The sequence below is a fragment of the Symphalangus syndactylus genome, chromosome 7, assembly GCF_028878055.3.
Source record: "Symphalangus syndactylus isolate Jambi chromosome 7, NHGRI_mSymSyn1-v2.1_pri, whole genome shotgun sequence".
NCBI classification, from domain to species: Eukaryota; Metazoa; Chordata; class Mammalia; order Primates; family Hylobatidae; genus Symphalangus; species Symphalangus syndactylus.
In genome coordinates this window covers 121,489,039-121,554,180 of record NC_072429.2, presented here as the reverse complement: position 1 = coordinate 121,554,180, position 65,142 = coordinate 121,489,039, and the positions used below count along the sequence as shown (strand labels likewise).

General features: G+C 42.7%; 1 long non-coding RNA gene and 1 other non-coding gene across 2 annotated transcripts; one reads left to right on the top strand and one right to left on the bottom strand.

Annotated features, from left to right (window-relative positions):
* The first annotated feature begins 20,610 nt into the window (after nt 1-20,610).
* Nucleotides 20,611-44,226, top strand: LOC129486126 (uncharacterized). Its single transcript, XR_008658862.1, has 4 exons — nt 20,611-20,836; nt 21,236-21,344; nt 43,219-43,338; nt 44,110-44,226. It is a non-coding gene; the product is annotated as an uncharacterized lncRNA (long non-coding RNA).
* Nucleotides 43,213-43,316, bottom strand: LOC129487102 (small nucleolar RNA U13). The gene has a single exon (XR_008659224.1). It is a non-coding gene; the product is annotated as a small nucleolar RNA U13 (small nucleolar RNA).
* Nucleotides 44,227-65,142: the final 20,916 nt, after the last annotated feature.

Here is a 65,142-nt window from a genome sequence, read left to right as displayed (position 1 = left end):
TTTGGGAGGCCGAGGTGGGCAGATCACTTGAGGTCAGGAGTTCGAGACAAGCCTGGCCAACATGGTGAAACCCTGTCTCTGCCAAAAATACAACAACAACAACAAAAAATTAGCTGGGCATAGTGGCACACGTCTGTGATCCCAGGCTGGGATCTGGAGGCTGAGGCACAAGAACGCCTACTCTGAAGGCTGAGGCATGAGAATCACTTGAACCCAGGAGATGGAGGTTGCAGTGAGCTGAGGTCATGCTACTGTACTCCAGCCCAGGCAGGGAGCAAGACTCTATCTCAGAAAAGGAAAAAAAAGGAAGATTGGGGATGGGAGTAAAAGTTGGAGTGATGTGATGGCAGACTTAGAATATGGAGGAAGAGGCTGTGAGCCAAGAAGTGCAGGTGGCCTCTGAAAGATGGAAAAGGCAAGGAAACAGGTTATCCCCTACAGAAAGAACACTGCTCTTTTGACATTTGATTTTAGCACAGTGAGACCCATTGCAGATTTCTGACCTCCTGAGCTGTAAGATAATAAATATGTGTTGCTTTAAGCCACTAAGTTTGTGATCATATGTTACAGCAGCAATAGGAAACTAAAGCAGTGGTGTTTCTCCAGATGCTGTTTCAACAGATAGGCCTTTTGAGGAAATGCTAATGAGAAAAATAAAAAAAGTTATCCAAAGTCAAATAAAAAACAAATTATTTTTATTTTTAATCAAGTTAAATGAGGCATAATGTACATATCTTATGTGTACAGTTTGATGGGTTTTGGCATTTGTATATACCCTTGTAACCTACCATCACAATTATCATATAGAATATGGCCATTACCTAGAGTGTTTCCTTGTGACCCTTTGCCACCAATCCTCCTATTCCCACTTCCAGCCCCAGGCAACCAATGATTTGCTTTTTGTCACTAGGCAAATTACTTTTAATTACAGGACTTCTAAAGATCTTTAATATGTCAAAAGTATTGCGATGCTTCAAGGGAGGGGCTGCATAGCGGGTTGTTACCCCAAGTTTATTTGATCATGGATCCATTCATCCTGGAGCATCTTACAAGATGAGGGGCTTTCAGAACCCACCTGAGAAATGCTTTCCTGCTCACCTGTCTCAGCTCAGGCAGCTCTCCCTCATTTTGGAGTGCCCATTTTTATACATCAAAAATTTGCTCATCCTTTAAGGCTTTGTGCAAGGATAAGCTCCTCCATGAAGTAGACCTTTTCTTCGGCCAAGTCTCATCATACTCTTTGCTTTATATTTCTTGCAGCATGCAAATTGCATAATGGTTAATATTATAACAATATAATGTTATATTTGCATTAGAGATACATAGTCTTACAGTCTTTTCTGAGAACAAGGAATGACTATTTGCTTAATCATTACATGATTGTCAGGAAATGCTCAAGTGTTCAGTAGGGAGTCAAGATATATTCCAAGTAACTTTCAAGCTTCCTTGGACTTGGGGCTCTCACTCACTAAGACATTTTGAAGTTGTGTCTCAGCAACCTGCAACTATGTGAGTTCATGGGCTGGTGGTGAATGACTCCCTTAACTTCCCATCCCTGCATCCAGCCCAACACATCCCTGAGTCCTGTGGGTTTTACTTCAGAACTGTCTCTCCTATCCATGGTTTTCCAGTTCTTCTGCCAATGCCCTTGTCCAGGTTCTTACCATGTCTCACCTGCATTATTTCAGCAGCCTCTTAAAAGTCTCCCTGCCTCCAGTCTCATTCCTCCCCCGACCTGTCTTCCACTCTAATGCCAATATCCTGATCATGGTGCTCTTCTGCTTAAAAACTGCCATTGCTCACAAGATCAAGTCAGAAGGGCTGGGAAAACAAATGTACCCTGCACTATAAGGGACCCTTTGCTTCTCAAGCTTCACCTCCTGTTATTCTGTTCTATGCACTCTCCACTCCATGGCTTCTCACAGGTTTGTGGACACACCAGGCCCTTTCAAGGCACCATACTCTTCTTTCAACCTGGGATGCTTTCCCCTTCTCCATCTGGAGAACGACTCTGCTGTAGACTGAATGCTTGTGTTTTCCAAAATTCATATGCTGAAGTCCTAACCCCCAAAGTGGGGCCTTTGGGAGGTGATTAGGTCACAAGGGCAGGGCTCTCATGAATGGGACTAATGTTCTTATAAAAGGAACCTGAGAGCTCCCTCATCCCTTCTGCCACGTGAGGACACAATGAGAAGATGGCCATCTAAGAACGAAGAAGTGGGTCCTTACCAGATACTGATTCTGCTGGTGCTTTGAACTTGGATTTTACAGCCTCCAGAATTGTGAGAAATAAATATCTGTTGTTTATAAGCCACTCAGTCGATGGTATTCTGTGATAGCAACCCAAGCTGATTAAGACTCCTAGTCATTGGAAGACCTTTCCAGGTATCACTCCTGGGAATTCTTCACTTCATGACACTCCAATAATATTTGTATATATCTCTTTTGAGTGGCTCTTAAGAAATCACATTATAATGAAAATTTATTGGTTTTGATCCTATCTCCTAAGCTAGAATATGAGTCTTTGCATTCTTGGCACTTAGTGCAGCACTGGCAAAACATTTATGACTAATAATGACAAACACTTAATGAATTCTTATCTGTGCCAGGCATTGCACTAAGTACTTTCATGAATTAGTTTGATGATTTTACTTACTTCTCCCTTAGCCCTATAAGGAAGGTTTTATGTCTAAATTTTGCAGGAGAGAAAACAGCCTCAGAGAGGTTAAAGAAACATCTAAGGACCTCATGTAAATGATGAGTGGTAGAACTTGTTTTTGAGCCCTAGTTTATGAAATTTGTTTTCTTAATACTAGTTATCAATATTTCTTGAGTATTAATAAATACTGATAACTAGTATTTGGTATTCAATTAGTATTCATTGAACAAATGAATGAATGCATGAACAAAATCAGTTGTTTGAATGTTTGAAGAGAATATCTTCAAGTAGCAGACTGTGACTGTTCCCTTGGCTCGGAAAAGGGAGAGGAGACCTCTAGGTAGAGGTGACAGAACATGGAAAGCCTGAGGATCTGGGCATGGAGACTTAGAGAAGTGCATATCAGAGTCAGGCTTTGAGCTCGTGTAGGTCTCCAGTGCAGGGACTTGGAAGGTTGCCTTCTGGCTTACAGCAACCCCTTCTCCAGGAAAACTCCAACACAAAGACATTTCTAGTCTGGGACAGGTTTAAGGAGTCAAGAGGGAGCTCCATGTTCTCTGGGGAACATCACCCCTCCCAGGCCTCTATCCTCCCCTGCCGGCAGCCACGATATCCAGAGCTCTGGGTCATTTTCTAGCCTCCATTCTACCTTGAACAGAAATGAAGAGGGTGTTCTAGAATTCTCTGTGCTCCTGGCAAGAGCCTTGTTTCTCCTTGAACACTCACAGCTTCCCTAGTTCATGCTTTGGGGCTGTGAGGATCCATCTCCCTGTGCCCTTTATTGCTGTTTACCCCAGCTTATACACAAAGCGCTGCTTCTTAGGACTGCTCATCTCCTGGATCGCCTTCCCATGCAGCTCTGCACAGCCCCTTCCATGAACTGATTGCTCACTGTTCCTTGTCTCCTCAAACCCTTCCACTGTCACTCTGGGACACGTGGTTAGCCATGAGCAAAATCTCTTCTTTCCTCAACCGTCTTTGAATGTCCTCTTCACTCTCTTTCATCATCATCAAAATGATGGGGACATCATTTTCCCTGTAGCCCTGACCTACTATCCTGATTGACTAATAGGCCTAGACATGCTCTCTCATGACCCCTATTCTTACTAAAAATGAAGTTTTAAATCATCCCAGTAGTAATTGTCTGCTGACCTCACTCTCCTGACACCTTGAAGATTTTAGCTCCTGCACCACTGGCACTCTTTCCAAAATTGTTCCTGTTCCAATTTTTGATGATTTCCATATCTGTATAGATAATCCAGGGCCCTCTGATGACCTCACCCATCACCTTACCTCAGCAATGAATCCCCATAGTTAAACCCTAGAATAGCACTGCCCAGCAGAACCTTCTGTGACAATGGAGACGGCCTTTACTTCCACTGTCCAATAGAGTAGCCACTAGCCACATGGAGCCATTGAATACCCAAAATGAGGCTAGTTCAGTTGAGAACTGGAGTTTTAACTTTCTTTAATTTTAATAAATTTTAAATAGCCTCAGGTGGCTAGTGGCTGCCATAATGAATTGCGCAGCCTGGATCATGGAATGACGGCTAATTGTATCACCTTCACAATCCCAGTTTCAAGAATCCCATTCTCTGTCATCTTCTAACTTTCCAGTTTAATTCTTCCAGTTCCCTGACCTCGATGTTTGCTTGACTTTACTGGGACCTGCCATCCAATGATCCTGTTATGTATTCATCGTCCCTTATTTTGTTTGAGCCCTCATGTCTTTTTAAAATCTAGCCTTAATTCCATGATCTTTCATTATAAATGACTTCCTTGCATGCAGCCTCAACACATTTTCCCCCATCTTACTTCATTGTAGGTGCCTGGCAAAACCTCAACCCTTGTTAAATCCAACTCTCCTCTCTTTCCCCGTCTCCAGACTTGAAAGTGAACGTGGCTGGAGAAAAACAAAGGGATGCTGACACATCACAAAGGTGGACTCAAGGCTGCCCAACAAGCACACATTTTGATAGTTGTTCCCTCTTTTAGACAGCTATTTTAAACCTTATCTTCTCTTCCCGTACTTTTAATAACCTTCCTCTCCTCTCCCTCAATGGATTCCTATTTCAGGGAAAAATCTCAAACAATAGAGGAGACTTCCAGGTGCTCCCACCACTTTATCCATCAGCTTACTCACATTTGGACACAATAGGCTTTGCTTTCTCTCACATGATAATGGTCATACTCTCCATGCTCCTTTTCTGGGCTGGCCTCTCCTCTTTTGTGCTACATCTCATCCTTTTCCACCTGTCAAGAACATCACTGGCAATTCTGTCTTCTCCTTCAAGCAATCCTCAATGGATCCTTCTCCTCAACATAGACATGCTGTAATTTCTCCTCCTCAGGGCTTTGATTTTGCTGTTCCCTTTACCTGTCATGCTGTTCCAAGAAATATCCACATAGCTTGTCTCTTCACTTCCTTTGAGTTTCTGTATCAATATCACCTCCTAACTATATTATTTAAAATTGCAAAATTTCCCTCCTCCCTGTCCTATTTCATTTTTCTTCATAGGAGCTTCCAACATCTGACACTCTATATACTCTGTTTTATTTATTCATTTGATCCTCAAGGGGAGGGGTCTTTCATTTTCGTTCTTATTGTTGTAACCCCAGCATCTAGAATACTATCTGGCACATAATAGGCCCTCAATAAATGTTTGTTGAAAGAACCATTCAGTGACTTCCCTTTTCTGATATTCCTTATGGTTTGCTGCAATGGTGTGATTTTTCCAAATGAACAGCTATTCCAAATGATATTACTACCCACTGCTCTTATTCAGAAGTTCTTAGTGCAATGCTCCTCACACTTCAATGTGCATTTGAATCACCTAGGGATTTTGTTATAGGCAGATGATGGTTTAGCAGGGCTCGGGTGGGGCCTGAGATTCTGCAGTTCTGACAAGCTCCCAGGTGATTCAGATGCTGTTGATTCAGAATGTGTTTTGAATAGCAACTCTGCTTTGGTCATCTTAAGCCTCACTGTCTTCTCCTTTCTTTTTTAAATAGAGTGAGAATAAATATTTACATAGAACATTTACATATTTACAGTGTAAACATGACCCTGAGTTCAAGTAATTGTGTGGTAAGTGCTTCTATATCTGCAGGTTACAACATTTGCATGGAGAGCTTCATCCATCACTGTATGCCATGGAGGAACTGTTGTCTAATTAGGCTGTTAAATGATGACTGTCCATTTGTTCTGGGCAGAATTAGGTTTTCTGTGCATGTGTGTATATGTGTGTAAGAATATGATTGTTGATGCTAATAAGTTTCCTAGCAATTGCCTGATGCAATTAGCCATGTTTTGGCATGAAATCAATGCAAAAGCAAGTTTTGCCTTTCTTTTCAGATTATTGTTATATCACTCTGCTTTGGTCTAGAGAACAGTGTGGAGTGATCGTCACTGTCATCAGTTTGTTTAAAAATCATAGTCAGCACCTCCCTGTAGAGTTTGTTTGGTTTGTGTGTGCCACAAAAAAGTCCGGTTGGGCCAACAAGACCCCAAACTAGCAAGCACCCCTTTCCCAAGACAAGTGCTCTGGTTGGGGTTGCATTGCCTTTTTCATCTAGCAAACTGAATAAAAGTACCTGATGGTTGATGGCCTTGATCATAAAGCTAGAAAGAGCCACAAAGGAAAATAGAGAGCACTGAACACAATATTTTCATTTTAGGGATGTTAAGGCACTGAGGGCCAGAGCACTTGTTCTCATCAGCATCATCATCAGCATCAGCATCATTGTCACGATAATCAGCATCATCGGCATCAGCATCATCAGCATCACCACCCTCATCATCATCAGTAGCATCAGCATCATCAGCAGCATCACCACCATTATCAGCAGCAGGATCACCATCTAACATTTTTTGAGGGCTTCAAATGCACAAGGCACTGGGCTGATTTCTTTACATGCATTGTCTCACTTGTTTCTAACAATGACAGCCCCCAAAGTTAAGTATTATTATTGTTAACATCCTCTTTTACAGATATGTAAACTGAAACTTAGAGAGATTAAGTAAGCAACTTGCTTAGGGCCACAGAGCTGTGTTAAGTGTAATTTTCAAAAATGTAAATCACAGTTCTCAGGAAAATATAAAATGATACCATGTCAAAGATTTTATTTAACTCAATAATCAATGAAAGAAACAATAAGAAGTTTAAACTTATTCAAAGAGCATTAGAGAATTTAGATATATACAGGCAATTTAACAACAAAAAAAATAAGGCAAGTATGATAGGCTAAATAATGTTCCCTCTGAAAAAAAAATCTATCCTGATCCCTGGAATTTCTGAATATGTTACTTATGTTACTTTATAAGTAGAAAGGACTTTACAGATGTGATTAAATTATCGGTTTTGAGATGGGGAGATTATTCTGGATTATCTGGTTAGGTCCAGTGTAATCATATGCATTCTTATAAGAGGGAGACAGGAGTGTCAGCTGAGAGAGAAGATATAAGAACGAAAGCGGAGATTGGAATGATGTGCTTTGAAGATGGAGGAAGAGACCATGAGCCAAGGAATGTAGGTTATCCCTAGAAGCTGGAAAAGACAAGAAAACAAATCCTTTTCTAGAGCCTCCAGAAGAAAAGGGCTCTGCTTACACCTTGATTTTAGCCCAGTGAAACTGATTTTGAACTTCTGACATCTAGTACTGTAAGATAATAAATTTGCATGATTTTTACACCCTAAAATGTGTTACATTGTTATATTGGCAGTAGAAATTTAATACCAAAAGATTACTGAGTGAGATAGAAAGCTAGTTAATGTCCAACAGGGCTATCAACTATAAACCTTGGAGCTAATTCTTCTACCAGAGTTAAATTATTTGCTTCTTTGCGGGACCAAAATTTACAAGTAAACCTCTACCGTTACGGAGATGAAAATTGACTAGTCAGTAGAAAGCCCAGCTCTGCACTGGCAGATCACTCAATAATCTCTTCTGCACTTTCCCAAGTTTAGAATACTCTTTTGGATAGTGAGGAGGTCAAAGCGCTGAGATTTGAACCAGGCTCTTCTAAGTCCAGAATCTGTGCTCTTAATCACTAAGGAACATATTTTTTTATTAGCATTATTTCATAGACTATCAGGACAATCAGTGGCAAAGAAAATTGTCCACAGAAACTGAGAACACAGCTTAAAGATTGCCAGGTTTGGGCCTGGTGGCTCACAGCTTTAATTCCAGTGTTTTGGGAGGCTGAGGTGGGAGGATTGCTTGAGGCTAGGAGTTCAAGAGCAGCCTGGGCAACAGGGTGAGATCTCCATCTTTACAACAAATAAAAAAAATAGCGAAGTGTGGTGGTGTGTGCCTGTAGTCCTAGCTACTCAGGAGGTGGAGGTGGGAGGATTTCGTGAGTCCAAGTGTTCAAGGTTATAGTGAGCTATGATTGCACTCTAGCCTGGGTGACAGAGCAAGACCCTGTCTCTAAAGAATAATAATTAAAAAAAAGATTGCCAGTTTGATTCACCAACTCCTTCATGGTGCTTGCCCCAGACAGAGGACCACAGAAAGAACCTTCTCCCTCCTTAACATGGAAATTCCTACACTAGCTCTCTGAAAACTTAGAGCCAAGCTTTTAGTAGGTGGTTTAGATAAGTTCCTGGTTGGAGTAACTTGAAGGCTGGGGTGGGAAGCTAAAATTCACCTCCCCACAACTGTTCCCTTCCCCTCAAGAGTAAATGGCCTTGACAGTCCCTTCTTTAAAACTATGTTACTTGGTGAGACATCAAAACACCTTGCCTAGTAAATGCTTGAAAAAGGTTTGCATTGCATTTGGTTTGGTGGAAGGGCAAAGTAGACTTTGGGAGTGAGAAAAGTCAGGAGGGACAAATGAGTGAGTTGTGTCAGGAACCAGCATGGCATTCTTAAGAGTCATGCAGGCTGGGTGCGGTGACTCATGCCTGTAATCCCAGCACTTTGGGAAGCTGAGGTGGGCGGCTCACAAGGTCAGGAGTCTGAGACCAGCCTAACCAACATGGTGAAACCCCGTCTCTACTAAAAATACAAAAATTAGCCAGGTGTGGTGGCACTTGCCTGTAATCCCAACTACTCAGGAGGCTGAGGCAGGAGAATCGCTTGAACCCAGGAAGCGGAGCTTGCAGTGAGCCGAGATTGTGCCACTGCACTCCAGTCTGGGTGACAGAGCGAGACTCCGTCTCAAAAAAAAAAAAAAAAAAAAAAAAAAAGTCATGGGTTGAAGCGTCCCACTGCAGTTGGGAACCTTTATGGGAAAGTGGGGTCTCTGGTTAGACAGGTGGAATGTGGCCAGAGTCTTGAATGGGGGCTGGGCAGTCTAGGTTTACCTTATAGGGCAATCATTCTTGAAGCTGAACGTTAGAATAAACTGGTAAGATTTAAGAAATATGAATGCGACCTGTATTCATCTACTGAGGCTGCCATAACAAAGTACCATAGAATCGGTGACTTAAGCAACAGAAATTCATTTTCTCACAATGCTGGAGGCTAGAGATCAAAGTGTTGGCAGTGTTGGTTTCTCCTGAGGCATCTTTCCTTGATTTGTAGATGGCCGTCCTCTCCCTGTGTCTTCAGATGGTCTTTCCTTTGTTACTGTCCATGTCTGAATATTATTTTCTTATAAGCCTTCCCCTATTTCCCCAATTCTTCCCATTAGGAACCTCACCAGCACCACAGGACCCACCACCAGCATCACAAGCCTTATCATCACCCCTGCCTTCTCTATCCCTGCAGCAGTCCGGGGATAGACACAGGGAGAGGACAGCCATCTTACCAGCCAAGGAAGGAAGCCTCAGGGAAACCAATACTGCCAACACTCGGATCTCTGGCCTCCAGGATTGTGACCGCACCCACCACAGTTATCACAGGGGCAACTGTAATGACAGCAGCTGCAGCAGCAGTGAGCCCCATGCCAATAGAGAGACATAGGCAGTCACAACCATTGTAGAACTGATCACGTAGACCAAGTTATTAATTTTGTACTGGAGGAAACTGAAGTCCAGAGAGGTCAACTGACTTATTCAAGCCTATGGAGCTCTTAAACAGAAAACTAAGTCCAAAGATCCTGTTTTTTGGCCTCACATTTTCTTTCTTTCTACTGGCCCACATGACTTCATCCCAGCCCATCAGCCCTGGGGGCTGGGCTAAGGACAGCCCCACTATCTGAGCCTGCTCTTCCTTCCTATCAGGAGCAAACCATCGTGAAAATCAGCCCCATTAAACTCTGATTGTCTGTGTCTGGGCCCTGTGTTTCCCTTGTCAAGGGGTTGAAATGCTCTGGTTTAAGGGAAGGCAGGATACTTCTTTTAATGTTCTTAGTTAGGACTCGGTCAGCAAACAGGGACAAACCTGATCAAATGTGGCATAAGCAAACTGCAAACTAGGCTCTTTTTTTTTTTTTTAATGTTTTAAAATTTTTTATTTTTATTTTTTTTTTATTTATTTTATTTTATTTTATTTTATTTTTTTTATTATACTTCAGGGTTTTAGGGTACATGTGCACAATGTGCAGGTTTGTTACATATGTATCCATGTGCCATGTTGATTTCCTGTACCCATTAACTCGTCATTTAGCATTAGGTGTATCTCCTAATGCTGTCCCTCCCCCCTCCCCCCACCCCACAACAGTCCCCGGAGTGTGATGTTCCCCTTCCTGTGTCCATGAGTTCTCATTGTTCAATTCCCACCTATGAGTGAGAACATGCAGTGTTTGGTTTTTTGTCCTTGCGATAGTTTACTGAGAATGATGTTTTCCAGTTTCATCCATGTCCCTACAAAGGACACGAACTCATCATTTTTTATGGCTGCATAGTATTCCATGGTGTATATGTGCCACATTTTCTTAATCCAGTCTATCGTTGTTGGACATTTGGGTTGGTTCCAACTCTTTGCTATTGTGAATAGTGCCGCAATAAACATACGTGTGCATGTGTCTTTATAGCAGCGTGATTTATAGTCCTTTGGGTATATACCCAGTAATGGGATGGCTGGGTCAAATGGTATTTCTAGTTCGAGATCCCTGAGGAATCGACACACTGACTTCCACAATGGTTGAACTAGTTTACAGTCCCACCAACAGTGTAAAAGTGTTCCTATTTCTCCACATCCTCTCCAGCACCTGTTGTTTCCTGATTTTTTAATGATGGCCATTCTAACTGGTGTGAGATGGTATCTCACTGTGGTTTTGATTTGCATTTCTCTGATGGCCAGTGATGAGGAGCATTTCTTCATGTGTTTTTTGGCTGCATAAATGTCTTCTTTTGAGACGTGTCTGTTCATGTCCTCTGCCCACTTTTTGATGGGGTTGTTTGTTTTTTTCTTGTAAATTTGTTTGAGTTCATTGTAGATTCTGGATATTAGCCCTTTGTCAGATGAGTAGGTTGCAAAAATTTTCTCCCATTGTGTAGGTTGCCTGTTCACTCTGATGATAGTTTCTTTTGCTGTGCAGAAGCTCCTTAGTTTAATGAGATCCCATTTGTCGATTTTGGCTTTTGTTGCCATTGCTTTTGGTGTTTTAGACATGAAGTCCTTGCCCACGCCTATGTCCTGAATGGTATTGCCTAGGTTTTCTTGTAGGATTTTAATGGTTTTAGGTCTAACATATAAGTCTTTAATCCATCTTGAATTAATTTTTGTATAAGGTGTAAGGAAGGGATCCAGTTTCAGCTTTCTACATATGGCTAGCCAGTTTTCCCAGCACCATTTATTAAATAGGGAATCCTTTCCCCATTTCTTGTTTTTGTCAGGTTTGTCAAAGATCAGATAGTTGTAGCTATGCGGCATCATTTCTGAGGGCTCTGTTCTGTTCCATTGATCTATGTCTCTGTTGTGGTACCAGTACCATGCTGTTTTGGTTACTGTAGCCTTGTAGTAGAGTTTAAAGTCAGGTAGAGTGATGCCTCCAGCTTTGTTCTTTTGGCTTAGGATTGACTTGGCGATGCGGGCTCTTTTTTGGTTCCATATGAACTTTAAAGTAGTTTTTTCCAATTCTGTGAAGAAAGTCATTGGTAGCTTGATGGGGATGGCATTGAATCTATAAATTACCTTGGGCAGTATGGCCATTTTCACGATATTGATTCTTCCAACCCATGAGCATGGAATGTTCTTCCATTTGTTTGTATCCTCTTTTATTTCATTGAGCAGTGGTTTGTAGTTCTCCTTGAAGAGGTCTTTCACATCCCTTGTAAGTTGGATTCCTAGGTATTTTATTCTCTTTGAAGCAATTGTGAATGGGAGTTCACTCATGATTTGGCTCTCTGTTTGTCTGTTATTGGTGTACAAGAATACTTGTGATTTTTGTACATTAATTTTGTATCCTGAGACTTTGCTGAAGTTGCTAATCAGCTTAAGGAGATTTTGGGCTGAGACAATGGGGTTTTCTAGATATACAATCATGTCATCTGCAAACATGGACAATTTGACTTCCTCTTTTCCTAATTGAATACCCTTTATTTCCTTCTCCTGCCTGATTGCTCTGGCCAGAACTTCCAGCACTACGTTGAATAGGAGCGGTGAGAGAGGGCATCCCTGTCTTGTGCCAGTTTTCAGAGGGAATGCTTCCAGTTTTTGCCCATTCAGTATGATATTGGCTGTGGGTTTGTCATAGATAGCTGTTATTATTTTGAGATATGTCCCATCAATACCTAATTTATTGAGAGTTTTTAGCATGAAGGGTTGTTGAATTTTGTCAAAGGCCTTTTCTGCATCTATTGAGATAATCATGTGGTTTTTGTCTTTGGTTCTGTTTATATGCTGGATTACATTTATTGATTTGCGTATGTTGAACCAGCCTTGCATCCCAGGGATGAAGCCCACTTGATCATGGTGGATAAGCTTTTTGATGTGCTGCTGGATTCGGTTTGCCAGTATTTTATTGAGGATTTTTGCATCAATGTTCATCAAGGATATTGGTCTGAAATTCTCTTTTTTGGTTATGTCTCTGCCAGGTTTTGGTATCAGGATGATGCTGGCTTCGTAAAATGTGTTAGGGAGGATTCCCTCTTTTTCTATCGATTGGAATAGTTTCAGAAGGAATGGTACCAGTTCCTCCTTGTACCTCTGGTAGAATTCAGCTGTGAATCCATCAGGTCCTGGACTCTTTTTGGTTGGTAAGCTATTGATTATTGCCACAATTTCAGAACCTGTTATTGGTCTATTCAGAGATTCAACTTCTTCCTGGTTTAGTCTTGGGAGGGTGTATTTGTCGAGGAATTTATCCATTTCTTCTAGATTTTCTAGTTTATTTGCATAGAGGTGTTTGTAGTATTCTCTGATGGTAGATTGTATTTCTGTGGGATCGGTGGTGATATCCCCTTTTTCGTTTTTTATTGCATCTATTTGATTCTTCTCTCTTTTCTTCTTTATTAGTCTTGCTAGCGGTCCATCAATTTTGTTGATCTTTTCAAAAAACCAGCTCCTGGATTCATTAATTTTTTGAAGGGTTTTTTGTGTCTCTATTTCCTTGAGTTCTGCTCTGATTTTAGTTATTTCTAGCCTTCTGCCAGCTTTTGAATGTGTTTGCTCTTGCTTTTCTAGTTCTTTTAATTGTGATGTTAGGGTGTCAATTTTGGATCTTTCCTGCTTTCTCTTGTGGGCATTTAGTGCTATAAATTTCCCTCTACACACTGCTTTGAACGTGTCCCAGAGATTCTGGTATGTTGTGTCTTTGTTCTCGTTGGTTTCAAAGAACATCTTTATTTCTGCCTTCATTTCATTATGTACCCAATAGTCATTCAGGAGCAGGTTGTTCAGTTTCCATGTAGATGAGCGGTTTTGAGTGAGTTTCTTAATCCTGAGTTCTAGTTTGATTGCACTGTGGTCTGAGAGACAGTTTGTTATAATTTCTGTTCTTTTACATTTGCTGAGGAGACCTTTACTTCCAACTATGTGGTCAATTTTGGAATAGGTGTGGTGTGGTGCTGAAAAAAATGTATATTCTGTTGACTTGGGGTGGAGAGTTCTGTAGATGTCTATTAGGTCCACTTTATGTAGAGCTGAGTTCAATTCCTGGATATCCTTGTTAACTTTCTGTCTCGTTGATCTGTCTAATGCTGACAGTGGGGTGTTAAAATCTCCCATTATTATTGTGTGGGAGTTTAAATCCCTTTGTAGGTCACTGAGGACTTGCTTTATGAATCTGGGTGCTCCTGTGTTGGGTGCATATATATTTAGGATAGTTAGCTCTTCTTGTTGAATTGATCCCTTTACCATTATGTAATGGCCTTCTTTGTCTCTTTTGATCTTTGTTGGTTTAAAGTCTATTTTATCAGAGACTAGGATTGCAACCCCTGCCTTTTTTTGATTTCCAGTTGCTTGATAGATCTTCCTCCATCCCTTTATTTTGAGTCTATGTGTGTCTCTGCACGTGAGATGGGTTTCCTTAATACAGCACACTGATGGGTCCTGACTCCTTATCCAGTTTGCCAGTCTGTGTCTTTTGATTGGAGCATTTAGCCCATTTACATTTAACGTTAATATTGTTATGTGTGAATCTGATCCTGTCATTATGATGTTAGTTGGTTATTTTGCTCGTTAGTTGCTATAGTTTCTTCCTAGCCTCAATGGTCTTTACAATTTGGCATGTTTTTGCAGTGGCTGGTACCGGTTGTTCCTTTCCATGTTTAGTGCTTCCTTCAGGAGCTCTTTTAGGGCAGGCCTGGTGGTAACAAAATCACTCAGCGTTTGCTTGTCTGTAAAGTATTTTATTTCTCCTTCACTTATGAAGCTTAGTTTGGCGGGATAGGAGATTCTGGGTTGAAAATTCTTTTCTTTAAGAATGGCGAATATGGGCCCCCACTCTCTTCTGGCTTGTAGAGTTTCTGCTGAGAGATCAGCTGTTAGTCTGATGGGCTTCCCTTTGTGGGTAACCCGACCTTTCTCTCTGGCTGCCCTTAACATTTTTTCCTTCACTTCAACTTTGGTGAATCTGACAATTATGTGTCTTGGAGTTGCCCTTCTCGAGGAGTATCTTTGTGGCGTTCTCTGTATTTCCTGAATCTGAATGCTGGCCTGCCTTGCTAGATTGGGGAAGTTCTCCTGGATAATATCTTGCAGAGTGTTTTCCAACTCGGTTCCATTCTCCCCATCATTTTCAGGTACACCAATCGGACGTAGGTTTGGTCTTTTCACATAGTCCCAAATTTCTTGGAGGCTTTGTTCATTTCTTTTTATTCTTTTTTCTCTAAACTTCCCTTCTCTCTTCATTTCATTCATTTCATCTTCCATCAGCGATACCCTTTCTTCCAGTTGATCGCATCTGCAACTGAGGCTTCTGCAATCTTCGCGTAGTTCTCGAAACTTGGCTTTCAGCTCCATCAGCTCCTTGAAGCCCTTCTCTCCATTGGTTATTCTAGTTATCCATTCTTCTAATTTTTTTTCAAAGTTTTTAACTTCTTTGCTATTGTTTTGAATTTCCTCTCGTAGCTCAGAGTAGTTTGATCGTCTGAAGCCTTCTTCTCTCAACTCATCAAAGTCATCCTCCATCCAGCTTTGTTCCGTTGCTGGTGAGGAACTGCATTCTTTTGGAGGATGAGAGGTGCTCTGTTTTTTAGAGTTTCCAGTTTTTGTGCTCTGTTTTTTCCCCATCTTTGTGGTTTTATCTACTTTTTGTCTTTGATGATGGTGATGTACAGATGGGTTTTTGGTGTGGATGTCCTTTCTGTTTGTTAGTTTTCCTTCTACCAGACAGGACCCTCAGCTGCAGGTCTGTTGGAGTTTACTAGAGGTCCACTCCAGACCCTGTTTGGCTGGGTGTCAGCAGCGGTGGCTGCAGAGCAGCGGATTTTCGTGAGACCACAAATTCAGCTGTCTGATAGTTCCTCTGAAAGTTTTGTCTCAGAGGAGTACCCGGTTGAATGAGGTGTCAGTCTGTCCCTACTGGGGGGGTGCCTCCCAGTTAGGCTGCTCAGGGGTGAGGGACCCACTTTAGGAGGCAGTCTGTCCGTTCTCAGATCTCCAGCTGCATGCTGGGCGAACCACTACTCTCTTCAAAGCTGTCAGTCAGACAGGGACATTTAAGTCTGTGGAGGTTCTTGCTGAGTTTTTGTTTGTCTGTGCCCTGCCCCCAGAGGTGGAGCCTACAGAGGCAGGCAGGCCTCCTTGAGCTGTGGTGGGCTCCACCCAGTTCGAGCTTCCTGGCTGCTTCGTTTACCTAAGCAAGCCTGGGCAATGGCGGGCGCCCCTCCCCCAGCCTCGCTGCCGCCTTGCAGCTTGATCTCAGACTGCTGTGCTAGCAATCAGCGAGACTCCGTGGGCATAGAACCCTCTGAGCCAGGTGTGGGACACAATCTCCTAGTGTGCCGTTTTCCAGGCCCGTTGGAAAAGCGCAGTATTAGGATGGGACTGACCGGATATTCCAGGTGCCGTCTGTTTCCCCTTTCTTTGACTAGGAAAGGGAACTCCCTGACCCCTTGCACTTCCCGAGTGAGGCAATGCCTCGCCCTGCTTCGGCTCGCGCACAGTGCGCTTCACCGACTGTCCTGCACCCACTGTTAGGCACTCCCTAGTGAGATGAAACCGGTACCTCAAGCAGAATTGCCGAAATCACCCGTCTTCTGTGTCGCTGGGGCTGGGAGCTGGAGACGGGAGCTGTTCCTATTCGGCCATCTTGGCTCCACCCCCAAACTTGGCTCTTGTAACAAGACCAAGGCAGCCCTGGCTGCAGGCATAGTAAGATTCAGGGCTCACATGATGCAATCACGTGTTTCTCCTTTCTGCTTGCTTTGCAACCTGTTGACTCCAGTCTCAGACTCTATTTGGTAGCAAGATGGCAGCTTCAGCTTCTGAATTCTCTGGTGCAGCAGGAAAGAGGTAGCCTGTTTCTCAATAACACAAATGAAAGTCATGGAATTAATTAATGCAAAAATATTTATTGAGGTCCTAGTATGTACCAGATATTCTTCTACATGCTGGGGATACTGAAGTGGACAGAGAGAAGAGGTTCCTGTCATCATGGAGCTTGCTTGAGTCTTCTTGGGCTCTGACGTGACTGTTTTTGGCCATGTGTAATCTGTGAGCCAATCATTGTAGCCAGGAGTACGCGATGTGCTGGGTCATGTGCCCCACTTAAAGAATGCAAGCCTCAGGCCAGGCGTGGTGGCTCACGCCTGTAATCCCAGCCGAGGTAGGCGGATTGCCTGAGGTCAGGGGTTCGAGACCAGTCTGGCCAACATGGTGAAACCCTGTCTTTACTAAAAATACAAACATTAGCCAGGTGTGGTGCTGGGTGCCTGTGATCCCAGCTACTCAGGAGGCTGAGGCAGGAGAATCGCTTGAACCTGGGAGGCGGATGTTGCAGTGAACCAAGATGGCGCCGCTGCACTTCAGCCTGGGCATTCTTTCAAAAACAGAATGCAGGTCTCTTTTTGAGTGCCAGGACTATGTCATAGTTATGTTTGTGATGTGTCCACAAAGCATAACCCAAGGGCTTGTCCATAATAAGCACATGAGAAGTGACATCAAACGAGTGAACAACAGTAAATAAACCACAGAAAGAGAAAGTTCATGAAAGGCAAATGTGTAAAAACACATGAAAAGGGGACAAATCCAAGTAAATCAAACAATGAAATGCTAGCTCTCAGTTGCCAATCCAAAAAGAGACATAATATTCACTATAGATGACTTGCTAAAAATATTTGTCCAGTGTGTTTCATATCAGGCCAAGAAAATCCTGCTCATTATTCAGAGAAACATTAGACACAAAATCTGAAGTTGCAGTTCATTTCGGAGTTGTCCCTGGGGGGTGTCAACAAACCGGGGTCACTCTGGGCCTCACACTTTGAGGAGCAAGTGAAAGAAGAAATGGAGACAGCTCACAGCTGGCAGCTAAAATATGTCGATGTCATTATGTAAATATCTGCCACCCTCAGCCCTCCATGGTCTCTGTTGCAGCCTGCTGTAGGCACCTGGGAAACACTTCTCCCTGTTGTCTGGTGTTCTTGGACATAGACTCTTAGTTCCTTTGATGTTCTGCCCTTGATGTTCATTTTATGCAGCTCTCAACTGGTAAAAAAGTTTAAGGCAAGGAAAAAGTCTGGAAGAAAATTTATAGCTCCTAAAATTGTTAGCATGTAAAAGAGCCTTTCGTTGGTCCTAAATCCTAAAAGTGTGGCTCTGTATATCTTGTATAAAGCCTATGTGGGTTGGCACTTGGAGGGATGTATGCAATTTTAGTCATTACACTGCTTGAGGAAGGACCTATAAAGGACACATAGAAAGAGGCAAACTAAATTATTAAGAGGAACCTACATTTGAGCATGAGCTCAAAGGAGGTGGACTCCAGCATGGAGAGACCAAAGCTTTAAGAAGAAATAAGTACATGCCATGAATTCATGAAGGGCATAGAAAAGATGCCTGTAAATAAACTTATTCACCAAATTTCAATAGAATCAAATAAGAGGGGCACCCATGGGGTTTCAAAAGGGTCAAAGTTGTACAAATATTAAGTGTAAGTGGCTTTAAACAATGGTGGCAGACATGAAATTCAAACTAATTTTTATGTTTTAGAGACACAATCTTGGACTTAATAAAAAGAGCTTTAAAAGGCATATTGGGGACAATCGGTAAAATTTACAGGTAAGTCACATTAAATGGCACCATTTAACCGAATAAATGTTAGCTTTCTTAGGTATGACGGTGGTGTTGTGCTTATTTAGGAGAATGTCCATATTCATTCAAGATGCACAGAGAAATGTTGGGGGAAACACGGCTGGATTTTGTCGCTGACTTTCAAATGAATTAGAAAAAAACATCTATAAATATGTAAGAGAGAATGACAGAGCAATTATAGCACAATACAGTCATGCCCTGCCTAATGACATTTCAGTCAACAATGGATTGCATATCTCGACGGTGGTCTCATAAGATTATAATGGAGCTGAAAAGTTTCTATTGTCCAGTATTTACTATATTATATTATACTATACTATACTATACTATACTATACTATACTATACTATACTATGCTTTATTTATTTATTTATTTTTTGGAGACAAAGTTTCGTTCTTGTCGCCCAGGCACGATTTTGGCTCCCTGCAACCTTCGTCTCCCTAGTTCAAGTGATTCTTTTGTCTCAGCCTCTTGAGTAGCTGAGATTACAGGCATGCGCCACCACACCCGGCTAATTTTTGTGTTTTTAGTAGAGACTGGGTTTCACCATGTTGGCCAGGCTTGTCTCGTTTATCTATTTATTTTTGAGACAGAGTCTTTCTCTGTTGCCCGGGCTGTGAGTGCAGTGGCATGATTGCGACTCACTGTAACCTCAAACTCCTGGGCTCAAGGAATCCTTCCGTCTCAGCCTCCCAAGTAGCTGGGACTTCAGGTGTGTACCATCACACTTGGCTAATTAAAATTTTTTTTTTTTTTTTTTTTTTTTTTTTGTACAGACAGGGGTCTTACTATGTTGCTAGGCTCATTTTGAACTCCAGGCCTCAAGTAATCCTCTCACCTCAGCTTCTCAGAGTGCTAGAATTAGCACTCTGAGTACCTGGCAAGGAATTTATTACCTTTAGAAGTAGCACTGTTTGAAAATATAAAATCCTTTAAGAATTTGGATATGTTCATGAGTGATGGGTCAAGAGTGATGGGTCAGATATGTTCATGAGTGATAGGTCAGAGACTTGAAAATGCTTTTGATGCTCTTTCTATCATCGTTTCGAGAATGTTCGATAAGTGGAAACAGATCCAAAAGGTATGTAACCTTTTGAGATTGGTTTTTTTCACTAAGCATAATGCCTGAGGTCCATCCAGGTTGTTGCATGTACCAAGAGTTCATTTGCTTTTGTTGCTAAGTAGTATTCCATTGTATGGAGGTACCACAGTTTGTTCCATCCTTTGCCTATTGGACATTTGCTTTTTTTTTCTCGAGTATTTTGCCATTATGAATAAAGCCACTATGAATATTTATATGCAGGTTTTTGTGTAAATATAAGTTTTGATTTCTCTGGGATAAATGCCAGGAGTATGACTGTTGGGTCGTACGGTAAGTGTTTAATTTTGTAAGAAACTGCCAAACTGTTTTCCATGGTGGCTGTACCATTTTACATGTCCACAGGAAATGTATAAGAGATCTAGTTTCTCTGCATCCTTACCACCATTTGATATTATCACTATTTAAATTTTTGCTATTCTAAGTGGTGCGTAGGCATATATTTTTGTGGTTTTAATTTGCAGTTTCCTAATGACTAATGATATTGAACAACTTTTCTTGCTTATTTGCCATCTGCCTATCCTTTTTGGCGAACTATCAGTTCATGTCTTTCAGCCATTTTTTAAATTGGATTTTTTTTTTTACTGTTGAGTTTTGAGAGTTCTTTATATATTCTAGAAGATGCAAAACATTTGTCAGAAATGTGGCTTGCAAATATTTTCTCCCAGTCTGCAGGTCTAAACAGAGTCTATCACAGCATGAAACAAATGGAGGCTTTAAATGGCTATTTCAGAAAAGCCTGACCTAGGCTTGAGAGCGTCGGACACGGTCACTCCACTGGTTCCTGCTCACGAGGGCAGATCACGGGTTTAAATCCCATTTGGGTGTGCTAATTCAGCTTCACAATAGCTCACCCACCATGGGCTTAACGCTTTTCAGTGGCCACAGGTGAGTGTGTTTCAGGACATCACAAAAAGATAAGCTGAGAAAGAGTGGCCCACTGCTGCCAGAACAGCTTGAGGGGCAAGTCCCCACTGACCCAGAAAGTGAGTCAGTTGCATCACCCCCTTAGAAACCTGGAAAATGCATCATCATCGGCGTAGAGCAAGAGCCAGCATTCAAAACGCCAGGGGGCTTATCAGGCCATTTCACCACAACGTAAAGTAACAGGCAGACTTGAATTCATCTGGCGCCGTTGACCAACACAGGGAGCCAAAACACACATGGAATTCAAAATCAGAAATAACTCCAAATTTGAGTCATCCAATGTGCTTGTCTACATTGACTGCATTCACCAGATAAAAGTTCAATGCACTCTGTGGGGTGAAACAGCCTCTGCCTCAGGTTGGGAGTTGCTGCCACGGAGACCACAAGAGTGGAGATTTTCTGACACACGGCAAGGAATGGATTATAGCTCCTTCTTATGTAAATTTCCATGGAGGGGAAAAAAGATTAAAAGGAAAATAATTCTGCTTTAGTCATTTTCCTTTAAGGTAATAAGATCCTTTGATCCCATCGTGGAGAAGAAGGCAACAGCTGTTTGTCACAAATGGTAAGACATTTTATTTGACATTTTGCAGAAACTCAATCTTTAGCTGTAATTTTGACCTAATGGTTACACTGAGTTGTTTTTAAGAGAAAGATAGATTTTCTTGAAGCCAATTGGCCTCAGATATGAAGAATGAAGAACTAATTGTACTAACCTCAGTTTCTGAAGTGGACAGGGAAATCTTACCTTCCTGCCTCTCTATGTTCAGGCTGAGTGGGTCAGAAGGAGAGTGTATTAGGTAAGAAAATTTGTCAGTATTATTTAGTGAACACTGGATTTATCCTTTGGCATCCTGGCTGTAGTCTCCAACTTTCACGTGGCAATGCACCCTCACCTCAGCCCTACGCCCATGTGGTCCCCTTGCTGAGCACTTTAATGAATGACTGCATCTCATTTTCACAGCTATTTGATGCACCTGCTATTATTACTCTTATTACCATTTTCCAGTGGGAAGCTGCTTCTTGGGCAGGGTGGATTTCCATCTGTGTCTCCTTTTCGGGGTCGAAAGCTGGTAAGTGAGGACACCAGGATTGGAACCTGGGTAGTCTGAGTCCAAAATCTTTATTTTCAAGTCTTCCTGCTCTCTGCTTCTGGCAAGTTTGATGTCCACTTTTGATCTTCACCTACATTCCAGAATAATAGCTACTTTTGGTTGTTTTCTCAGCAGCACAAGAGAAGTTTGGAGAGATTTTTAGGTGAGTCATCTAGAGAAGTTAATATTATTTTGGGAATTCTACTGGCAGCTTCAGGTGGGGAAAATTTTGTTATTTTCTATCCTCCTCTATGTTCTAAAAGAAAGGGAAAAAAGATGGTGAGCGTAGAAAGATGTGACTGTATTCACTATTCACCCTTTGTCGGGTGATGAGTAAGCAGCTTGCAAAAGCAATGAAGTTTGGAACAATCCAGAGAACCAAACTTTCAGCTGCCAGAGATGGCACCTGGTATCCTGGGTACATCTGCCTGTAGGGCCCAGAAAGAGCTGGAAGCCAAGTGCATGGATCAGGTCTGTAGGAAGGTGGGCGAGCCAGGAATCAGGTGTCAGGGGACATTTATTACCCATGGAAGCAGGTTTTTGTCAATTCCGTTCACTGCTGGATCACTAACACCTGGACTGGTGCCTGGCCAGGTGGTGGCTTGATAATCATTTGTTGAGTGAATCAAAGAATGAATGAATGAACAGCTGTAGCAGATGCTGGCAGGGCTTCCTATTTCTTCCATCACCATAAAGGTGAAAGACATCATAAACAGGAATTTAGGCAATCCTCAGAAATTTTCAGCTGCCATATATCTTGACTTGATGCTTCTAGTATTTATTTGTAATTCAATCTTTCTTTTTAAATAGTTGACCAAGTGTGGTGGCTCATGCCTGTAGTCCCAGCACTTTGGGAGGTTGAGGCAGAAGGATCACCTGAGCCCAGGAATTTGAGACCAGCTTGGGCAACATAGTGAGACCTCATCTCTTAAAAATAAAAAAATTAGCTGGGTGTGGTAGTGCACACCTGTGGTCCCAGCTACTCTAGAGGCTGACGTGGAGGATCACTTGAGCCTGGGAGGTTGGGGCTGTAGTGAGCTTTGATTGCATCTGTGCACTCCAGCCTGGGTGACAGAGCAAGACCCTGTCTCTAAAAAATTAAATAAATAATAAAAAAATTAAAAAGTAACTCCCTTTTCTTTATTTTCAGGCTTCCTTCCCACCTGCTAATTCAAACAGTTTACAGCCAAAAATATCTTACCTTGATCCTGTTTCTTTCTCTATAACCTCTCTATTTCTGTTTCTTTCAATCAAATTTCTTAGGTCATCTACAATTTTGTTTCTACTTTTTCTATGCATGCCTCAATCCGTTGCCAACTCCTCAACCTGCCCCAAGTCCCCACAACTCCACCAAAAGTAATTCTAACATTTTACCAATCCAATACATCACAGTTTTTTATAAAAAACTTAAGAAATATACTTTAGTTGAATTTGAAAGGGTTGCCTACTTGTGTTAAATATTTCTTTCCTTGTGTCTGGGATATCATTCGAATCTGATTCTATTCCTAATTCTCTGACCACCCTTTCTTCGTAGATTTCTCTTCCTTTGTTCAGCCTTTCACATCCTTGGAGTTCCATCCTCTGGTGATTGTCCTGTTCCATACAATCTCCTTATATGAGCATTGTGTTTTAGCTTATGAATGGTCACATGACCTAGCCAGGCCAATCAAAGTCTTCCATGAGACTTTTGTTTGTTTATTTATTAATTTATTTATTCTTCCACATGCCATCTCATTTAACCTGGGACTTTTGTCAGAATTATCAGGAAAGACATTCTTCTTTCTTGGCAACAGTTGACTTTTAGGATCACAGTAGTCTGGGGCTGCCAGGGACCATGTTCTCCATTAGCAGAGGGCCTGGCTGAGAATAAAGTCAAAACATGGGAAAGCAGGATGGAGAGACACACTGTCATCATGTTACCCCTGGATCTAGCCATATTTGAGGCTTAAACTTTCCTGGACTCTAAAGATATGGAACTAACGTATCTTTTTAAATAATTTAAGCAGGTTTGAGTAAAGTTTCTGACACTTGCAACCAACAGTCCTGAAAAAGATACCTCTACTCAGTCTTCCTATTTCCAATCTCATAACTCCAACTCGATGCTGCCAGAAGGAATGATATGAGATACAGAACAGATAGTGCCATTGCTCTGTGTCAGACCTTTCAATGGCTCTCTGGAGCCTATTCAGGAGCGTGAACTCAAAAGCCTTGAGGGAGCAGGCTGATGGCATAACTGAGGGAAACAGTCCAGGTGTAAGACAATAGAAAGGGGGAGATCCAGTGTTCAGCCCTGGAGTATGCCCTGCCTCCAGTCATTCATACTCAGAATGCAAATCCCAAGTGCCTGCCAATCAGAACATGTCTGGAGGTTGGATTTGGCCTCCAGCCTCCAAGTTTGCAAGCTTTGGCTTATGTTGCAAGTTTAAGCTCCTGCAGACAGCCCTGGAGGCCTTTGTGACCAGGCCTCTGACACTTCACAATATTCGTTTCCTGTCATTAGATGCTGTAGTGACGCTATGTTGGTGCCCACATCGTGTTCTTTTACAGTCCTATGCTTTTGCTCATGTTGGCCCCTTACCTGGGACCTTGGCCCACTACATCCTTTCTATCATGATCTTCATCTCACTAAATCCTATCTGTTCTTTAATATTCATCTCAGGTGTCACCAGCTCCAGGAAGCCTCCTCTTGATGAGACAGGTGCCCCTCCTCCATGCTCTCATGGCCTGCTTTATGCCTCTCTGTCATTGCCCCTGACATACATGGCAGACCATGTTGATTACTCACCTACAACCATTCTTCCTCCTGCTTACTTGCTGGCAGAATTTGCCTCTCTCAACCAAAGCTGAAAACACCTGATATTCTCTTTCCCAACCTGCCTTATAGCTAAAGTCTGGGGATGTGATTTAATTCTTCTCAAAGAGATAAGATGGGAAATCTGCCAAGGAATTCTTGGGGAAGTTTCCTCCATGACTACAAAGGAGTGATCTTTTTCATGCCTGCCATTAGATGTAGTTTTGTGAGGATGTGATGGTTGGAGCTACAGCAGCCACCTTGAAGCTATGAGGGGAAAGCCAAGAGAATCATAGAGGTGCTGCACTGGATCCCTGCCATTCCTGAACTGCCAAACCAACCTGGGAACATTCTCCCCCAGAGTTTTGGATATGTGAGATATAGTAATAACCCCCGATGCCTAAGTCACATTTTGTGTGTGTGTGTGGGTGGGGAGAGGGGGCGGTATTCTCTTACTTGCAGGCAAACACATTCTAAATGATTCAGCATTCAGCAATGTTCACGTTGCCTGTGCACTTTCTCTTCCATTATTCTGTAAGTCATTTGTGGGGATAGATGATCTTACAATCTCTGGTCTAGCATAGAGTCAGAAGTCAGTAAATGTTCACAGAAATACTTTTTTTTTGCATAATTTTTCCACTGAGAGCTCCAGTAAAGGGTGAGTGCCAGATAACATCTGTCCCATTTTGGTGATAGCCCCTGAGTGTTGGTGAGTGGAAAATATGTCAGAGAATGTTACATGACTAACACCCCAGGATTTATGGGAATGAAGAATCTGATACAAGTGTTACATCATCTCAGTGGAATCGACTAGTGCTACTCAAATTGTTTACTCAGACTTTTCTTTATGTGAAAGCTTACTACCAAGCCCAGCGTGTATGTCAGATAAAAGTGTGGTGCATTGGTTAGAGAAGGGAAGGGATGATGAGGTGCTTACAGTCCCCCTCATCCACGCTGGTCCTGTCTCCTTTCTTGGTGTGATCCTTGCAGCCCCTTTTCTGACCTCCTCCCCTGGGTCAGTGGGCAGACAGTTAATGCTGCTTTTATGATCTTGAATCCATCAAACCCCTTGGTCTTCCCTTGGGCCTCAGCTCTTTTATTAAAAGTTGGAGGTCACCATTAGCCTTTTGGAGGTCTATGAGATTCCAATTTTATTGGGATATTTAGAGAACTGAACCAGCTTTGGCTAAAACTGGTGCAGCAAATCAAAAAGGCAAAGCCATTTTGAAGTCTCCATTTGGCAGTCCCAGTCCTTCAAGTATATACATTTAATTTTATGGTTTGTTCCACAAATTTGTTGAATTTTTCATACCAAAGGAAGTCTTCGTATTTTGGAAAGCTCTGTAAACTAAGAGCAGACATTCTTATATGGCATTTGGGCTCTTTTGTTCTTTTTTTTTTGAGACAGGGTCTTGCTCTGTCATCCAGGGTAGAGTGCAGTGGTGCTAGCATGGCCCACTGCAGCCTTCACCTCCTGGTTCAAGCGGTCCTCCCACCTCAGCCTCCAGAGTAGCTGGGACTACAGGTGTGCACCACCACACCCAGCTAATTAAAAAAAAATTTTTTTTGGAGATGGGGGGTGGATTTCACTATGTTGCTCAGGCTGGTCTCAAATTGCTAGCTTCAAGCCATTCTCCCACCTTGGCCTCCCCAAATGCTGGGATTACAGGCATGAGTCACTGTGCCTGATCTCTTTTGTTCTTAATAAAGGGGAAAAAATCACTTGAGGTTCCAATATGGACTCACAGAGAAGACATTCCTCTTTCACATTTCTACACATTGTTAACATAAGTCTGAGTCTTCTCAGATCTTCTGACTCTGAAATTTAGGTAGTGGAATCAGACCCTCACATGATCTAGATCTCAGAGTTTGAAAGAACAGGTGCTCTCAGGGTGGAGAGTTTGTGCGGGGTGGGGTGAAGGATGTTATGGGGATAGCATCATACCTAGATCACTAATGATCACACACAAAAGAAGGCCAGTCTCTCTCTGTCTCTGTCTCTCTGTTTTCTAAAGAGGAGGAGATTAGATTGTATTTTCAGTTTTTCATGGCCACTGGCTTCCCTTTAGCTTCAGGAAAGCAAATTTTAGTCTCTCAGCCTGGATGAATTGCAACCCTGACCAACGAACTACCTGATATACTCAAGCTCTTGGCCAAATTGCCCTCACTTTTGTGAATCCTGTCTCTTCCCCCGGGCAGCAGCGTTCCTGAAGCCCTCTCAACTGCAGTCTGTTCTTTCTCCAAGATGTTTCCCAAGATGAAAAGATGCTGTCGTTTTCCTTTTTGATGAACAATACAACTCTGAGATCTTTACACTATTTTCTTCATGTTATAACTCCTTTGCAGCCCATTAAACATCCCTCTACCTGCCCATTCATCCAACAGATATTTGCTTTTTATTTGCCAGATATTGTTCTAGGAGCTGAGGATACCGTAGGGAACAAGTCAGGCACACCCCTGTCGGCATAGAGTTTACATTTTAGCTTGGGGACAATAATAAATAAATACTAAATATAATGTCAGATAGTGAAAGCAATATGAAGGAAAATTGTGGTGGCCGCGAGAACGAGCCTCTGGGATCTCATGCTGCAGAGCGTGAAAGCAACTGAGAACCTTGGCAGCTGCATTTGGGAATGCACCACTGTGTTTGCACTGGGACTGGTTCCCCTCAATGTCCCAGTGTGGCAGGGACACTGAGGCAGACTTGGGATTTCTTGATGGGAAACTTTGGCTTGAGTATTCTCTGAAGGCCTTGCTGGAATTTTTGTAGCAGTGTATTCTAGTCTGAAATCCTTCCTCTCTCCCACCCTCCTTTCCTTCCCTCTCTCCTTCACTTAGGGGCAGATCTTCACTGCAGTTTGGCAGCTTTCCCAACCGGTCCCAGTTCACTCCCTTCGTTTTCTCACATATGAGAAACTCTAATAAAAGTTTACATATTTTTTTTTTTTTTTGAGATGGAGTTTCACTCTGCCACCCAGGCTGGAGTGCAGTGTCATGATCTCAGTTCACTGAAGCCTCTGCCTCCTGGGTTCAAGAGATTCTCCTGCCACAGCCTCCCAAGTAGCTGGGACTACAGGCACCCGCCACGATGCCTGGCTAATTTTTTTGTGTTTTTAATAGAGACAGGGTTTCACCATGTTGACCAGGCTGGTCTCGAACTCCTGATGTCAGGTGATCTGCCCGCCTTGGCTTCTTAAAGTGCTGAGATTACAGGCGTGAGCCACCGCACCCAGCAAAGTTTACATTTCTTATTCCATTCTCAAGCTGACACAAGACTAATGCAGCCTGCAAGAATAGAGAGTGATGTGGAGTGGGGGCTACTTTAGATAAGTGGCCAGGGAAGGTGACATCGTCTAGAGACTTGATTGGGATGAGGAAATGATCAGAGCAAACCCCTGGGGGAGGAGCGTTTACAGCAGAGGGAAGAAGGAAGAGCATTCATCTACTCAGAGACTTGGGTTTCTCCGGGTTCCCTTCAAAACTGCTGAGGGGTGGCAGTGGGGCTGGGTCCCCTCCAACTTGCTCCCACCATCTCCCTTCCATTTGGAAGGCTCTGTCTTTAACCGCTTTGCATATTTGGCTTTACCTACGATTTCATGTGAACAAAGAGTTCCAGGTTTAAAAGAAAAACACTCTGGAAACCACTGCCCCGGAGGCACTCTGTGATCTCTGCCCTGTTTTATGACTCTCTCAGTTCACTGGCCATGCAGAGAATGGGCAGTGGACGAAATTACCTCTATTTGGAAGCCTCATTGTTCCACTGAGATACTGGATTAGTGTGAGGCAGGTGTAGATAAGGGGAATTAGAGTAAGTGATTAAAGGACTTGATGCATGGACTCTGGTAGAGAGGGTGGGGCAGGATCATTTGGGGGCTTTTCACGCTAAGCTCAGAAGCACTGCAGTTGGACAGCAGCCAGAGGAACTGGTATATATCAAACAGACAGAAATGGACAAAGGATGGCTGTGAGCGCTAAGTTTTGGGGAGGGAGTGGGAGGTAAAGGGTAGCCTTCTGTGTGAACCAGAGAGGAGTTTCCAGAGGCAGTGGAGGATAACAGCTGTGTTCAAGGACTTCAGTTTCAAAATGCAAAACATTAATATTGCCCAGAAGAAAAATGCTAGAATTCACCTGTTACTGGTGATTGGTTACTGAATGTATAAAAATTTCCTGGCACTTCGTTAGTGACTTCTTTGGTGGTAAAACTTTATCTCTCCCTCCCCCACCCCCCAAGTTTTCAGAAGAGAGAGACTGGCAGCCATAATGCAAAGACTGACCTGGATGTGAGAGGTTTTTTTATTTGGTCCTTTTAGGCTGGGTAGGGAACATCAGCATTGCTGATAGGAAGTGAATGTATAACACACTGAAATGAAGGTGTGTTCAGCCAGTGAACTCAGGGAATCCTTGAGGTATGTTTTAAAATCAAGTTTGTTTATAAATGAGAGGTTCAACTCCAAAGCCTTAAACATACAAGAGTCTGTTGTCTCATATAAAATATTTTGGAGATGGGTAGTAAGTACAGGGCTGCTAAGGCAGCTCCATGCATTATCAGAGATCCAAGAGCCTTACGCTTTCTGCTCCGCCATATGTACTTTCCATCCTCAAGGTCCAAAATGGCTGCTAAAATTCCTGCCACTACATCTGGATCCCAGGCAGCAGGAAGGAGAAATGGAAGAAGACCTGTCCTGTCCCTGAGACAATGCCATTCAGCATGTTCCATACAACATCTCTGCTTATTGATCACTGGCCAGAACTTGGCAGAGATGAACAATGAGGCTTTTTTGTCCTGCTTTTTATGTTCTGCTAAAGACAAAAAGAAAAAAAAAAGTATGTATTTGTAGTCTACCTGATTTTAATAAAGGATTGAGTGCAGCCTAAGGCATGTGCATGTTATCCTGTAGGTAACAGGGGCCACAGATAGGTTGTGGCTAATGGAACATGGCTGAATGGACTGTGCCAGTTCTGAGCCTCAGGTGGCACTGCTGTTTCTTCTTGCCTTTCTGGGACTTTCACCATGGGAAGAACCCACAGTCTTGGGGCCTTTTTCAGCCTGGGTTCCAGAATGAGATGCATTCTGAACATGAAGATGGGGTAGATCTGAACTTGACCCATCACCTGAAGCCAAACTGTCCAAACCATCTCTTAAAGCTATGAGCAACAAATAAATGCTTATTTTGTGTGCCTCAGAGATTTGTAATTGATATACAGCAGCATTGTAGCAGAAGCCTGCGAATGCCCCTGGTAACTAGATTCCTCTCTCTTCTCTCATACTGTGAGTGCTAGACAGGTGATGTGGCCAGTCCTGCCTGTTCAGTATACCAGGTGACCTCAGAGATTGTGGGAGGGAAATGCCATACAGAAATGTCATTGCACAAAAGAGAAATGCAGTGCTCATGTGCATGTGACAGCTGGCACTCAGGTGAGCACCAGGGATGGTTTAGCTCAGGGACTCTCAAACTCAGCACTACTGACATTCTGCTGTGGGGGTCTGTCTGGTGCATGGAAGTTAAGAAGTGTCCCCGGCCTCCACCCACTAGATACCAGTGGCACCTCCTCCCTCCTATGCTGTGACAATCAAAAATGTCTCCAGACATTGCCAAATATACCCCGTGTGGCAAAATCACTCCCAGCTGAGAACCACAGATTTAGCTGATCCGGCGTCAGTTCTTCTGATAAGACCAGAAAATGACAACTAATGACACCACTTATTGAACATGTAATGAATTCCAGGCACTTGGTTAAGCATTTTCAGGGATTAATTGAATTTGGAAGGTTTATGAATGAGGAAGCTCAGGACCGAGAGAAGTAACTTGCTCCAGTAACACGTTTAGTCCATGGTGGAGCTAAGGCCAAGCTGCCTGACTCCAGGATTCATGCTCTTGACCATACCCCATACTGCCTCCCCCAGAAATTAACCCCTTGAGTGAGTCAGGAAAAGATGCATCGACACAACTGTTACTCTTGTGAATATCACTTGAATTCTGTATGTGTGTCTTATAGCAGCAAAAACAGTGTGGGCTTGTTCAGCTGCGATTCTCGCTCCCCTTACATAGCTGTGGAATAACCTTGATAGTCACTGTCGTGCTTCCCTGCCTACCTGAGTGGGGCTACACAGACTGCGGGACGTATCCAGCCTCTTCAGGCCTTTTCTGAACAACTCAGTCCTACTTAGTGAAAACGTGTTTCGAGATCCTGCACCTCTTTGATGATAGAGATAAAAAGCCTTAAAAGGGTTTCTACCCATTAGTCTAGCAATTCCACTTCTTGGAATTTATCCTTAGGAAGGAATCAAATATGTCAAATCAAACAAAGAGTTATGCATAGATATTTGATTTTAGTGTGATTTGCAAGAGCAAACATTGAATACGATATTGGGCAAATAAATTACAGCATGTCCAGATGGTGGTATGTTCGACTTGTAGATGAATATTTTCTTCCAAGGGAAAAACTTCATGATATATTATTCTTTGAGAAAAAAAAAGATTCGAATACCATGTAGCATATGATCCCAATTTTGGAAATTGTGTATATATTACACCATCATATTGAACAAGCAGGGACTTGTAGGATGCAACAGAAACGAATCGTATTTTTGGTCTCCCACTGTCTTGTCAAGCTTGTTCTGCAGTATTTATTCGGCTCCTTGATAAAAGTGGGGCAAGTTCTACGACGTCTTTTGTCGCTCTTATCTAAGAAAACATGATCCAGTTACTTCTTCCACAAAAACCCAGTCTCCACTGGTAATTCATATGCCCATTTCAGGATAAGGATCCAAATCCTCCCATCGACACTGCAAATGAAAATTTCCTCCCTCTCCCAGCTTTGCTGCATCAGGCTGGCGCCTGCAGTGAGAAGGGGTTGTGGGGCTGTGTGCCTCTTATCTGCTTCACCTGGTGCTTCCATTTTCCCTCCATACTCCCCCCACCCCTTGGCTTCTCCAGGATTGGCCAGGGCAAGAGGGGAAGAGAGGAGGGAAGCGGGTGGGAAGAGACTCACTCCGCTGGTGGTGTTCCAGCCATCTGGGGTTGACAGATGACTCACCTCATGGGTTCCTTCATGGGTAATTTGCAGCAACCGCCTCTTATCTGCCTTTTGCTTGACTGGGAGCATGCATCTCTTCTGACCGTTCCTCCACTGCTTCTCCCTCACCCCCTAGCATCTGGCGCCACACCTTCCAGGCCAGTCCTGCTCCATGGGAAACTCACACTTGCTTTGCCCTGACAAACTCGGGAAAAGCAAGTCTCCCTCAGCACAATCACCTCGTCCCACTCCACCTTCAGCGCAACTGGCCTGCCGCCATCTCTCGCCCTTTAGATTTCTCAGAGTGAGCCAGACATCAATCTATGGAGTCTCCCATGATCCAGGGAACGTGCTGCAAGCCTTCCAGGAGGTCTCATGGAAGCCCCTTCACCTAGGCTTGAGGTGGGAAGAAACAGCCTCTCCTCAGGAGGTTGGGGAGTGTAAGGATTGGCAGCTCTCTCCCCAAATCCTTGTCTAATCCCAGCCCAGCTCCAAATTCTTTTTTTTTTTTTTTTTTTTTTTTTTGAGACGGAGTCTTGCTCTGTCGCCCAGGCTGGAGTGCAGTGGCGCGACCTCGGCTCACTTCAAGCTCCGCCTCCCGGGTTCATGCTATTCTCCTGCCTCACCCTCCCGAGTAGCTGGGACGACAGATGTCCGCCACCACGCCCGGCTAATTTTTTTGTATTTTTTTTAGTAGAGACGGGGTTTCACCATGTTAGCCAGGATGGTCTCGATCTCCTGACCTAGTGATCCGCCCGCCTCGGCCTCCCAAAGTGCTGGGATTACATGCATAAGTCACCGCGCCCGGCCTCCAAAATCCTTCAAGTTTGGGTCGTGGATAGATTGGGTCCTAAAACCTGTTTCTGACTACCTCCTATGTAAGTCTTTGTGGTCTTTCACCTTCCCTTAGAAATGGGGTGCAGTCACTCTTGGTGTCTTGGAGCCTTGGCTGATACTAAAACAGAACCTGTTTTAACACCCTGTTTTGCACAAACACAGAATGAAGAGGCAGGCGATATGCCTGTCAGTCTTGCAGAGGCCTCCGGGAAAGAGAAGATGGGGAACTGGATAGCATGATTTCCAGGGTTCCTTCCAACCCAGAGATTGTATGGCAGGCTGGCAGGGAAAAAGAGAAAGCACTGGACATGCTCCCTGACTGTGCTATTAGATAAGACATGCACTAAGCACCCTGGTAGCAGACCATCACAAATGCTCTTGATGGTAATATAAATGCAATAACAATAAGTATGAACAGTCAAGCCTTGAACCGTTTGGAACGAGCTTTATGTCTCAGAGAATAGGGAGGAGTCAACTCACTGCTGTAGAAAGTTGCTGAGAGGAGGTAGATGTCAACTAAACTTGGTGTTCTGAGAGGACAACTTTAAACCTCCTTGGCCTCTCCTCCTGGGCACTTTGCACTTGTTTGTTCTTCCAAATGCCTCCTTGCCAGGAAATCAGTCCCAGTCCCTGTAGTTGGAGGTAAAGTTGTCATCTACTTTTTGCCATTGCACTTTACACTCCTTTTGTGCATCTTGTCTTATAATTGAGTGGAAGCCTCAGAAGGACAAGGGCTTCTTTCTTTACTCACAGTGATATTTCTTCTCTGGGCCTGGCACATGGGGACACACACATACACGCACACACACACAAACATGCACACGCACACACACATGCATGTGCACACGCACACACACACACGCACACACATGCACGCACGCACACACGCGCACATGCATATGCACACACACACACGCACACAAATGCACACACATGCACATGAGCACGTTTATATTATTCTTTTGTCCACAGCACTGAGTTAGCGGTTGGCTGAGTCAGGGTTGGAGCTGGGTTTCTGGGTTTCCACTGCACAGCTCTTTCTATCTCCTCCCCTGGACTCTCCAATCTCTGGCTTCCCAGGTCTCTGGGCACCAGGAGGCTGGAAAGCACTTTGCTGGATATTCCAATTCTGTTGGCATTTGTGACTGAGGACATGTGCCCAAATTCGTCCTGTGCATTTCCAACTCAGAGCCTTCTGGAACGGAGGTGCTCCCCAGAGGTGGGGAAAATGCAGCCGGAGGATAAGGGTCACAGAAAGCTACACACCCGGCGCTGGTCATGCTGAGCAGAGCAGGCCCTCCCATCCCAGTGGCCCTCCCTTCTGTGTACATTTAATGAGATTTTGGCTGTGTTTCAAGGAGACCTGGCCTTGGGCATGGGGTATGGAAATGAACTCCTGAGTGAGCTCTCTAGGAGAAAAATAAAGGCCTGGCCTTGGGCCTGATTGGAGCCCCACGACTCTGCCAATGCTATGTAGAGAAAAAGGCAGTTGTGTTGAGTTACCGCATTTTAAAGTAGAGGCTGTAAACTCTCTCATTTTATGGGTGGAAACCAAGGCTCAGAGAGGGGTTCTGATGCCCAAATTTATGCATCTGGCTTAGCAGTAGATTCAGACACCACTAGACTCTGCCGAGCCACTACAGAGGCCAGCTGGAGAGAGGTCTGAATCCCTGCCAACCTTGTTCAGTGCCACCTCAACTTCGGAGAACTCCCGGCCTTCTTGGGTAAATTATAATAGATGCTTCTGCACATCCTGCCTCTGCATGTATCCCTCTGTGAGCCACGTGTCCCTGGAGAGCCTGCACCCTGTGTTTATCATCCCTGGATTACCAAGAGAGGGCCCATTGTGGGCCCACAGGGATCCCAGGGTGGGTGGGGCACTGGCACCAGGGCTGGCTTTTCCAAGGAAGTCAGGCCCAGCTCTTCCTGCCAATGCGCCTCCTTTCTCTCTCCTTTCATCTCCCGAGCCTCAGAAAGCTGAGCAGTTTCTGTGGAGGATACCATCCTGTTCATTCTAGGAGGGCAGCCTGCCAGGAGCAGCAAAATTTCTGGCCCATTTCCCAATGCAAAGGACAACTGGGAAATGGCCTAGAACAGTGCCGTCCAATAGAAATGTAATGTAAACTATACATTAATTAAAAACTTTCTAGTAGCCACATTAAACAAAGAAAAAAGACACAGGTGATATTGAGTTTAATAACATATTCTATTTAACCTAAGATATCTAAAACATCATTTCTGCATGTAATCAATATAAATAATTAGGAATGAGATACTTTGCATTTTTTGATATTGAGTGTTCAAAATCTGGTATGTATTTTATACTTATGGCACATCTCAATCTGAACTCTAAATTTTCATAGAAAATATTTGATCTGCATTTCAATTTCATAAAATTTACAATTGAAACAATAGAGCCACTCTCTGCATTGTTCTAAACATAAAGTTTTTTCAATAACTGACTTGTCTATTTAAAAATTTACATTTACATTAATTAAAGTAAAAATTTAAAAAGGCAGTTCCTCAGTCACACTGGTCACTTCTTGAGGGTCAAACACAGGCTCAAGAAGGTGCGGAGGGAGCTCTGGCAGAACGTGACTGAATCAGGTGTGTTAGGCTGTTCTTGCACCATTATAAAGAAATACCTGAGACCAGTGTTTTTTGTTTGTTTGTTTTTTTGTTTGTTTGTTTTTGAGACAGAGTCTTGCTCTGTCACCTAGGCTGGAGTTCAGTGGCGTGATCTTGGCTCACTGCAACCTCTGCCTCCTGGGTTCAAATGATCCTTGTGCCTCAGCCTCTGGAGTAGCTGGAATTACAGATGTGCACCACTGCACCAAGCTAATTTTTGTATTTTTAATAGAGACTGGGTTTTGCCATGATGGTCAGGCTGGTCTCCAACTCCTGACATCAAGTGATCCACCTGCCTCGGCCTCCCAAAGTGCTAGGATTATAGGCGTGAGCCACCATGCCCATACAAGACTGGGTAATTTATAAAGGAAAGAGGTTTAATTGGCTCACCGTCCTGCAGGCTGTTTAGGAAGCATGGTGCCTGCATCTGCTTGGCTTCTGGGAGGCCTCGGGAAGCTTTCAATCAGGGTGGAAGGCAAAGGGGGAGCAGGCGTCTCACATGGCAGGAGCGGGAGCAAGAGACAGTGTGTGTTGGGGGGAGTGCCACACCCTCAAACAACCAGATCTTATTGAGAACTCACTCATTATTGTCCTTGGTGCAAGGACAGCACCAAGCCTTGAGGGATCCACCCGCCGTCATCCATTCACCTTCCACCAGCTCCCACCTCCAACACTGGGGATTACATCTCAACATGAGATTTTGACGGGACACATATCATCAGGGGAGAAAGCCCAATGGCCCTCAGGGGTGGGGGCAGCTTCGCTTATTGTTTTGGTGTCTCAAAATACACGTCTCACTTATTTTCCTCAAAGTTTTAGGGATTGAAGGCCGGTCTTAGTCATGGTGAAGGCTGGGCTAGCTTCTAGCACAGTCTTCAGTAGGCTTTCATGGCTCTGCGTTTTCAGCAGCACGGGGAAGTTTGGGCAGCACTGATTTTGCCAGGGAGACTGGGAGGATTCGTACTCTGGGGAAAGTCTCCTGGGTCCAGGGACCCCAGAGAATGCCTGCAGGGTGTGGAGGCCCTTGAGCGGACAAGGGGAACAGCTGCTCCCCCTCCTGGGAGCCAGAGGAACAACAGTCCTGCCGTGCTGCAAGTGATCATAGCAGGGCTGAAGGCAGCGTGTTCCAGGGTGGAGGCGGGTGGACAAAGGGCTGAGGAAAAGCTGCATCTTTTTTGAACTTCCAAGTCTCAGAACACAGAGGCCCTTGACTTTGGAAGTACAATGACATGAGTACAGAAAGGAATCTTAGAGAGTAAGATTATTTAATGCAGTTTGGCAATTTTCAAGTACAAAACAAAAATTATTTATTTTTCTCTAGATTCTGTTAGGAATCTGCAATCACCTTCAGAAAGAGCTCACATGTGAAAAGATACATTTTCAGAAATGACATATCAAATCCTCCAGTCACTTACTCTATAAGCTGAAATTATGTACATAGTACAATAATGTACATAGTAAAAAATCAAAGCACACCGTAAGTTATGCAATGGAAAGTAAACATCCCCTCTTCCTCCCTTGGACGACTCTTTAAAATGTTCAGAGCAACTGGCAGGTAGTAGCTGCTCAATAAATGCTAGTTTGCTACATTAGAATGTTGTAGGTGGACCAAAAAACTAACAGCAACATAAATATTCAATTAAACTACAAACCAGTGGGGCCATGTGTGAGAAACGGAGATGTGGCAGCCAGGTTGAGCAATGCTGCTTTGGAATTTGGTGCTTTTGATTGCTGTTGTTTTTGAATTTTGCTTTAAAAGTTATTTAATCCACACCCTCTACCAAACACCTAGAGAAGGCTCTCTGACTGTGCTCATCTGGAAGCTTCTGGAAACAGGGTGCCCAGGGTAGTCGGGCAGGCAGGGACATTGTTTTTCAGGGCCTATGGCGGGCAAGTGGTGAAAGGGCTAGTCTTGGATGCGACAGACCTGCCCCAGGAAAGAGAAAGCTATGAGCTGTGTTCTGTCTTTGGCAGCTGGGTTACATCACTTTAGGCCAATTTAATCCAACCAACATTCAGGCTAGTGGATGGGATAAGAAGAGACAGTTTTTATCTTCAAAGTGTTTGCATCTGAGGGCAACAAATGGCAGCAAATCCACCTACAATAAAGTAATGCAGAGAATGATGGTCGCTGATGGCAAATTTCCCTGGAGTCCAAAGGAAGGGTCAGCAAACAATGGCCCACAGGCCAAATAGGGCCACCACCTATTTGTTTGTTTGTTTTTTTAATAGACTTTATTTTTAGAGGAGTTTTAGGTTCACAGCAACACTGAGTGGGAGGTTTGGGCAGCACTGATTTTGCCAGGGAGACTGGGAGGACTGGTACTCTGGGGAGAGTCTCCTAGGTCCAGGGACCCCAGAGAATGCCTACAGGGTGCAGAGGCCCCTTGAGCCGACAAAGGGAACAGCTGCTCCCCCTCCTGGGAGCCAGAGGAACATAAATAAATGTTCCCCATAGGAACATAAACAAATGATTGGCACATCGTTATCACTCATGGAGTCTATAGTTTACATTCTGGATCATTCATGATATACATTCTATGGGTTTGGACAAATGTATACAGAGTGGTTTTACTGCCCTAAAAATCCTCTATGTTCTGCCTCTTCATCCCTTTCTCCCCACCAACCCCTGGCAACCACTGATCTTTTTACTGTCTCCATAGTTTTGCCTTTTCTTGAGTGTCACGTAGCTGGAATCATACAGTATGTAGTCTTTTCACACTGGCTTCTTTATTTTGTAATATGCATTTATGTTTCCTCCACGTCTTTTCATGGTTCGATAGCTCATTTCTTTTTAGTGCTAAGTACTATTCCATTGTCTGGATAGACCAGGTTATTTATTCATTCACCTACTGAAGGGCATCTTGGTTGCTTCCAAGTGTTGGCAATTATGAATAAAGCTGCTCTAAACATCCATGTGCAGGTTTTTGTGTGGACATAAGTTTTCAACGGTTTTGGGTAAATACCAAAGACAGCAATTGCTGGATCATATGGCAAGAGTATGTTTAGTGTTGTAAGAAACCGCCAAGCTGTCTTCCAAAGTGGCTGTACCATGTTGCATTTCAACCAGCCATGAATGAGAGTTCCTGTTGCTCCACATCCCTGCCAGCATTTGGTGTTGTCAGTGTTCTGGATTACAGCCTGTTTGTTTTTTGTAAATAAAGTTTTATTGGAATACAGCCATGCCCATTTGTTTATGTATTATCTATCACTGCTTTCATGCTACAACAGCAGAGTTGGCTGGTTATGATAGAGACAGAACAGCCATGAAAAAAAAGCCTAAAATATTTACCACCTGACTCTTTTCAGAAAAGGCCAATGCCTGGTCTAATGGAACAGCTATTTTCAATGGAGAAGCTGGGTAGGTGTTGGAGCGGCTCCTTGGAATGGAGAGAGTAGAAAGGGGAGTGATTCCAGACACAGGAAACAGACTGAGCAAGGACGGGGTGGCCTGGCCAGGTTGGAGGACTGGGGAAATGGGGCGGTGTTGGAGACTCAGCTCTTTAGGACTTTCCTCAGCTCTAAGCTGGAAGGAATTGAATCAATTTTTCCACAGCTTGTAGAAAAGACAGGATGAATGAGCTGATGTCTGTAAATGCTTCAAGCAAGATATGAGAAAAGCATCCTTTCACCCAAAATGCTATTTCTATTTTATTGTTAAATGGATGCTAATTTTTCTGTTTTCCTTTTCTCTTCCCAGCCCAGTTTGCCAGTTTCATCCTTCCTATTGTTTTGCCTTAACTAAACAAAACATACCAGACATACCAGCACAAACTGTAATGTGTTTACTTACAGAAACATATTTTCATTCTTTTTCAAATAGGTGGTTCACTCCTAGGGTCCAAAATTCAAAAGGTTTAAAGAGCGTACAGAGAAACATTGCCCTCCTGTTTTGTAGCCTTCCTGTTCTTCACCCTGTAGGCAGCCAAAAGTACCAGTCTCTTGCATTGTATATCCTTCTAGAGATATTTTCTGCAGGTACAAATATTGGTGCAGATATTATTTTTCTTTTATCACAAATGATTATTTTATGTGTGTATGTATGTATCCTATCTATATATCTCATATATATATGGGCACCATTTTGCAATTAGCTTTTTTCCTCTTAGTAACGGTTTTAGAAGGGTTTCACATTAATGCATCCAGAGCTTCCTCATTCTCTTTTTATTCCTTTCTAGTGCTTCATCCTGTAGATGTATCCTATTATGTTTAAGTGTTTTAGTGGCAAATCAGGGCTGTTGCTGTCTCACCCTTTCTTGCCAGCAACAAGCCCTGGATAGTGTTTATTGCTGGGTTCAGGGTATGGGGTCAATAGCAGTGGCTGGGTTCATGATGCTGATGGCTTTGAAACAGCTCTTTTGTGGCCCTTTGCAGGTGAAATGAGAGAGAGAAGAGAGCTAGATTCCAGGAATCCTGCTGGCAGGGTTCTTCTGCCTGCTTTGGCAGCTGGGGTGGGGTTTGGCTGCCTAGGTACCATGGCCTTGTCCCTGTGATTTCCCTTCCTCAGGTTGCTGGTGGGAAAAGGACCTGCTGGAAGTTGAAGAAATCAAGATTATTCTGATATAGTGAGATCAGGGAGGCTCTATGGTGGTGGTGGCATTTGGCAGGTGTCTTAGCCATGGCTTTTTGATTGAAAGTTACAAACACCCATCTCCAACTAGCTTAAGCAAAAAAGGAGAATTTATGGGTTTATGCAGGCAAACAAAGACATTTAGGACTTGTAGCAGATACCACCAGTTACTTACACAATGTGTATTTCCTCTGTTGTCTCAGTATGCCAGTTGAAAATACTCAGCTCTTCGGACTTCCTTGCAGTGAGGGGTGGCCATGTGACACTTCTGAACATTGAGATGTAAGCAGAAGGATACAGGTTGGGTTTTCTGGGAATATATTAATTTTCTGATGAAAAGGGATACACTCAATGGGCACATGCTTTCTGCCCTTCCAGTGTGGAACGTGGATATAACCCCAGAGATGTAGCAAGCATCTTGGAGCACGAGGAGAGTCATGTGATGGGGATGGCGGAGGAAAATGGTCTTTGACGTCATCATGGAGCCAGAGCAGCAGAGCTTGTCCACTGGCCTTTTAAATATCTGCTACCCAAGAAAAACAAACTCCTTTGGCTAAGCTCTGGAATTGGGCTTTTGCTGCTCATAGTGGAGTGGAGGCCTTGCCCTAATTCAGGGCAACTGAATTCTGGCATTTGTATAGTGTCAATTCTCTCCATCTCTTTCTAGTTTATTCTCTCAGAATCCTCCATGAGGCAAGGGACATAGCATCAGAAACTCTGGAATCTATCTTGTCAGCTTCCAATCCAGGGGAAAGAGAAAGCTAGCTATTCCTTTGATTCCAAAATGGAGAGGAAAACTCCAGGGAAGACATCTGATTAGTCTGTCTTGAAGGATCTTCCTTGAACCAACCTCTGTGGATCAGAGGATGGGGTAATATGATCAACCACATTATCAGATCAGCCTACCTGGCAGATGGAGTAGGGAGCAGTTTCTTAAAGGAGGAGATGGAATATTTTACCAGGAGTGGGAAAAGGCAGGCAGGCAGATGAAAACAACAGATGGTTCTTCAGCAGGCACTGAAGGTTTAGATGACTGGAGAGGAAAGGCAAGGTGATTTCCGGGGGGATGGTCACCTCCTCCAAGAAGCCTTTTCGGACAGCCTGACTTAGCCACTTCTCTCTCCACCTCATCCACTCTTGCTTCCCTCACGGTAGTACATGGCACTGTCTCTTCCTGGCAGCTTTGAAGGTGGGCACTTCTGGTCGATCCTGTATCCCTTCCTCCCATCACTAGCATGTGGCGGCCACTCATTGTTTAGAGCAGTGAGTGAAGGGACAGGAGGAACAAAGACACAGAGGAAGAAAGTCACAAGAAAGACTTCGGTTTGCTTGGAATCTTGAGTGTATGCTTAAAAACCTAGCAAATCCCAAGATTCTTAAGGTGGGTTAGGGTTAGATTAGAGTGGGACCCTGAATGTCAGGCTATGAAGTTTGTGCGATGGACAGTAGGGAGTCATTGAACTCTTTTGAGCAGGGGAGTGTCAAGGTCAGGGCTGCTGCACTCCTGTGCCTTGTTCCTTTGACCCCTGGCTGCTGTCTTTCTTTTCCATTCTCTGGCTTCTCCATGATTCTTCTTGGTCTGGTTCTTCACCTGTCTTGAACACCTTTAGTCCATGTTTCCCACCCCTGCTTTTTTTCTCCCCAAACTTCTTCACCAATCAGTTCTGGGCTGTTTCTGTTCTCTGTGCAGGGGAGAGAACAGTTTGCCCTGGCTAGTGCCAAGTGGGTGTGCTTCCCAGGAAGGTTCCATTTGAGCAGCTCTTGGCTGCCCTCTTCTGGGTACTGATGGATATAACCACCTGCCCTTCTGGAACTGGCTAGAAAGACTCAGGTCGCAGCCTTGCCTCATGATGCGACTTCTGTCTTTTTGTATCTGCCCACCAGATCCCCTTTAATTACTTAAAATCAGTAAGATTTTTTCTGAGTGCCTACCAAGTGTTTAGATTTGTCTGGCGATAGCTACATATAGAATGCTTCCGACTTCCCACTGATCTAGATATTGTTCATCGTGGGATATAAGCCTTGCATAAATGTCAGAGCACTTCTTTTGCTAATTTACATGCCTGTCCTATTTATTTGACTGAACTGAGATCACTTGAGTTTTGAAAGCCATTGAAGAGGTAATGTGTTTGAACTTTGTAAGTATTTAAGTCTTACATATTTATATTCCCCGGAGAGCATCTTCCCCCATAAATCACACCCTGATGCTTTCATCAAAGTACAGAAGTCTGTGCACATGTTTTTATTATTCACAATGGAATTAAGGCAATGCCCTAATTAATGATTTTGCTAAGAGGCAATTGCTGTTTTCAGGGAACTCGGACCTGTAACATGGATTCGAAGCCATTCCTGGGGTTTTTTGAGCTCGTAAAATGACGGATACACATTCCAACAGGATATCTGACTGGATTCTTGGCCTCACTGTGGGTGATAGAAATACTTTATTCTGAACAAGTTGCTTTCCTCAGGCCAAAGGCTAATTGCTGTCCCATTCTGGTGAGCAGGCTGTCACTCAAACGCCTCGGCTCTGAAACCTGTAATCTCTTCACAGTGCCAAGACGACATCTTCCTTTCCTGGATCCACATTTGGAATTCCCCCATGCCTCCATTCATTGAAATCCAGCCCATTTTTTCAAGACCTATTTCTAATCTCTTTTCTCTGAGATCCCTTCCCTGCATCCTGACTTTTCTTTGTTCTAAACAATAACACTTCTTTCGTTTGTGGCATTGACTTAGCAAAAGTCATGTATTATCTTGCAGCATCTTTTACTTTTTAAATAAAACCTTATTCATACATTTTGTACTGTCATTTAACTTTACAAAGTTTATGTTTCATGTCTTTAATTGGATCATAAAATCCATAATGCCAGAAACCGTATCTTACGCTTGGTTGTTTACCCCACAGAATGTTGAATATTTATTGCTATGTATTCAATAGATGAGCAGCAAATGCTCTTGATTGGTGGGTTGTTGTACCATTTGCCTATCTTAGCTCTAATTAGTATACTTGCCTGAGAAATTATTTACAAAAGACAGATTGGCCTAGGCCATCATTAACACTTTTCTGGAATATTTTCATGCATTTAGATGCTTTGCAAAATGTATTGCCCAAATGGCACTGTATGTCTATGTGTGCACATAAAAAAGAGAAGCCAAATTAAAGTCATCCTTTTAATTTATCGTTGATGCACGATTATTTTAAAATTTAGTTTTAATTTTGATTAACTTTATACACATACATGATTTTCAGGGTTAAATAATTTTAGAAGGCATAGTGAAAAACAATAGACTCTTCTCTTGACCCATCATTTCCTGCTTCCTAGAATCAACATATTCAGCTCTTGCAGCTGGTTGTTCTGGTATCGCCTCCATGTCACTGGTATATGCTTATAGTGCTCCTTCTTTTTTGCCTAATGCTTTAAGCATTAACTGTTAGCCTCTCATTATTTTAGCCCTCTTTTACCACTTCTACCATGCCCCATCATGCAAGGTTCCTGAACCCCTGGACCCCCATGCTCCCATTATCCCACTACTGTTATTTCATAATTTTGCTTAGGTTAATATTCAGTGTGTGTATTTTCCTGTCCCTATAGATACTCTTCACAGCTGAAATGTGCTTACTTTTATTTTCTTGCACGATCTTTAGGTTTTCCCAATTGTTTTCTCTTCCTTTGTTTTGTTTTCTATCACTAATTCACTCCAAACTTTCTCCTCGGTTGTTTAAATTTCCTCTCAATACACTCGTTCACATCAGGTATTCTAACAAAGCCGTCTTTCGATCACCTTTCCTGTGCCCTACTGAGCTGCTCCAACCTGGACTAGTTTATTTCTAGGCTGAGTACATGGCTGTACTTGGATCTCCCTTTGACTTTATCTCTGGGATTGCCTTTGCTCTTTCTTAGATTGATGTTTTCATTTCCCAGACTCCATGTCTTCCTCTTTCTTGCTTTGCCTCCTAATTTTGGAATTATCTAGTAGCTTCCTTTTTTTTTTTTCCTTTTTCACATCAGATGGGAAATGTGCCAACGTCACAACAAGGTCTGAGGGAGGCACATCTCACGCACGGACAAGAAAACCCAATCATCATGCTTATGAACTACAAAAGGATCTCCAGTATGGGCTCACGGCAAGTAATTGTTTTGAGACTTATGTCTGAAATGTTTGTATCCCACCCAAATATTTAATTGTTAACTTTGATAGGTGTAGAATTCTAGGCTAGAAATAATTTTTTTTTCTGCAGAATTCTAAAGTCATTGTTACATTATCTTTTTGCTTCTAGTGGGGCTGTTGAGAAATCCACAGTCATTTTGGTATTTTGAGCAATCATTTTTACCTTTTTCTGAAAAGTATTAAAATTCTCTCTTTTATGTCTATTGTTCCGAAAGTTTAAGATGATGGAACTTAGTGTGAGTTTATTTTTGTCTATTGTACTGAATATTTACTGTACCTTTTAAGTCTAGAAACTCATGCCCTTCAGTACTGATAAATTTCTTGGATTATTTCTTGTGTCTTTTTTCTTCTATTTTTCAAGTTGTTTTTCTGAAATTTTAGTTACTCAGTTGATGAACTCCTAGAATGATTTTCTATATTTCTTATCTTTTATATCATATCTTCCATCTTTTTGATTTTTCATTCTACTTTCTAAGAGATTTCCCTAAATTTATCTTCTAAGTATTTGACTGAAATTTTCATTCTGGCTGTGAAATTTGAGTTTATAATTACTCTCTTGTTTTACAACTGTTTTCCTTTTGCCAGAATATCGTTTTTATTGAATAAATTACAATAACTTCTCCTATTTGTCTGAGGATGTTGATAATAGTTTCCTTTTGAAGCTTTTGTTTTCCTGCAGAGTTTTCTATAAGTTGCTTCTTTTCCCCCTCCTAATATTTTGGCCTTTACAGTTGGCCCTTGAACAACATGAATTTGAACTGCCCGAGTCTGCTAATATGTGGATTATCTTCTGCTTCTGCCACCCCTGAGACCGCAAGACCAACCCTTCCTCTGCTTCTTTTCCTTAGCCTATTCAACGTGAAGATGACTAAGGTAAGGACCTTTGTGATGATCCACTTCCACTCAGTACAAAATACATATTTTTTTCCTCCTTATGATTTTCTTCACAAGATTTTCTTTTCTCTGGCTTACTTTATTGTAAGAATACAATATATAATACATACATGATAAAAAAAGTGTTTAGTGATTGTTTATCTTATTGGTAAGTCTTCCAGTCAAGAGTAGGCTATTAGTAGTTAAGTTTCTGGAGAGTCAAAGGTTGTATGTAGATTTTCAACTGCATGGGGGTTGGTACCCTTAACCCCATGTTGTTAAAGGGCCAGTTGTATTTTTCAAGTTAGGGAATTTCCTCAGAGTTTTGGGGGTCATTGACTAAGGGCTCACATTTTGAAATGAGACACTTAAAAGCGAATTAGAAACTCAGTGTGTGGGGGTGGCACTTATTAACTCTGAACTCACTACTTGTAATGTGATTTGGCCAATCTGCTTCTCCAGGGGTGTTCTGTTGTTAGCGCTGCTATATCTTGGAGTATATAGACTTGCTAGAGAGGCGTGCTTCAGTCTCTGGCGAGCAGACTGTTAAGTCTGGCTTCTTATGCTCTGAGAGCTAAGGTCCTCATATTCAGTGCGTAACCTCTCACTTAATCTTCCTGTGTTCAGTACACTGTCCCTGCCCTCAACAATGCCGTATATGCCCCACTATGCTTTATCCTTTCCAGGAATTAAGCCTTCAATTGTCTGGGCTGGGGAAGGGGCAGGATGAGAGGCCTGGGGAGGGTCTATCCACTTCTTAAACATACTTCCAGCCAGTCATCGTGTCAACAGACTCAACTTCCCACCTATGTCCAGCGGTACCCTGGGATTCTGCAGTGAAAATCGGGCTTGTTCTTATTGTCAGCTTGGGGATCAGCTTCCTCATGTCTGCTAAGTGAGTTATCACTGGTTCATCTGCTTCCTAGAGCTCCAGATTTTATTTGTTTATGTTCTTTCTGGTTATCTTTTTCATTGATGTTTAATGCTTTTAAGAAATTTTCCAGCCGGGCGCAGTGGCTCACACCTGTAATCCCAGCACTTTGGGAGGCCAAGGCGGGTGCATCACCTGAGGTCAGGGGTTCGAGAACAGCCTGGTCAACATAGTGAAACCCCGTCTCTACTAAAAATACAAAAATTAGCTAGGCATAATGGCGGGTGCCTGTAATCTCTGCTGCTCGAGAAGCCGAGGCGGGAGAATTGCTTGAACCCAGGAGGTGGAGGTTGCAGTGAGCCGAGATCAGGCCATTGCCCTCCAACCTGAGTGACAGAGTGAGACTCCATCTCAAAAAAAAAAAAAAAAAAAAAAAAATTTCCTTTGCTGTAATATTTATCGGAATTTCTGGGAGGGAGCAGAAATAATGTTTATGTTCCATCCACCACTTCTAAGTGGAAGTCTATAATATCCTCTTACAGCATTGAATGATTTTATGGTGAGGGTGAGAAGATGTTTTAGCATGTGGCTCAAAGGAAATGGGAACAGCATTTTCGGAATTGATAACAGATGTAGGAAGTTGGCATGGCTGCCTATCATTCTCTTAGATTAAAGCAGAGATCCTTGGGAAGAATTAGTGAGAAGGATGTCTTTTGAAAGCCTGACCAAAGTTTGGATTCCATTTCATACTTAGAGAAAGAGAATGAGGGATATCTGTGTTTAGGAAGTAGTGCACTGGTGATTTTGTGGCGACTCTATGCCAAGAATCCAGTTCATATTTATAGGAGAGCTTGAACACCACAGGTCATCAATTCCTAGGCAGGTAGCAATGCCAGGCCCCTACAAACTTAACTGTAGTCAGGTTTTGACTTTTACGTTGCAACCAACACCCACAGATCATTGATCTCTTTTTCAGGGGTAGGGTGGGGTAGGGCCTGTAGCCATGGGATTTATTATGTTAGCATTTGGACTGATGCTTTTGGGTGTAATGAATTGTGACTTGCTGAAATGGTTAGGAAAAAGGTTGATATAAAAGTCTCCTAATTAGCACCACAATGCTGGAAAAACAGAAGAATGAAATTATATCAAGAGACCATGGACCATTAAAAAATTTTGTTGAAATTCACAACTGCTCTGAACTACTGCTACCACCACCACCACCACCACCACCACCACCACCACCACCACCACAACTGCTACTACTACTTATAATGGCTACCATTTATTAAGCACCTATGAGGCTTCCGGCACCATTCTAACTAATGGGCATACCTTCTCTCATCTGATTCGTATACAAAAATGTATGAAATATCATTTACACAGGCAATCAATAGTTAAGTAAATAATAATAACTAACACTTATTACAAGATTACTATATCCCACTCAATCTTCAAAGTTCTTCATATGCATGACTCATTACAGCCTCATAATAGCTTTATGAAATCGGTTCTTCATAATCACTATTTAATGGACAAAGAATCTGAGCCTCAGAAGGTTAAGGAACTTCTCCAAGGTCAGCTGTGGCAGATTTGGAGATGACCCAGGTTTGTATTACTCTTCCTATTCTACAAACAAGAGGAAGTGCCTAGATTCAAGAGGAGAAAAGCATATACCACATTTTGGGGAAATGGTAATAGAAAAAAGAGGTAAAGTCCACCAGAGACACAGTTTTCTCTCTCAGAGTTTGGCCAAAAATTTGCCTGGTGTCTGAAATAGGATAATGTATCAATAATCCTATGTAATATTTCCATAGTTCTTTGTCATTTGGAAGGCATACTTGCAGTCACAATCTGATTTGGTCCTCAGAAGAACCCTGTAAAGTAGAAAATTCAGGGACTGCTGTCTCCATTTTACAGACGACGAAACTGAACTCAGAAATTAAAATAATTTGCCCACATTCGTGTAGACAGTAAGTGTGAAAATCTCAGGCATCATTTATTCATTCATTCATTCAAAACAAATATACTTTTTTGAAGTCTACCATGTATCTGGCAGTGTTATAAGTTCTGTGAATTTTCACAGTAAGTAGGAAAAAGTTCCTGTCCTTGTGAAATTTATGTTCCAGAAGGAGAGACAGGCAACAAATAAAAAAAAATTGTAAAATATATTAATTGGTAGTGATAGGTGCTATTAAGTAAAATAAAGCAGAGGAAGGAGATAGCAGGTAGCCAGGTGGCAAGAGGGAATTGACTATTTTAAACCAGGTATGCAGGAAATCTTCTCAGATGGGCAACATTTGAGCAGGTGTCTGTTGGAAGTGAGGGAGTCAGCCATACAAGTATCAAGAGGACAAACATCCCAGTCAGAGGGTTCAGCAAATGCAAGATCCCTGATGTTGGAATGAGGTTGGCATATTCAGGAAACAGAGAGAAAGCCAGTGTGGACTTCTCAGTGTCAGAAAAGAGTGAGAGGAAGGGAACAAGAGATGTGGTCAGAGTGGTGAGCTAGAACTCAGCCATAAAGGGGTTTATAGACAAGATGAGAAAACTGGATCTTATTCTAAGTTAAGTGGAAGTCTTTGGAGGACTTGGAGTGGAGAAGTGACATGATCTAATTTACCCTTGCAAAATATCCCTCTGACTACTATGTGGAGAATTTACTGGGTGGATGTTGGGGAGGGCGGTGACATGGAAGTAGAAAACCAAGTGGGTAGGTGTATTCATCGGGATGGGCTGAGTAATGCCAAAGGAACAATGCTCCATGTTTCACAGGTCTGTTCCACATTATCCTCACTCTAGGACCCAAGTTGATGAAGCAGCTCCATCTGGAGCCATTGATGGTCTCATGGAAGAGACAAAAGAGATCACAGTGAATCACATGCTGCTTCTGAACTCTTCTGCCCGGAAGTGACAAACATCATTTCCATCACATTTCACTGACCAAAGCAAGTCATGTGTGTAAGCCTAGTATCAGTGGGGTGGGGAAGGAGAAGCAAATTATTGGAAATCACAGGAGGTTATTGCAATAATAAGGCAAAAATGAAGCCAGTGGCTGGGTGCAGTGGCTCATGCCTGTAATCTTAGCACTTTGGGAGGCCAAGGCAGGTGGATCACTTGAGCTTAGGAGTTCAAGACCAGCCTGGGCAACATGGTGAAACCCTGTCTCTACAAAAAATACAAAAAAAAAAAAATTAGCCAGGCATGGTGGCACACACCTGTAGTCCCAGCTACTTGTGGGGCTGAGGCAAGAGCATCACTTGAACCCAGGAGCTCAAGGCTGCAGTGAGCCGTGATCTTACCACTGCACTCCAGCCTGGGTGACAGAGTAAGACCTTGTCTCAATAAAAAATAATGAAGCTGGCTTGGTCTAGAGTGGAAACAGTTGAGGTGGTAAAAGGACTTGCTGATTGAATAAATGTGAGGTATGAGAAATGGAAGAGTTAAGATGGACTCCAGGGTTTTGGTCTGAACACCTTGGTGAAGGATTTGTACCACTTGCTGAGTTGTAGAAGTCTGAGGGAGGAGCAAGGTTAAGGGGAAAAATTAGGAATTCCATTTTGGACATTTCTAATAAGGGAAACAATGGATTTAAAGATAAAATGTGGGCGTCCTCAACATGTAGACTGACTTTGAAGCCATGGACTGGATGAGAATGAGAGCAGAGAGAGGAAACAAGAAGGCCGAAAGCAAGCCTGGGGCCTGTCAGTCTATATAGGTCAGGAGGAAGAGGGGAATCCAGTGAGGGAGAGATGGAAGAGACAGATTGGGAAGAGGGGAAAAAAGAGTGTGGGACTGCCTAGAAACCCAGTAAAAAAAGTGTTTCATGAAAAGAAGGATCAACAGTGTCAGTCCCTGCTATTGAGTAAGATGAGGATTGAAATCCATTGTTGGACTTGGTCAGATGCAGGCACTAGTGACCTTGACAGGCCATTGGTGACTTTGTTACATGGTGGGGGTAAAAGTCTGATTGAAATGGGTTGAGGAGAGCCTGAATGTTCTTCTGATTCCAAAGTCAGTGCCTGCCTTGTTTTGCTAAGCTGCATAGAAAGTTCTCGTGTGTAGGATGCAGTCACTGAAAATGTAGAACTAAAGAATTTGTACCTCATTCTTGGAACCACTCAAGCTGGGAGAACAACTCCCTAAAAACGTGAAGGCAACTACCTGAGCATAACTGGTTCACTGCCTTTTCTTCTGGAAGTGTGTTGAGTAAAATTTGAACAGAAATATCTGTTTTTCCATCCAGGCTCTAGGCAAAGTCTCCTTAAATGATGGGGCATGGTACAAATTTGTTAGCTCCCTTAACTATGAAGACACAAGAAAAGGTTGGAAATCAGGATTAGGAAAAATAGAAGCTTACTGTTTACTGTCCAGCTTCAAGTACAGGAAATAAAACCTTTTTCCAAGAGCAATACATTGGATTAAATGAAGTAATTTTACTTCAGAATGATTCTCCAAGGGGCTTTCCCAAGTAGTAAAACAGACAGCAAAAGCTCTGAAATAAAGTGAGAGAAAGGTGGGAAATGGAAAAGAAAATAAACATGCATCTATTACTGGGTGCATTTTTGTTTGGCCTGTAGGGCATTCCTGCTGACAGCCATTTCTGGCTGTGTATGAGATATGCCATGGAGACATGGGAGGACCAGATGGCACTTCTGAGTCTCACCCTCAGGTACTGATTGTATCCAAAATAAGCCAGTTTGGTAAGGCCAGGAAAACAAGACTTGGGGGATATTTTCTATAAACTGGAAAGACTTCCAACATCTTCCAAAGATGGTTATGGTCCTTGTCCCATAATCCTGTGCTCCCAGGCAAGGGCAGTATTCCAAATACTTAAAAACAAGTAAAGAAAAGGGCCTGAGTAATTAGAAGGAACTCCAGATCAATCAGAATGGAAGCTGACTGTATCCAAAATTTTAGCTAAATACTAGGCTTATTCCCTATGTCTAGTGAAAAGAGCATGGGGACTACAGTTGGTAAAGGTTGAGTTCAATCTTGAATGCCTCTTAGAACCCTCTATTGCTCTGTGATTTGCTGAGCCTCATTTTCGTCATATCTAAATGGAGGGAATACTATATCCTTGTACTATTTTGAAGATAAAATGAAATGTGTTTCAGTTGTCTATTGCTACTACATAACAAATCATCCAGAAAGCAACAATGATTCACCATTGCTCATGATTCGGTGGGTCAAGAGTGCAGGCAGGGCTCAGCTGGGCAGTTCTTCTGTTCTGCTTGGTATATGCTGGGAATCACTCATCCTGCTGTATCCATCTGGCAGCTTGGTTGGGCTGAGAGGTTCAGGAAGACCTCACACACATGTCTGGCACCTCACTGCTCCTTTACATGGCCTTTCTCCCAACATGGTGTCACATCATTCAGGAATCTGGGCTACTTTATAGCAAGCTGCCTGATATCTTCAAGTTTCACTCCAGAAATTGCACTGTGTCATTTCTGTCATACTGTACAGGACAAGGCAAGTCATGAGGCCAGGCAAGGTCCAAGGGGAATGGAAAAGGATCCTACCTCTTGATAGGTAGAGCATCATATGTGCACAGGGAGGGAAGGAATCACTGGTGACCATTGTTGGAAGCTATCTACCCAAAACAAACCTTTGTGGCTCCAAACATTCTCAGACTAGTGTCCAAATTCTTTGGTTGGCATTCAAGGCCTATGATTATGTAGTCCCTGCCTATTTCTCCAAGCCTTTTTTCTCAGTGCTCCCTTCCCTGAAGTTTCCACTGTAATCAAATAAACCTCTTGCCATAATTCATTCCAGCTTTTTGTCTTTGCATATCTACTATCTCCAAATAAAATCCCCTTCGTTCATCCACCTCTTTCTAACTCTGGCTTACATATAAAAATTCTCCTCAGTGATGCCTCCTCTGACAGGTCTTCCTGACTCTGCTTCCACCTCATTTCTGTGCACTAACTTCACTTAAGCAAAGGCTTCATCTCTCCATATTGTTTAATTCTTTTTTCTTTCTTTCTTTCTTTCTTTCTTTCTTTCTTTCTTTCTTTCTTTCTTTCTTTCTTTCTTTCTTTCTTTCTTCTTTCTTTCTTCTTTCTTTTTTTTTTGACAGAGTCTCTCTCTGTTGCCCAGGCTGGAGTGCAGTGGCGTGATCTTGGCTCACTGCAATCTCTGCCTCCTGGATTCAAGTCATTCTTGTGCCTCGGCCTCCTGAGTAGCTGGGATTACAGGCATGTGCCACAACACCTAGCTAATTTTTGTATTTTTAGTAGAGATGAGGTTTCGCCATGTTGGCCAGGGTGATCTCAAACTCCCAGCCTTAGGTGATCCGCCTGCCTCAGCCTCCCAAAGTTCTGAGATTACGGGTGTGAGCCACCAGGCCTGGCTGTTTAATTTATTTTTAAATGAGCTTCTCCCACCATTTATTTATGTCACATGAATGGCTGGGATGGGGTGGAAGAAAAAAATAGCTGGAATTAAGGAGCCAAGGAATTGAAAGACAGATGTGTTGGCTGTGTCATTTATGTGATTTTAAGCTCACTGGGAATGATAAGGGGGGTTGTGAAGTGGTGGACCAGCAGTCAGGCACTGAAGTCATCAGTGAATTATGAAGAGGGGCATGAGAAGATAAGAGGAAGTGATGATAAAACTGGGTAAAGTAGACTTCAAAGGAGGTGAGGGTTTTGTTTCCTTTTGTTTTTGATGGAGCAAGGAGGAAAAATAGGTTGGAAGAAACAAGAGGTCACCTGCCTGTATTAGTTTGTTCTCTCATTGCTCTACAGAAATATCTGAGACTGTGTAATTTATAAAGAAAAGAGGTTTAAGTGGCTCACAGTTCTGCAGGCTGTATGGGAAGCATGATGCTGACATCTGCTCAGCTTCTGGGGAGGCCTCAGGGAGCTTTTACTCATGGCAGAAGGTGAAGCAGGAGCAGGCACATGAGATGGCCAGAGCAGGAGCATAAGAGTGAGGGGGGAGGTGCCATACACTTTTAAATGACCAGATCTCCTGAGAATCCACTCACTATCACAAGGGCAGTGTCAAAGGGAGGGTGCTAACCCATTCATAAGAAACCCGCCTCCATGATCCAATCACCTCCCACCAGGTCCCATCTCCAACACTGGGGATAGCATTTCATTATGGGATTTGGGTGGGAACAACACCCAAAGTGTATCACTGCTCCACCTCCACACCCTGAGGCTTAAGGGTTAGGGGAGAAAAATAATAATTTCTGCTTGAGAAGACTGTGGGACCATCAGGAACTGGCTCGATTTTAGTTAGTGGAGGAAGGTGACTGGAATGTTCAGAGAAGAGGTTGAGGAGGAAGGGGAGTTTGCTGGTGAAAGCATGAATTCCAGAGGGCTCTGTGGAAAGGTTCTGAGGGGAGATGAGGGATGGGAGATGGTTTTAATTAGCAGATGCACCAGCAGTATGAAAATAAGTGTCCATATGATGATGGAGGCATGGTGGGTCACATCTGCAATCTCAGCACTTTGGGAGGCTGAAGTGGATGGATCACTTGAGTCCAAGAGTTTGAGACAAGCCTGGGCAACATGACAAAACCCCATCTCTACAAAACAAAAGCAAAAAACATATAATGATGGGACTTCCTATGATGCCTGAGATAAGAGAGGATACGAAGTGTGATGAAAAAGGCCTTGGATGTCTCTTAGAAGAGGATGGATAATCAGCTAAGGTTATGGCTCAGTGTTGAGCTGGGGCCACTGGGAAGCTGCTTAGTCCTGCTAACAGGAGAGAATTGGGCAGGTGGCACCTTTAGGCAGCTCACAAGCTGTGGTCCTTGCAGGCAGGGTTGGAGGATGGCCTGTCTCCCCTTAGGTGGAGTTGTCAGGGCAGCTGGAGCCGTGGCTCGTTGAATATTATGTGGCAGCCGACTTCTTCTTGGTGGAAAGGGGCTTACTGACTTGAACGAAGGGATTGAAGGGCTGGGTGTCTCTGTCATGGTGGGAGCCTGGCATTGAATAATTCAAAATAGGGGCATTGATTTGCCTAAGGATAGATAGTTAATAAATGTCTGACCTGGAGTTCAAACTCAAGTTTTCTGAATTTGAGTTCATTTTACTTTCGAGACATTCCTCCAAGGGAGCGGGAAGATGAGGCTGAATGTAGGGGAGAAAGGTGGATGAGGCAGGATAGAGAAGCAAGGAGGTGGAGGGTTTGCTTGAAACTCCAGATAAATTTTAATGCATTTTAGAGCAGAAACAACTCTTGTCCAGGTTTCCCAGGATGTACAGAGAAGTCCAGCCTCACCACGGCACCTGAGCAGTGGGTGAGAAATAGCTGAGGGACACATCTCAATTGATGAACCAGCACTCCTGATTCTCTGCAGCCTGCAAACTTAGGGTAAGAGGGGTAAAGGAATTAGTAGTTCCCGGATGGCCCTTGGAGGGTATACTGGGATGACTCGTGGCCCCCCACAAGATATGTCCAAGTTCTAATCTTTTGTACCTGTGAATGTGACCTTATTTGGAAATAAGTCTTTACAGACGTAATTAAGGATCTTGAAATAAAATCATTCTGAATTTAGGGTGGGTCCTGTATCCAATGAGGAGTGTCTTTATGAAAAAAAAAAAAGAGGGAGAGATTTGAGGCACAGAGACAAATCATTCTGAATTTGGGGTGGGTCCTGTATCCAAGCAGTAATGTCTTTATGAAAAAAAAAGAGAGAGAGAGGGAGATTTGAGGCACAGAGACACAGGGAAGGAGGCCATGTGGAGATGGAGGCAGACATTGGAGTGGTGCTGCCACAGTCCGGGAAGGCCAGGAGCTATCCAAAGATGGAAGTGACCAGGAAGGATTCTTCTCCAGGGCCTTTGGAGGAACAGTGGCACTAGCAACACCTTGATTTTGGACTTCTGGCCTCCAGAACTGTGAAAGAATACATTTCTGCTGTTTTCAGCCATGTAGTTTGTGGTAATTTGTTATGACAGCCATGGGAAAAGAATCCAGCAGAGGACATGTGGAGCCTGAAATAACTGCTGGGTCAGCAGAGGCCTGGCTCAGTACAGATTGTACAGAGACATCTCAACTGGAGGAAAGGGCAAGAACCACACATTTCAGCAGCAGGTGCCAGCTTATTGCCCCAAAGGATGGGGAGGCACTCATTGTGCCAGAGAAGATACCTGTGCTGGGTCCCAGGGACCAGCCCAGCTCAGCTGCCTCCTAGGGAAGATTTGCCTTCCATGAAGGAGGTCTTACATCTGAGGTCTCGTCTCTAGCTACTGCAAGATAAAAGCTTTCTTTTGCACCCAGGCATGAAAAAACCCTGAAAAACTGAGCATTTGCTTCTCAGCAACTCAGCTTGAAAGAGGCTGTTTTAAACTGGAAGAGGTTGAGAGGCCTTCAGTTGGTGAGTTTATTATTTTCCCTTGCTCCTCTGTGAAATGAGGCTCATGAAGAAGCATAGGTCAGGTACAGAATCTAAAAGAATGACCTTTTCTTTTTCCTGGACAATTTAAGTGCACTGTCATTTCACAACCTCAAACCCTTTAATATGGTAATGAGAGGCCAAAGGCATTTTAATTTGGAGCCATGTCGCAGTTTTCCAGCATGTGAAGAAAGCATCCTCAGTTGCCAAAAGGTCACGTGTGGGATTAGTTGCTAGGCTGTGGGATTACTTTTCTAGGCTTGCTGGGGAAAAGGGCAAAAGAGAAGAAGCAGACTAGCAAAGTCATGTGGCGTTTCTGTCCTGGGACTTAGGCAAATTATGCAATTGTCCTTTGCATTCAAATCTGTTCCTCTTCCACCTGATATTTTGCTGAGGGGACAAGTGAGATTCCAAAGCTCAGTTTGCTGAAGTGTGCAAAATGCTAATCAGCTTCCACAGCCCACAAAGTGGCAGAGAGGGCATGACTCCCTGGAGAAGAGAGGAGAGACTGGACTAGGAGCTGGGAGGAGTCTGGCTGACTCAGCAGCCCCAGACAAACGCACTTCCATCCTTTCCCGTTTCCATTGTGAACTCTTCTCCGTGGGCAAGGAGAGGACTCAGAACAACTGCGTTCTTTTTACAAAGAAAGATGATGTGCAAGGGGGTCATTTACAAGGGGATCAAGGGTTTGGCTATGTTGGGAGATGTTGATTTTGATAAATGTTTCCATATCTCTACAAATGTGCCATTCTGAGTCTCCAGTTTGACTTGAAAAAGACTTTGGAGATCATCCCCTGCACAGCGGCTCTGGGCCTGGACACCTAGGAGATGCTCAGTAAATATCTGTTAAATAAATGAAGGAATGGATATAGTCCAAGCTACTTGGTCATGCATCCAGTTTGTGGCAGATTTAGGTCTCTAAGGCCCAGTACACTAATCACTCAGCTGGGAGTTTTTGTTCTGTTCCATCTTGCTGCTAGGACAACTGTAGCCACCCAAAAGGATGTTTCAATGCTCTGGAAAGTTCTCTGGCTGAATGTTGCTATGATACGATCTTGCAACAAGCTGATTGCTCAGTAGCAAGAGCAAGTGCTATTTATGTTGGATAAATGAGAAGAAATGCTGCCCTGCTGATATTTAAGTGCCCCTTTAATATTAGTGAGGAGGCGATCTTGATAACATTTTAAGAGAGTGTATACACTGGTAAATTTTACCTTTTATGGACTGTAATATCCTATTGCTACTTGATTTAAAAATCTTTCCCTCCCTTCACATATATCTATATGAAAAAAAAAACAGCAGAGAGAAATATATGTATAATATATGGGAGATATCTATCTATCTATCTATCTATCTATCTATCTATCTATCTATCATCTATCTATCTATCTATCTATCTATCTATCTATCTATCTATCTATCTATCATCTATCTATCATCTATCTATCTATCATCTATCATCTATCTATCTATCTATCTATCTATCTATCATCTATCTATCTATCTATCATCTATCTATCATCTATCATCTATCATCTATCTATCTCCCACTTATGACCTGAAAGCCCCCTCTTCGAGATGTCCTGCCTTTCCAGCCTAAACCAATGTATACCTTACATGTATTCATTTATGTCTTTGCCTGTAACTTCTGTTTTCCTAAAATGTATAAAACTAAACTGTAATTCAGTCACCTTGGGTACACTTTCTCAGGCTTTCCTGAGACTGTTTCCCAGGCCGTGGTCAGAATAAACCTCCTTAAATATTTTACAGAGGTTTTTTTTTTTTTTTTTTTGGTTATCAGCAGTCATCCACCAAGGAGATTACCAGAAGCTTTGGTGGACAGTTTTCATCCAGGCCAAGGGAATTCTAACTCAGGCATCTTTGTCTCGCTGCCTGAGAGAGTTCTCTGGTGGAAACATCATGCTCAGCCCATGTATTGGGGTTGGGGAAGAGATCTGAAGTGCCAGGGAGTTAACTCCTGGGAGAAATCTTCAAAGAAAGCAGGCAATTGGTGGATAAATACCCCAGTTTCTTTACCCCGATGGGAACTTTCTGAGGTGTATTCTATAGAGGCTCTCAGAGGATACCCAGGAAGCTTGAGCGCCAGTTGCCCACAGCTGTAGTCCATTTATTAATGCACCTTTGTGTAGCTGGGGACTGGGCCAACTGCTTGTGTGGCTTATTTATGCCCTCTGACCCTGTCAGTGCCTGATTATGGATGTGCTGCCCCCATGTGGCAGTGGATTGCTGCAGGGTTGCCTTGCCTTATAACTTCTTGGGTGTGGTAGAACCCAGCTCATGATGGGAATCCAGCTCATGATGGGAATCCAGCTCATGATGGGAACACAGCTTATAATGGCTGCATGATCATTTGATGTCCGTGGTTATACGCTCCATCTTTACTAGCATGTGAGGGATTATTTTTTGCATGGTATGTTGTTCTTTACTGTGAATAGCCTGGAACTGCCATAGAACAGGGATTGCCAACCCCTGGGCCATGGACCTGTACCAGTCTATGGCCTGTTAGGAACTGGGTTGCCCAGCAGGAGGTGAGTGGTGGGCGAGTGAGCATTACCACCTGAGCTCTGCCTCCTGTCAGATCAGTGGCAGCATTAGGCTCTCATAGGAGCATGAAGTATTGTGAACTGCACATGTGAAGGATCTAAGTTGCACACTCCTTATGAGAATCTAATGCCTGATGATCTGAGGTGGAACGGTCTCATCTCGAAACCATACCCACTCCTCCCCCATCCCCTGTCCCTGTTCATGGAAAAATTGTATTCCCTGTGCCAAACTGGTCCCTGGTGCCAAAAGGGTTGGGGACCACTGCCATAGAACACTAGAGTTTTCATGCAGTAATTTTTCTTATAAACCCTACACACATTTTTTTTTTCACTCCAAATACCTCTAGAACTTTGTGGATCAGGCCCCATGGTTGACTTTTTTGTTGTTGTTGTTGAGATGGAGTCTTGCTCTGTAACCAGGATGGAGTGCAGTGGCATGTTCTTGGCTCACTGCAACCTCCACCTCCTGGGTTTAAGAGATTCTTCTGCCTCAGCCTCCTGAGTAGCTGGGATTACAGGTGCCTGCCACCATGCCCAGGTAATTTTTGTATTTTTAGTAGAGATGGGGTTTCACCATGTTGGCCAGGATGGTCTCAATCTCTTGACTTCATGAACTGCCTGACTCTGCCTCCCAAAGTGCTGGGATTACAGGTGTGAGCCACCACGCCCGGCCCGTGGCTGACATTTTAACCTTGTCACTCATTACAGTAATTGTGACCACTTTGCTTTTGATACTTCAACATTGCTACATGTCTTTCATTATTCTGAAACCCAGTCAGTCCCTTTGCTAGTAGGGGGTCTGTAATAGCATTAGCTGTGACCCACAGAGGATGACCACCACTGAACATCCCAGTGATGCTCATGCCCCACCTCATGGACATATTTCTCATTACTTTGGTAAATGAGCACCCTCTGGGCCATCCCATGGACATTACTGGCTGGTGGGTTTTCCAGCCTTAAGTAAGTGGTATATTAGTTATCTATGCTACATAACAACTTACCGCAAAATTAGCAGTTTAAAATGACATACAATTATTTTCTCACAGCGTCTGGAGGTCAGAAGTCTGGACATGGCTTACCTGAAATCCTTTGTTTGGGGTCTTATAAGGCTACAGTCAAAGTGTTGGCCAGGCTGCACTCCTAACTGGAGCTCAGGATCCTCTTTCAAACTCATGTGCTAATTGGCAGCATTCAGTTCCTTTTGGTTGTAGGACTGAAGTCCTTGTTTTCTTGCTGATGATCAGCTGGGTGCTGCTCTCAATTCCTAGAGGTGACCTGCAGTTCCTTCCTGCAGTGCCTCTCACAACATGGCAGCTCACTTCTTCAAGCCAGTAGGAGAATCTCTCATTCCAGGATGCCAACCTACAGTATTGTATAATGTAACATAATCACAGAATGACTGTCCCTTTACCTTTGCCAGACACTGTTGGCTAGAACCAAGTCACAGATTCTGTCTGCACTCAGGCAGAGGGATTATACAAGGGCATGGCTCATTGAGGGTCATGTAACAGTGTGCCCACCACAAGTACTATAACAATGCTATACACTTCCTTCTCTGAGCCTTTGGACCCCTTCCTCTACTGTCTGGAGGAAGTTCTGGCATTTGTACCTCACTTAGGGTGAGCCATCAATTTCTTCAAGCTTTCAGGAGCCATCCAAGATGCATATCAACACCATCTCCTGTGGTTGTTGCCAGAGTGTTACATCATTTTCCCATATCAATAAACTTTCTTATCTACCTTTATATTCTGTCCCCTTGACCCAGGACCTCAGGATCCAGTCCTATACAGACTTTCCTGGCTCCTGTTGGTGCATCTTGGTGAGGACTAGCATCTTCTTTGGCCTATGGTCCTTTCATAGCAGGCCTAGTGCTTCCCTGGATTTATCATGTTGTAGCTCGACCTTAATTATTGTTCTGGTGGCCAGGAGAGGAGGTGGGGTGAGATTCTGAGGGGACCATTTGTTGTCTTGCCCTTGAGGACCTCTGCACTCAAACTGTCTTCAAGTAAAGCGGTAGGGGATAGGGTGGAGTGCTAGCCTGTAACATGGAGGAATGGGCTACTCTTTCAGGTCCAGGAGGATCCCGTGTTTCAAAATGCACTGAGGAGTGCATTGACCCAGTTGTTTCCACCCAGGTATCAGGGTTCCATTCCTTCCCAATCAGAGCTTTAACTAGACACTGCAGCCTTGCTGCAGTTTGGATGTCAACCTTCTGTGGAGTTCCACGACATTATAATTATCTTTTTCTGTTCTCTGGCTGCAGGAGATGAGAGTCTCTTTCTTGCTGACAAGGAAACCCTCTGACTTTACTTCCTTACCTTTTAATAATGATAAATCATCTCAACATTTCATTGTCTTTCTCTAATGAATTTATAACACCCAGCAGCAGCCATCTGATTTTATTGTACTTCTAATTACTACTTCAGTTGCCCTGCACCTCTTAACTCTTTATCTATTCACCAGCCAGTGCATTTCCTTCCACAGGAATCTCATCCAGTTCAGAACAGGTGACAGTTTCAACAATTGCAATGTCAACATGCCAGAGCTCTCAATACTCCATCTACCACCAGTGAAGAGGTACTTATTGCCAGCCAACTGATGGAGGATCTAGCTCCTAAAATTCCATTTTAGGGGACAGACATTGGCAGGAAGGCAGAATAGAAGAGCCCCTAACATCACCCTCCCATGAAATACAACTAGAAACTATTCAAATATAAGAGTACCACCCTGATTTTACCAGAACTCATGGAGAAAGCAGAGAAACCCCTTGGGCCCACAGAATTGAAAGAAGCTGTGACTAGTAAGAGACTTGGTCATTTCAGATTGTACCACTCCCTGAAAAATGACACTCACAAAAATTTTCCCTAGACCCACAGTTTCCAAGGTGAGAGGAAGAAATTAGAAGTGGACATTTGATTTCTTCCCTGGTCTGGGAATCTTATGGGAGGCCCACTACAATCTCATCCCACTAGAATCATTGGGAGCACCAGGAGGGCTGAACTACCTGGGGTGAATTGGGACAGAAAGAAGGGTACTGATAACAGCAGCTGTCATGTAGCTCTTGGTGGCTACTCTGCCCTTTGATCAGTGGGGATGCCACTTTTAAGAGACTAATGGTGCTGTAGTGCTACAGGTACACAATTTCTTGGGAGGCCCAAATCCCTGTATGGACTTTTCACAAAGCCCAGGTGTGTAAGGCCATTCTTACATTGCTATAAAGAAATACCTGAGGCTGTGTAATTTATAAAGAAAAGAGATTTAATTGGTTCACAGTTCTGCAGGCTGTACAAGCATGATGCCAGTATCTGCTTCACTTCTGGGGAGGCCTCAGGAAACTTACTCATGGCAGAGCAGGCACATCACATGCTGATAGCAGGAGAAACAGAGAGAGAGAGAGAGAAAGAGAGAGAGAGAGAGAGAAGATGTGGTGGGGAATGGGGAGGTGCCACACACTTCTAAACAACTGGATCTTGTGTGAACTCAGAGTGAGAGCTCACTTATCACCAAAGGCATGGCCTAAGCCATTCATGAGAGGTCCTCCCCCATGATCCAAATACTTCCCACCAGACCCCACCTCCAACATTGGGGATTACATTTCAAAACGAGATTTGGGTGTATCACCGGGTGCTAATGTGGAGCCTTCCCCTGGTCCAGAAACAACAAAAAGTTTGAGATTAATTTCCAGTTCCCACTTAAATCTTCTGCAGACTGGGAAATGACATCACAGCAGCAATATAGTTTTGAGGCAACATTTAACTTTTGTTGTTCACTATAAGTCTTTCCCTTACTGGGAAACAATGGCGGTGTAGTGAGTTAGTTCCAGTGCAGTGTTTTAGTTCTGGTGCTCAACATAAGCCCTCCCCAGAATGAGAAGAAACAACAGGGCAGTGTGTAATTTCCGATACTAGGTAGTAAGGGTCTAACACCACCAAATAACACCTGTAAAAAGCGGAAGAGATGACTGTGACCTCAAATGCATGGGTATCAATGTAAAGATACAAGAATTGTGAAAATTCAGGGAAATATGACACCACCAAAAGAAACCAACAAAGCTCTAGCAATAGACTCAGAAAAGTGGAAGATTTATGAAATGTTGGACAGATAATTGAGAATAATTATCTTATAAAAGTTAAGAGAATAACAAGAAAATAAATACATATAAAAATCTAAATGAAATTTGGGAAACAATTCAGGAACAAAAGGAGAAATTTGACAAATAATTAGAAACAATTAAAAATAAAACATATAGAAATCCTAGAAATAAAGAATACAATAACTTGGCTGGGCATAGTTGTTCACACCTGTAATCCAAGCACTTTGGGAGGCTGAGGCAGGTAGATTACTTGAGGTCAGGAGTCTGAGACCAGCCTGGCCAACATGGTGAAACGTTGTCTCTACTACAAATACAAACATTAGCCAGCATGGTGGTGCTTGCCTGTAGTCCTAGCTACTTGGGAGCCTGAGACAGGAGAATTGTTTGAACTTGGGAGGTAGAGGATGCAGTGAGCCAAGATTGCACCAGTGCACTCCAGCCTGGATGACAGAGCAAGACTCTGTAGAAAAAAAAAAAGAAGAAAAACTCATTAGAAAGTGTCAACAGCAGACTTGATCAAACAGGAGAAAGAATTAGGAAGTTTGATGACAGAATATATGAAATTGCCCAATAAGGGAAGCAAGAAGAAAAAAGAGTCAAAAAGGGTAAAAATGGCTTATGAGAATTATGGGATACCATCAAGCGAACTAACTTCCAAGTAACAAATATTCCTAAGGGACATGAGAGATAAAAAGCCCTAGAAAGCATATTTAAGGAAATAATGGCTGAATATTTCCCAAATCTGGAAAAAGATGACATCATCCAGGTGTAGGATGTTCAATGGTCACCAATCAAATTCAACCCAACCAAGGCACATTATAACCAAATTAGCAAAAATTAAAGACCAAAAAAGAATACTCAAATCAGCAAAAGAAAAGATGCATATTAGATTCAACAGAGCTCCAACATGGCTTTTAGCAGATTTCTTAGCAGAAATCCTGAAAACTAGGAGAGAGTGGAATGCTATACTCAAAATGCTGAAGGAAAAAAAAATTGATAGTCAAGAAAACTGTACCCAGGAAAGCTATCCTTTAAACAAGAGAGATACTTTCCCAGACCAACAAAAGCTGAGGGAATTCATCTACACCACACCTGTCTTCAAGAAATGCTAAAGAGAGTTCTTCAATCAGAAAAAAAAGGATTCTAATGTGTAATATTAGAATTATATGTAAAATATCTGAAGATACTAAATTCACTGGTGAAAAAATAGACAAATTCAGAATACTTTACTATTGTAATTGTGGTAAGTAAACCACTTGCATCTTAAGTATGAAGACTAAAAGGCAAAACTATTAAAATCAATGATAGCTACAATAATTAGGAGCTAGGCAATAAAAAAGATGTAAATCGAAACATCAATAAGTCAAAATGTGTAGGAGGGGTGGTATTAAGCTGTAGAGTTTGTTTTTGTTACATTTCTTTGCAATCAAAGTTAGGTCACTCTCAGTTTAAAATAACTTGTTATAACTATAAACGTTTTTTGTAAGCCTCATGGTAATCACAAAGCAAAAACCAGATATGCTAAAAATAAATAGCATGGAATCCAAATATCCTACCAGAGAAAATCACTTTACCACAAAGAAAGTAAGAAAGGAAAAAAAGGAAGAAAGGATCCACAAAACCAGCAGAAAACAAGTAGCAAAATGGCAATAATACATCCTTCCTTATCAATAATGTCTTGAAAATGATTAAATTCTCCAGTTAAAAGGGAGAATGGCGGAATGGATAAAAACAAGTCCCAATTATATGTTGTCTGTAAGAAACGCGCTTCACCTGTAAAGACACTCACAGACTGAATATGAAGAAATGGCAGAAGATAGTCCATTCAAATGGAAACAAAAAAGAGCAAGAGAAGCTATACTTACATCAGATAAATTGGACTTTAAACCAAGAATAGTTTTTTTAAAAGGCCACAAAGAATACCATTATATAATGATAAAGCGATCAACACAGTAAGATGATATAACAATTATAAATATGTATGTGTCTAACACTGGAGCACTCAAATATATAAAACAAATTTGAAAAGACCTAAAAGGGAGATTGACTGCAATACATTAATAGTAGGAAACTTCAACACCCCACTTATGGCAATAGACAGATTATCTTGATAGAAAATCAACAAAGAAACAGTGGAGTAAACTGCACTCTAGAGTAAATGAACATAACAGACATTTTCAGAATACTTGATCCAACAGCTGTAGATTATGCCTTTTTCTCAACAACATATGGAACATATTCTGGGGTAGACCATATGTTAGGTCACAAACAAGTCTTAACAAATTTAAAAAATTCAAAATCACATCAAGTATCTTTTCTGGTTACAATTGAATAAAACTGGAACTCAATAACAGAAGAAATGTTGAAAATGGTACACTTTCATGGGAATTAAACAAAATGTTCCTGAACAATGAATAGATCAATGAAGAATTAAAAAGGAAATTTAAAAATTGCTTGAACAAATGAAAATGGAAACCCAACATACCAAGATGATACAGCAAAAGCAGCACTAAGAGAGAAGTTTGTAGCAATAAACCCTACATTAAAAAGCAGAAAGTCTTCAGATAAAGAACCTAGTGATGCACCTCAAGGAATTAGAGAAAGAAAAATGAATCAAACCCCAAATTAGTAGAAGGAAAGAAATAATAAAGATTAAAACAGAAATAAATAAATTTGAGACTAAAAATACAACACAAAAGATTAATGAAATATGAAGTTTGTGTTTTGAAAAGATAAACAAAATTGACAAACCTATACCTACATAAACTAAGAAAGGAAAAGACCCAAATAGATAAAAATCAGAGACAAAAAGGAGATATTACAACTAATATCACAGAATTACAAAAGATAAATAGAGACTATCATAAACAACTATATGTCAACAAATTGAAATACCTAGAAGAAATGAATAAATTCCTAGAGACATACCTACCAAGATTGGACCACGAAGAAATAGAAAACCTGAACAGACCAAAAATAAGTACTGAGATTGTAGCAATAATAAAACATCTCCCATCAAAGAAAATTCCAGGACCTGACCATTTCCCTGCTGAATTCTACCAAACGTTTAAAGGAGAACTAATAGAAATTCTATGCAAACTATTCAAAAAAATTGAACATGAGGGAATATTGAGGCAAACTTGTCCTATGACACTAGCATTACCTTGACGCAAAAACCAGACAACAACAACAATAGCAACAACAACAAATTACAGGCCAATACCCCTGATGAGCATAGATGCAAAAATTCTCAACAAAATACGCAAACCAAATTCAATAGCAATTTAAAAAGATCATTCATCATGATCAAGTGAGACTCATCCCAGAGATACAAGGATGGTTCAACATATGCAAATCAATAAATGTAATATATCAGATTAACAGAATCAAGAACAAAAACCATATGATTTTATCAATGGACGCTGAAAAAGCATTTGATAAAATCCAACATTTCTTTACAATAAAAACTCTCAAAAAACTGGGTATAAAAGGAACGTAGTTCAAAACAATAAAGGCTATATATGTCATACCCACAGCTAACATCACCCTGAATGGGAAATAATGGAAAGCTTTTCCTCTAAGATCTGGAACAAGACAAGGATGCAGTTACAATAGAGGATTTGCTGATCCCTGAGCAAGCTCTAGAGTTGGGATGGCCTTTCACAGTTGTCCTGTCTTGAGGTAAGGGGGCTGGGCCTTAGGGCCCCTGCACTGACCAGTCATTGGATATAGGCTGCCCCTAGGGAAGAGGCATAACCTGGGATGTGAGGCAGTACTCTTCAACAAAGGGCAGTTTCCAGAAGGGGATTCCTTTGTGATCAGTCAGCATCCAACTCTCCCAAATGCTAGGGTAGTATATCCTGATGAGGAAATCTGGGTCAAAGATAATATTGTCCATCATACCAGTGGTTGTCAACTGGGTGCAATTTTTTTCTCCCAGAGGACATTTGGCAGTATCTGGAGACATTCTTGGTTATCACAACTGGAGCGGGAGGGTTGCTACTAGTA